The sequence below is a fragment of the Passer domesticus genome, chromosome 26, assembly GCF_036417665.1.
Source record: "Passer domesticus isolate bPasDom1 chromosome 26, bPasDom1.hap1, whole genome shotgun sequence".
NCBI classification, from domain to species: domain Eukaryota; kingdom Metazoa; phylum Chordata; class Aves; order Passeriformes; family Passeridae; genus Passer; species Passer domesticus.
In genome coordinates, this window is record NC_087499.1 from 1,309 (window position 1) to 68,800 (window position 67,492).

At 51.3% G+C, this 67,492-nt stretch overlaps 4 protein-coding genes, 2 long non-coding RNA genes and 2 other non-coding genes across 9 annotated transcripts; 3 read left to right on the forward strand and 5 right to left on the reverse strand.

Annotated features, from left to right (window-relative positions):
• Window positions 1-6,510: 6,510 nt before the first annotated feature.
• LSM2 (LSM2 homolog, U6 small nuclear RNA and mRNA degradation associated) lies at window positions 6,511-11,509 on the reverse strand. Its single transcript, XM_064399490.1, has 5 exons — window positions 11,428-11,509; window positions 10,654-10,721; window positions 9,586-9,616; window positions 8,383-8,442; window positions 6,511-7,364 (listed from the first exon to the last, which is right to left on the reverse strand). Exons 1-5 carry the CDS (start codon window positions 11,428-11,430, stop codon window positions 7,239-7,241), a joined length of 288 nt encoding a protein of 95 aa, XP_064255560.1. The 5' UTR covers window positions 11,431-11,509; the 3' UTR covers window positions 6,511-7,238.
• A 1,456-nt stretch (window positions 11,510-12,965) lies between these two features.
• LOC135286307 (uncharacterized) lies at window positions 12,966-16,205 on the forward strand. The gene is made up of 3 exons (XR_010350704.1): window positions 12,966-13,058; window positions 15,344-15,427; window positions 16,076-16,205. It is a non-coding gene; the product is annotated as an uncharacterized LOC135286307 (long non-coding RNA).
• Window positions 16,206-24,993: 8,788 nt separating this feature from the next.
• Window positions 24,994-25,075, reverse strand: TRNAL-AAG (transfer RNA leucine (anticodon AAG)). The gene has a single exon. It is a non-coding gene; the product is annotated as a tRNA-Leu (tRNA).
• A 953-nt stretch (window positions 25,076-26,028) lies between these two features.
• Window positions 26,029-34,595, reverse strand: LOC135286293 (uncharacterized). Of its 2 annotated transcripts, XM_064399411.1 has the most exons (17): window positions 34,346-34,595; window positions 33,697-33,717; window positions 33,092-33,112; window positions 32,856-32,876; window positions 32,625-32,648; window positions 31,583-31,942; window positions 31,395-31,415; window positions 30,802-30,822; window positions 30,689-30,709; window positions 30,314-30,334; window positions 30,186-30,206; window positions 29,448-29,468; window positions 29,069-29,089; window positions 28,934-28,954; window positions 28,424-28,444; window positions 28,300-28,320; window positions 26,029-27,072 (listed from the first exon to the last, which is right to left on the reverse strand). In XM_064399411.1, exons 6-17 carry the CDS (start codon window positions 31,923-31,925, stop codon window positions 26,357-26,359), a joined length of 1,269 nt encoding a protein of 422 aa, XP_064255481.1. In that variant the 5' UTR covers window positions 31,926-31,942; window positions 32,625-32,648; window positions 32,856-32,876; window positions 33,092-33,112; window positions 33,697-33,717; window positions 34,346-34,595; the 3' UTR covers window positions 26,029-26,356. The 2 variants fall into 2 exon arrangements, with proteins under 2 accessions (XP_064255481.1, XP_064255482.1); XM_064399412.1 differs by lacking the exons at window positions 31,395-31,415; window positions 34,346-34,595 and having other exon boundaries at window positions 32,856-33,814.
• A 1,502-nt stretch (window positions 34,596-36,097) lies between these two features.
• Window positions 36,098-38,114, reverse strand: LOC135286295 (uncharacterized). The gene is made up of 4 exons (XR_010350699.1): window positions 37,978-38,114; window positions 36,501-36,521; window positions 36,404-36,424; window positions 36,098-36,175 (listed from the first exon to the last, which is right to left on the reverse strand). It is a non-coding gene; the product is annotated as an uncharacterized LOC135286295 (long non-coding RNA).
• An 8,479-nt stretch (window positions 38,115-46,593) lies between these two features.
• On the forward strand, window positions 46,594-55,391 carry RACK1 (receptor for activated C kinase 1). Its single transcript, XM_064399413.1, has 8 exons — window positions 46,594-46,822; window positions 47,993-48,164; window positions 50,318-50,465; window positions 51,553-51,648; window positions 52,043-52,153; window positions 53,229-53,369; window positions 53,985-54,095; window positions 55,270-55,391. Exons 1-8 carry the CDS (start codon window positions 46,714-46,716, stop codon window positions 55,333-55,335), a joined length of 954 nt encoding a protein of 317 aa, XP_064255483.1. The 5' UTR covers window positions 46,594-46,713; the 3' UTR covers window positions 55,336-55,391.
• A 2,452-nt stretch (window positions 55,392-57,843) lies between these two features.
• TRIM41 (tripartite motif containing 41) lies at window positions 57,844-65,231 on the reverse strand. Its single transcript, XM_064399410.1, has 6 exons — window positions 64,028-65,231; window positions 62,667-62,762; window positions 61,667-61,897; window positions 60,733-60,755; window positions 60,503-60,630; window positions 57,844-59,534 (listed from the first exon to the last, which is right to left on the reverse strand). The coding sequence occupies exons 1-6, from the start codon at window positions 64,889-64,891 to the stop codon at window positions 59,008-59,010; spliced, it is 1,869 nt and encodes a 622-aa protein (XP_064255480.1). The 5' UTR covers window positions 64,892-65,231; the 3' UTR covers window positions 57,844-59,007.
• Window positions 65,232-66,180: 949 nt separating this feature from the next.
• Window positions 66,181-66,253, forward strand: TRNAV-CAC (transfer RNA valine (anticodon CAC)). Its single transcript has one exon. It is a non-coding gene; the product is annotated as a tRNA-Val (tRNA).
• Window positions 66,254-67,492: the final 1,239 nt, after the last annotated feature.

The window sequence follows — 67,492 nt, forward strand, 5'->3', positions numbered from 1 at the left end:
AAAAAGGCGGGAAAATGGGGAAAAAAAGGGAAAAAATTGAGAAAAAAATGAGGAAAAAAGGCGGGAAAATGGGAAAAATTGGGGAAATTTTGGGGGAAATTGGGAAAAATTTGGGAAAAATGGGAAAAAATTGAAAAAAATGGGAAAAAATGGCGGGAAAAATTGGGGGGAAATTGGGGGAAATTGGGGGAAAATGGGAAGAATGAGAGGAAAAATGGGGGGAAATGGGAAAAAATTGGGGAAAATGAAAAAAAGAAATGTGGGAAATGGGGAAAATTTGGGGGAAATGGGGAAAAATTGGAGAAAATGAGAAAAAAATGGGGAAAAAATGGGAAAAATGGCGGGAAAATGGGAAAAATTGGGGGGAAGTGGGGAAATGGGGGAAAATGGGGGAAAACGGGAAAAAATTGAAAAAATGTGGAAAAATGTGAAAAATGTGAAAAAATGGGGAAAAATGGGAAAAATGGGGAAAATTTAGAGAAAAATGGGGCAAAATGGGAAAAAATGGGGAAAATTTGGGGGAAATTGGGAAAAATGGGAAAAAATTGGGAAAAATGGGGAAAAAGTCGGGAAAATGAGGAAAAAATGGGGAAATTTTGGGGGAAATTGGGAAAAATTTGGGGAAAAATGGGAAAAAAATTGAAAAAAATGGGAAAAAATGGGGGAAAATTGGGGGAAATTGGGGGATAACGGGAAGAATGAGGGGAAAAATGGGGGAAATGGGAAAAAATTGGGGAAAATGAAAAAAAAATGGGGGAAATGGGGAAAATTTGGGGGAAATGGGGAAAAATTGGGGAAAATGAGAAAAAATGGGGAAAAAAATGGGAAAAATGGCGGGGAAATGGGGGAAAATGGGGGGAAATGGGAAAAAATTGAAAAAAATGGGAAAAAAATGTGAAAAAATGTGAAAAAATGGGGAAAAATGGGGAAAATGGGGAAAATTTAGAAAAAAATGGGGGAAAATGGGAAAAAATGGGGAAAATTTGGGGGAAATTGGGAAAAATGGGAAAAAATTGGGAAAAAATGGGGAAAAAGGCGGGAAAATGAGGAAAAAATGGGGAAATTTTGGGGGAAATTGGGAAAAATTTGGAAAAAATGGGAAAAAATTGAAAAAAATGGGAAAAATGGGGGAAAATTGGGGGAAATTGGGGGAAAACGGGAAGAATGAGAGGAAAAATGGGGGGAATGGGAAAAAATTGGGGAAAATGAAAAAAAAAAAGGCGGGAAATGGGGAAAATTTGGGGGAAATGGGGAAAAATTGGAGAAAATGAGAAAAAAATGGGGAAAAAATGGGAAAAATGGCGGGAAAATGGGAAAAATTGGGGGGAAGTGGGGAAATGGGGGAAAATGGGGGAAAACGGGAAAAAATTGAAAAAAATGTGGAAAAATGTGAAAAATGTGAAAAAATGGGGAAAAATGGGAAAAATGGGGAAAATTTAGAGAAAAATGGGGCAAAATGGGAAAAAATGGGGAAAATTTGGGGGAAATTGGGAAAAATGGGAAAAAATTGGGAAAAAATGGGGAAAAAGTCGGGAAAATGAGGAAAAAATGGGGAAATTTTGGGGGAAATTGGGAAAAATTTGGGAAAAATGGGAAAAAAATTGAAAAAAATGGGAAAAAATGGGGGAAAATTGGGGGAAATTGGGGGGATAACGGGAAGAATGAGGGGAAAAATGGGGGGAAATGGGAAAAAATTGGGGAAAATGAAAAAAAAATGGGGGAAATGGGGAAAATTTGGGGGAAATGGGGAAAAATTGGGGAAAATGAGAAAAAATGGGGAAAAAAATGGGAAAAATGGCGGGGAAATGGGGGAAAATGGGGGGAAATGGGAAAAAATTGAAAAAAATGGGAAAAAAATGTGAAAAAATGTGAAAAAATGGGGAAAAATGGGGAAAATGGGGAAATTTAGAAAAAATGGGGGAAAATGGGAAAAAATGGGGAAAATTTGGGGGAAATTGGGAAAAATGGGAAAAAATTGGGAAAAAATGGGGAAAAAGGCGGGAAAATGAGGAAAAAATGGGGAAATTTTGGGGGAAATTGGGAAAAATTTGGAAAAAATGGGAAAAAATTGAAAAAAATGGGAAAAATGGGGGAAAATTGGGGGAAATTGGGGGAAAACGGGAAGAATGAGAGGAAAAATGGGGGGAAATGGGAAAAAATTGGGGAAAATGAAAAAAAAATGGGGGGAAATGGGGAAAATTTGGGGGAAATGGGGAAAAATTGGGGAAAATGAGAAAAAATGGGGAAAAAAATGGGAAAAATGGCGGGGAAATGGGGGAAAATGGGGGGAAATGGGAAAAAATTGAAAAAAATGGGAAAAAAATGTGAAAAAATGTGAAAAAATGGGGAAAAATGGGGAAAATGGGGAAAATTTAGAAAAAAATGGGGGAAAATGGGAAAAAATGGGGAAAATTTGGGGGAAATTGGGAAAAATGGGAAAAATTGGGAAAAAATGGGGAAAAAGGCGGGAAAATGAGGAAAAAATGGGGAAATTTTGGGGGAAATTGGGAAAAATTTGGAAAAAATGGGAAAAAATTGAAAAAATGGGAAAAATGGGGGAAATTGGGGGAAATTGGGGGAAAACGGGAAGAATGAGAGGAAAAATGGGGGGAAATGGGAAAAAATTGGGGAAAATGAAAAAAAAAAAAGGAGGGAAATGGGGAAAATTTGGGGGGAAATGGGGAAAAATTGGAGAAAATGAGTAAAAAATGGGGAAAAAATGGGAAAAATGGCGGGAAAATGGGAAAAATTGGGGGGAAGTGGGGAAATGGGGGAAAATGGGGGAAAACGGGAAAAATTGAAAAAAATGTGGAAAAATGTGAAAAATGTGAAAAAATGGGGAAAAATGGGAAAAATGGGGAAAATTTAGAGAAAAATGGGGCAAAATGGGAAAAAATGGGGAAAATTTGGGGGAAATTGGGAAAAATGGGAAAAAATTGGGAAAAAATGGGGAAAAAGTCGGGAAAATGAGGAAAAAATGGGGAAATTTTGGGGGAAATTGGGAAAAATTTGGGAAAAATGGGAAAAAATTGAAAAAAATGGGAAAAAATGGGGGAAAATTGGGGGAAATTGGGGGATAACGGGAAGAATGAGGGGAAAAATGGGGGGAAATGGGAAAAAATTGGGGAAAATGAAAAAAAATGGGGGAAATGGGGAAAATTTGGGGGAAATGGGGAAAAATTGGGGAAAATGAGAAAAAATGGGGAAAAAAATGGGAAAAAATGGCGGGGAAATGGGGGAAAATGGGGGGAAATGGGAAAAAATTGAAAAAAATGGGAAAAAATGTGAAAAAATGTGAAAAAATGGGGAAAAATGGGGAAAATGGGGAAAATTTAGAAAAAAATGGGGGAAAATGGGAAAAAATGGGGAAAATTTGGGGGAAATTGGGAAAAATGGGAAAAAATTGGGAAAAAATGGGGAAAAAGGCGGGAAAATGAGGAAAAAATGGGGAAATTTTGGGGGAAATTGGGAAAATTTGGAAAAAATGGGAAAAAATTGAAAAAAATGGGAAAAATGGGGGAAAATTGGGGGAAATTGGGGGAAAACGGGAAGAATGAGAGGAAAAATGGGGGGAAATGGGAAAAAATTGGGGAAAATGAAAAAAAATGGGGGAAATGGGGAAAATTTGGGGGAAATGGGGAAAAATTGGGGAAAATGAGAAAAAATGGGGAAAAAATGGGAAAAATGGCGGGGAAATGGGGGAAAATGGGGGGAAATGGGAAAAAATTGAAAAAAATGGGAAAAAAATGTGAAAAAATGTGAAAAAATGGGGAAAAATGGGGAAAATGGGGAAAATTTAGAAAAAATGGGGGAAAATGGGAAAAAATGGGGAAAATTTGGGGGAAATTGGGAAAAATGGGAAAAAATTGGGAAAAAATGGGGAAAAAGGAGGGAAAATGAGGAAAAAATGGGGAAATTTTGGGGGAAATTGGGAAAAATTTGGAAAAAATGGGAAAAAATTGAAAAAAATGGGAAAAATGGGGGAAAATTGGGGGAAATTGGGGGAAAACGGGAAGAATGAGAGGAAAAATGGGGGGAAATGGGAAAAAATTGGGGAAAATGAAAAAAAAAAAGGCGGGAAATGGGGAAAATTTGGGGGAAATGGGGAAAAATTGGAGAAAATGAGAAAAAAATGGGGAAAAAATGGGAAAAATGGCGGGAAAATGGGAAAAATTGGGGGGAAGTGGGGAAATGGGGGAAAATGGGGGAAAACGGGAAAAAATTGAAAAAAATGTGGAAAAATGTGAAAAATGTGAAAAAATGGGGAAAAATGGGAAAAATGGGGAAAATTTAGAGAAAAATGGGGCAAAATGGGAAAAAATGGGGAAAATTTGGGGGAAATTGGGAAAAATGGGAAAAAATTGGGAAAAAATGGGGAAAAAGTCGGGAAAATGAGGAAAAAATGGGGAAATTTTGGGGGAAATTGGGAAAAATTTGGGAAAAATGGGAAAAAAATTGAAAAAAATGGGAAAAAATGGGGGAAAATTGGGGGAAATTGGGGGATAACGGGAAGAATGAGGGGAAAAATGGGGGGAAATGGGAAAAAATTGGGGAAAATGAAAAAAAAATGGGGGAAATGGGGAAAATTTGGGGGAAATGGGGAAAAATTGGGGAAAATGAGAAAAAATGGGGAAAAAAATGGGAAAAATGGCGGGGAAATGGGGGAAAATGGGGGGAAATGGGAAAAAATTGAAAAAAATGGGAAAAAAATGTGAAAAAATGTGAAAAAATGGGGAAAAATGGGGAAAATGGGGAAAATTTAGAAAAAAATGGGGGAAAATGGGAAAAAATGGGGAAAATTTGGGGGAAATTGGGAAAAATGGGAAAAAATTGGGAAAAAATGGGGAAAAAGGCGGGAAAATGAGGAAAAAATGGGGAAATTTTGGGGGAAATTGGGAAAAATTTGGAAAAAATGGGAAAAAATTGAAAAAAATGGGAAAAATGGGGGAAAATTGGGGGAAATTGGGGGAAAACGGGAAGAATGAGAGGAAAAATGGGGGGAAATGGGAAAAAATTGGGGAAAATGAAAAAAAAAAAGGCGGGAAATGGGGAAAATTTGGGGGAAATGGGGAAAAATTGGAAAAAATGAGAAAAAATGGGGAAAAAATGGGAAAAAATGGCGGGAAAATGGGAAAAATTGGGGGAAAGTGGGGGAAATGGGGGAAAATGGGGAAAAATGGGGAAAAAATTGAAAAAAATTGGAAAAAAATGTGAAAAATGTGAAAAAATGGGGAAAAAATGGGGAAAATGGGGAAAATTTAGAGAAAAATGGGGAAAAAATGGGGAAAAAATGGGGAAAAAAAGGGGGGGAAACGGGGCTTGCGGGGGCACCGCGCCCGGGACGGCGCCCGGGGGTCCCGGGCTGTTTTTTTGGGTGGAATTTGGGCTTTTTTAGGGGCGAATTTTGGGGTTTTTGGGGTTTTTCGGGGTTTTTCGGGGTTTTGGCGGCGCCGGGACGCGCCGAGCGCCGCGCGCGGGCGGGGCCGGGCCCGCGGGGGGCGGGGCCGGGGGCTGCGGGGCCGGGAGGGGTTTTTGGGGTTTTTTTGGGTTTTTTTGGGGTTTTTTTGGGGGTCCCGGGGCCTCCCCTCCCCCCCCCGGTACCTGCGGCGGCGGCGGGCGGAGACACGTGGGGCGGAGCGCGCTGCGCATGCGCGGCGCCGCGCCGCGCCATTGGCTGGCTCTCCGGCCGAGGGGCGTGGCTTCCGGTGCCGCCGAGTTCATCCGGAAGGAGCGCCGCTGGCCGCGGCGCTCGGCGCCCCCTAGCGGCGCGGCGGAGCAGAAAGCAGCGGGGGCGGCGCCCGAAAATGCCGGGAATTACCCCAAAAAAACCCCGAAATCAGCCCAAAAAACACCCGAAACCACACCAAAAACGCCGAAATCACCCCCAAAAAACCTGAAATCACCCAAAAACCCCGAAACAGCCCAAAACCACCCTAAAAACCCTAAAAATTGCCCCCAAAACCACCCCAAAATCACTCCAAATCACCCCAAAACCACCCTAAAGACCCCCAAATCACCCCAAAACTGCCCCAAAATCACCCCCAAACCCATAAACCCCTCCCAAAATCCCCCAAACCACCCGAAATCACCCCAAATCAAGCCAAAAACTCCCCCAAAATCCCCTCAAAACCCCCCAAATCAACCTAAAAACCCCCAAAATCCCCCCCCAAAAATTCCCAAAATCTCCCCAGAATCCCCCCAAAACCCCCCAAAACACCAGAAATCCCCCCGAAATCCCCCCCAAAATCTCCCAAATCCTCCAAAATCCCCCCAAAACCCCCTCAAAATCCCCCAAATCCCCCCAAAATTCCCCAAAATCAACCTAAAAACCCCCAAAATTCCCCAAATCCCCCCAAAAATTCCCAAAATCCCCAAAAATCCCCCCCAAAATCCCTCAAATCAACCTAAAAACCCTCAAATTCCCCCAAAATCCCCCCAAAAATTCCCAAATTCCCTCAAAATCCCCCAAATTCCCCCCAAAATCCCCACAAACAACACCCACACGGGGGGGGCGGGGCCGGGCGTTTATTGGGGACCCAAAAGAGGCCGGGGACCCCCGGGCTGGGGAGGGGTCCCCGAGAATTTGGGGAGGGGTCCCCGGGGCTTTTGGGGTGATCCCTCTCACATTTTGGGGCGATTCCCCCCGATTTTTGGGGCGATTCCCCCCCGTTTTTGGGGTGATTTCCCCCCGATTTTGGGGAGGGGGTCCCTGCAGATTCTGGGGTGATTCTCCCCGAATTTCGGGTGGAATCCCCCCAAATTTTTGGGGAGGGGTCCCTGGGATTCTCAGGAGGATCCCCTCGGGGTTTTTGGGGTGATTCCTCTCACATTTTGGGGCGATTTCCCCGGGTTTTGGGTGGGGTTCTCAGCAGGTTTTCAGGAGGACTCCCCCAGATTTTTGGGGTGATCCCCCTGGAAGTTTGGGTGGGATCCCCCCAAAATTCGAGGAGGGATCCCCCCAAGATTTTGGGGAGGGGTCCCCGGGGTTTTTGGGGTGATCACGCCAGATTTTTGGGGTGATTCCCCCAAATTTTGGGGTGATTTCCCCGGGTTTTGGGTGGGGTCCTCCGCAGATTTTCAGGAAGACCCCCCCAGATTTTTGGGGTGATTCCCCCGGAATTTCGGGTGGGATCCCCCCAAATTTTGAGGAGGGGTCTCTGCAGATGTCGTCGACGATCCCCGGGGGTCTTCAGGGCGGGTCCCCCCCGATTTTGGGGCGGTTCCCCCCGGTTTTGGGGTCACTGCTTCTGCTGCAGCGCCTCCTTGCGCGCCGCGTCCTGCAGCAGCTGCGTGTCCACCTCGTCGGCAGGCAGCTGCACGTAGCGCACCACGGAGCCCCGGATGAAGCAGTTCTTCACCGACAGCTGGGGGGCGCGGCACTGAGACCCCCACCCAAAAAAAACCCCAACGAAATCCCCCGGGAAAACCCCAAAAAACCCCAAAGAAATCGCCCAAAAAACGACCAAAATACCCCAAAAAATGACTGAGAAACCCCAAAAACCGCCCCAAAAACCCCAAAATGGAGCCCCGGGTGAAGCAGTTCTTGACAGAGAACTGGGGGGCGCGGCACTGAGACCCCCACCCAAAAAAAACCCAGACGAAATCCCCCCCAGAAAAACCCAAAAAAACCCCGCAAAAATTGCCCCAAAAACGACCGAAATAGCCCAAAAAATCGCCGAGAAATGACAAAAAATCACCAAGAAACCCCAGAGCCACGGAGCCCCGGATGAAGCAGTTCTTCACCGACAGCTGGGGGGCGCGGCACTGAGACCCCCACCCAAAAAAAACCCCAACCAAATCCCCCCGGGAAAACCCAAAAAAAACCCACAAAAATCGCCCAAAAAACGACCGAGAAACGACAAAAAATGACTGAGAAACCCCAAAAACCGCCCCAAAAACCCCAAAATGGAACCCTGGGTGAAGCAGTTCTTGACAGAGAACTGGGGGGCGCGGCACTGAGACCCCCACCCAAAAAAAACCCCAACGAAATCCCCCCGGGAAAACCCCAAAAAACCCCAAAGAAATCGCCCAAAAAACGACCGAGAAACGACAAAAAATCGCTGAAATATCCCAAAAAAAACGCCCCAAAAACCAGCAAAATCCCCCCCAGGACCCCCAGAGACCCCCCAAACCCCCCCCAGACCCCCCCCAGGACCCCCCAAACCCCCTCTGAGAGCCCCCAGACCCCTCCAGAGACCCCCAGGACCCCCCTGGGACCCCCCCAAATCCCACGAGCCCCCCCAAAAACCCCCCTGAGACCCCCAAAACCTCCCCCAAATTCCCCCCTGGGAGCCCCCAGGACCCCCCCAGGACCCCCCCAGGACCCCCCCAGGACCCCCCAGACCCCCCCAGGACCCCCCAAAGCCCCCCAAAGCCCCCCACCATGTGCGGGTACTTCTCGGGGTCCGTCACGCTGATGTCGGTCAGTTTGATGTTCAGGTACTGGGGAGGGGGCACGGGGGGGGTCAGGGGGGGCTGCACCCCTCAGGGACCCCCCAAAACCCCCCTGGGACCCCCGGGACCCCCCAAACCCCCCCCAAGGTCCCCCCAGGGATCCCCAGGGACCCCTGGGAACACCCAGAGACCCCCAGAGACCCCCATGGGACCCCCCAAAACCTCCCCAAACCCCCCAGGAACCCCCAAAACACCCAGGGACCCCCCAGGGACCCCCCAAAGCCCCCCCAAAACCCCCAGAAACCCCCCCAGGACCCCCCAAAACCCCCAGGGACCCCCCAGAGACCCCCCCGGACCCCCAAAAGCCCCAGAAACCCCCACAGGGACCCCCAAAAACCCCAGAGACCCCCCCAGGGACCCCTCAAAATCCCCCGGGGACCCCCGGGAACCCCCAGAGACCCCCAGGGACCCTCAGGAACCCCCGGGGACCCCCAAAACACCCCCAGAGACCCCCAGAAACCCCCACAGGGACCCCCCAAAACCCCCAGGGACCCCCCAGAGACCCCCCAGGACCCCCAAAACCCCCAGAAACCCCCACAGGGACCCCCCAAAACCCCCCCCAAACCCCCACAGGATCCCCCAAAAACCCCAGGGACCCCCAGAGACCCCCAGAGACCCCTCAGGGACCCCCCAAAACCCCCCCAGGACCCCCCAGGGACCCCCCAAACCCCCCCAAAACCCCCCAGGGACCCCCCCAGGGACCCCTCAAAACCCCCCAGGGACCCCCCAGAGACCCCCAGAGACCCCCCAGGGACCCCTCAAAATCCCCCGGGGACCCCCCCACGACCCCCAAAACCCCACCCGGGACCCCCCCAAACCCCCACTGGGACCCCCAGAGACCCCCAGGAACCCCCGGGGACCCCCAAAACACCCCCAGAGACCCCCATGGGACCCCCCCAGGGACCCTCAGGACCCCCAAAACCCCTCCTGTGAGCCCCCAGACCCCCCCAGAGACCCCTGGGACCCCCAGAGACCCCCAGGACCCCCCCTGGGACACCCCAAACCCCCTCTGGGACCCCCAAAAACCCCCCCAGGATCCTCTCGAGACCCCCAAAACCCCTCCCGTGAGCCCCCAGACCCCCCCAGAGACCCCTGGGGACCCCCAAAACCCCCTCTGGGACCCCCACTCACCTGATCCACCGAGTGCAGCGTGCCGCAGATGCTGGGGAGACACGGGGGGGTTTGGGGGGGTCCCAGGGGGTCCCAGGGGGGGTTTGGGGGGTCTCTGGAGGGGTTTGGGGGGTCCTGGGAGGGTTTTGGGGGGGATTTGGGGGTTCTGAGGGGGTTTGGGGGGGTCCCGGGGGGTCCCAAGGGGGTTTTGGGGGTCCCCAGGAGGAATTTGGGAGAGATTTGGGGGGTCCCAGAGGGGATTTGAGGGGGCCTGGGGGGGTTCCCGGGGGTCCCAGGGGTGTTCCAGGGGGTTTGGGGGGATCTGGGGGGTCCCAGGGCAGTTTTTGGGGGTCTCCCTGGGCAGTTTTGGGGTCCCGTGGGGCAGTTTTTGGGGCATTTTTTGGGGTAGTTTTTGGGGCTGTTTTTGGGGCTGTTTTTGGGGTCCCCCGAATCAGTTTTGGGTCAGTTTTTGGGGTCTCTCTCAGGGGGTCCCCGGGTCAGTTTCTGGGGCAGTTTTTGGGGTCCCCCGGGTCAGTTTTGGGGTCCCTTGGGGCAGTTTTGGGGGCATTTTTGGGGCTGTTTTTGGGGGTCCCAGGTCAGTTTTTGGGGGTGATTTTGGGGTCCCCCGAATCAGTTTTGGGTCAGTTTTTGGGGGTCTCTCAGGAGGTCTCCCGGGTCAGTTTTGGGGTCCCTTGGGGCAGTTTTTGGGGCAGTTTTTGGGGCAGTTTTGGGGTCTCCCCGGGTCAGTTTTGGGGCAGTTTTTGGGGGCAGTTTCAGGGGTCCCGGGGCAGTTTTTGGGGCAGTTTTTGGGGGTCCCGGGGCAGTTTTGGGGCTGTTTTTGGGGGCAGTTTCAGGGGGTCCCGGGACAGTTTTTCGGTGTTTTTGGGGCAGTTTTTGGGGTTTCTCTGGGGTCCCCCCGGGTCAGTTTTGGGGGCAGTTTTTGGGTCCCCCCGGGGCAGTTTTTGGGGGTTTTTTTTGGTGTCTCTCTCAGGGGGTCCCGGGTCAGTTTTGGGGCAGTTTCTGGGGCAGTTTTTGGGTCCCCCCGGGTCAGTTTTTGGGGTGTGTCTGGGGGTCCCGAGCCCCCCTGACCTGAGGTCGTTCTTCAGCTCCACCACCACGTCCTTGCCCACCAGGGACTTGAAGAAGGAGTAGAACAGCTGGGGGGGCACGGGGGGGTCAGGGGGGCTTTGGGGGTCCGGGGGGGTTTGGGGGGGTCCGGGGGGGTCACAGGGGGGATTTGAGGGGGGTTTGGGGGGGATTGGGGGTAGTTTGGGGGGGGTTGGGAGGTTTTGGGGGTCCGGAGGGGTTTGGGGGGGTCCGGGGGGGTTTGGGGGTGTTTTGGGGGTCACAGGCTGTTTTTTTGGGGTGTTTTAGGGGGATTTGAGGGGTTTTGGGGGGGTTTGGGGGGCACAAGGAGGTCGGGGGGCTTTGGGGGGGGCAGAGAGGGGATTTCGGGGGGTTTGAGGGGATTTAGGGGGGTTTTGGGGAGGTTGAGGGGGGTTTTGGGGAATTTGGGGGGGTCACGGGGGGCTTTGGGGGGTTTGGGGGGTTTGGGGGTAGTTTAGGGGGGGTTGGGAGGTTTTGGGGGTCCGGAGGGGTTTAAGGGGATTTTGGGGGGGGTTTAGGGGGGATTTTGGGGGGGTTGAGGGGGGTTTTGGGGAATTTGGGGGGTCACAGAGGGGGTTTGGGGGGTCAGGGGGGTTTGGGGAGGGGCTTTGGGGGTCCGGGGGGGTCCCGGGGGGGTTTGGGGGTCTCGGGGGGCCTCGGGGGGGTCCTGGGGGGCACCGAGGGGTCCCCAAACCCCCCCGGGACCCCCCAAACCCCCCCAAATCCCCCCAAATCCCCTCCCCCCCCCCCGCTCACCATCGCCGCCGCCGCGCGCCGCGCTGGCCCCGCCCCCTTCCGCCGCAGGCCACGCCCCCCGGGCCGGGCCGAGCCCCGCCCCCTGCCCCAATTACAGCCCCGCCCACTCACCGGATGCCCCGCCCCGCCCCCGCCGGGCCCCGCCCACCGCGCGCGCGCGGGCGGCGGGAAATGAATCACGGGGTCAAAGGTCACGGGAAACGGGGTGGGGGGGGGGACACGGGGACAGCGGGGACCCCCGAGACCCCCCCAGTGTCCCCAAAGTGTCCCAAATGTCCCCAAATGTCCCCAAGTCCCCCCGTGTCCCCTTGTCCCCAATGTCCCCAGTGTCCCCCACAGTGTCCCCAGTGTCCCCTCCTTGTCCCCAATGTCCCCCCAATGTCCCCCCAGTGTCACCCCAAATGTCCCCAAATGTCCCCAAGTCCCCCCCAGTGTCCCCTTGTACCCCCCATGTCCTCTTGTCCCCCAGTGTCCCCTCCTTGTCCCCAATGCCCCCCCCAATGTCCCGATGTCCCCCCCAGTGTCCCCCAGTGTCCCCAGTGTCCCCAAATGTCCCCCATGTCTCCTCATGTGTCCCTGTCCCCATCTCAGTCCCTGTGTCCCCCTGTCCCCCCCCCCCAGTGTCCCCAAGTCCCCCAGGTGTCCCCTCCACGTGTCCCCAGTGTCCCCAATATTTCCTTGTCCCCAATGTCCCCCAGTGTCCCCTCTGTGTCCCCAATATCCCAATGTCCCCCCCAATGTCCCCGATGTTCCAAATGTCCCTCTGTCCCCCTCTTGTCCCCATGTCCCCAGTGTCCCTCCACGTGTCCCCGGTGTCCCCAGGATCCTGAATGTCCCCATGTCCCTGCCATGTGTCCCCATGTCCCCCCTGTCCCCATGCCAGTCCCCTGTCCCCTCACGTGTCCCTGTCCCTGTCCCCTGTCCCCTCCCACGCAGGGCCGGGCGGGACCGGGACAACCGGCCCTGTGTCACCCCTGGCACCTGTGTCACCTCCCTGTCACCTCTGCCACCTGCCCCGTCACCAACCTGGCACCTGTGTCACCTCTGCCACCCCTGTCACCAGCCTGGCACCCCTGGGACCCCTGGCACCCGTGTCACCTGTGTCACCTGCCCCCTCGCCGGCCCTGCCACCTCCCTGTCACCAACCTGGCACCTGTGTCACCCCTGTCACCAGCCTGGCACCCCTGGGACCCCGGCACCTCTGTCACCTGTGTCACCTGTGCCACCTGTGTCACCTGCCCCCTCGCCGGCCCTGCCACCTCCCTGTCACCTCTGTCACCTGCCCCGTGACCTGCCCCGTCATCAACCTGTCACCCCTGTCACCGCTGTCACCTCTGTCACCCCTGCCACCTCTGTCACCCCTGTCACCTCTGTCACCCCTGTCACCGCTGTCACCGCTGTCAGCCGCCCCCTCACCTGCCCCGTCACCGCCGTGTCACCAACCTGTCCCCTCCCTGTCACCTGCCCCATCACCAACCTGTCCCCTCCCTGTCACCTGCCCCGTCACCGCCGTGTCACCAACCTGTCCCCTCCCTGTCCCCTCTGTCCCCTCCCTGTCCCTCTGTCCCCTCCCTGTCCCCCCGGGATTTAAGGGCGGCCCCGGAGCCACCGCGGCACCGACCGAGCTGCCGGTGAGTGGGGACAGCCAGGGGACAGGGATGGGGACAGGATGGGGACAGGGGGGACAGTGGGGACAGCCAGGGGACAGGGGTGGGGACAGGGAGGGGACAGCCAGGGGACAGGGGGGACAGCGATTGGGGACAGGGATGGGGACAGAGATGGGGACAGGGATGGGGACAATGAGGGGACAGCCAGGGGACAGGGGGGGACAGGGGGGACAGCCAGGGGACAGGGATGGGGACAGGGATGGGGACAATGAGGGGACAACAGGGACAGGGATGGGGACAGGATGGGGACAGTGGGGGACAATGGGGACAGGGGGGGACAGGGGGGGACAGCGATTGGGGACAGGATGGGGACAGGGGGGACAATGGGGACAGGATGGGGACGGGGATGGGGACAGCCAGGGGATAACGGGGACAGCGATTGGGGACAGGGGGGACAGGGGGGACAGGGATGGGGACAGGATGGGGACAGGGATGGGGACAGTGGGGACAGGGATGGGGGCAGGGGGGGACAACAGGGACAGCCAGGGGACACCGAGGGGACGGGGGGGATAGGGGGGACAGCGAGGGGACAGCGGGGACAGGGATTGGGGACAATGAGGGGACAACAGGGACAGGATGGGGACAGGGATGGGGACAGGGAGGGGACAATGGGGACAGCGAGGGGACAGTGGGGAACGGGGGGGACAGGGATAGGGACAGGGAGGGGACAGGGATGGGGACAGAGGGGACAGTGGGGGACAATGGGGACAGTGGGGACAGGGATGGGGACAGGGGGGACAGGGACAGGGATGGGGACAGGGACTGGGGACAGCGAGGACAGGGGGGGACGGGGGGGGACAGGGGGGACAGGGATGGGGACAGCAAGGGGACAACAGGGACAGGGATTGGGGACAGCGGGGGACAATGGGGACAGGGAGGGGATGGCCAGGGGAGAATGGGGACAGTGGGGACAGGGATGGGGAACAGGGACTGGGGACACTGGGGACACTGGGGACAGCGGGGACAGTGGGGACAGAGAGGGTACAATAGGGACAGTGGGGACAGCAAGGGGACAGGGATGGGGACAGGGACTGGGGACAATGGGGACATCGGGGACGGGATGGGGACAGGGACAACAGTGTGGGGACACGGGGACAGGACCGGGACATGGGGCTGGGGACAAAGGGACACTGGGGACATTGGGGTGGGGACACGTGTGGGGCCGTGAGCAGGACAAGGGACAGGGGGACAGGGACAGGGATGGGACAGGGACACGGGGACAGGGGACACGGGGACAGGGGGACAGGGACAGGGACAGGGGGACACGGGGACAGGGACAGGGACAGGGGGACAGGGACAGGGACAGGGACATGGGGACAGGGGGACAGGGACAGGGACAGGGACAGGGGACACGGGGACAGGGGGACAGGGACAGGGGGACACAAGGCTGGGGACAGGTCAGGGACATTGGGAAGGTTGGGTGGGGACACAGGAACGGGGTGGGGACATTGGGGACAGGAAGTGGGGACACGAGGGATGTGGTGACAGGGACAGGGCTGGGACAGGGGGACAGGATGGGGACAGGGACAGGGACAGGATGTGGCACATGAGGGATGTGGGGACAGGGACAGGGACGGGACAGGGACACGGGGACGGGATGGTGACAGGGACACGGGGGTGGGATGGTGACAGGGATGGGGACATGGGGACAGGGATGGGGACAGGATGTGGCACACGAGGGATGTGGGGACAGGGATGGGATGGGGACAAGGACAAGGGACAGGATGGGACAACGAGGGGACAGGGAGGGGACAATGAGGGGACAGCGCCGTGGGGGCCACCGGGATCCTGGGCTGGGGGGGGGGGGTGGGGGCTGTGTCCTCCCTTATTGTCCCCAATGTCCCCAATGTCTCATTGTCCCCATTATCCCCATTGTCCCCTTGGTGTCCCCAATGCCCCCCTGTCCCTGTGGTGTCCCTGTGGTGTCCCCAATGTCCCCGATGTCCCCATGTCCCCAGGGATGTGCGCTGGCCTGCAGTGTTTGCTGAACCTCCTGCGCTGGGGCTGTGTCCCCGCAGTGTCCCCATTATCCCATTGTCCCCACGGTGTCCCCAATGTCCCCAATGTCCCCTCGATGTCCCCATTGTCCCCTTGGTGTCCCCAGGGATGTGCGCTGGCCTGCAGTGTTTGCTGAACCTCCTGCGCTGGGGCTGTGTCCCCATTGATGTCCCCATTGTCCCCCTGTGTCTGTGATGTCCCCAATGTCCTCAATGTCCCTGTGATGTCCCCAATGTCCCCAATGTCCCCAGGGATGTGCGCTGGCCTGCAGTGTTTGCTGAACCTCCTGCGCTGGGGCTGGGGGGTCCTCAAGGGGCTCCTGGGGGGACACGGAGGTGAGCGGGGGACACGGGGGGGACAATTGGGGACACGGGGGGGACACGGGGGGGACAATTGGGGACACGGGGGGGACACGGGGGGGACACGGGGGGGTGACAGTGACAGGGGAGGGGACACAGGGAGGGGACACAGAGGTGAGGAGGGGACACGGGGGGGACACGGGGGGGACACAGAGGGACATGGGGAGGGGGACAATGGCAGGGGTGGGGACACAGGAGGGGACAATGACAGGGGGGACACGGGGGGGACAATGGCAGAGGGGGGGACACGGGGGTGGTGACACAGGGGAGGGGACACAGGGGGGACAATTGGGGACATGGGGAGGGGGACAATGACAGGGGGGACAATTGGGGACATGGGGAGGGGACAATGACAGGGGGGACACGGGAGGGGACAATGGCAGGGGAGGGACACGGAGGTGAGCAGGGGACACGGGGGGGGGGGGGACAATGACAGGGGGAGGGGACACACGGGGGACAATTGGGGACATGGGGGGGGTGACACAGAGGGACAGGGGAGGGGGACACGGGGACACGGGGGGGTGGCAGTGATGGGGACGGGACACGGGGAGGGGACAATGACACGGGGGGGTGTGGCGCTGAGGTCAAAGGTCACCGCTGACCCCCCCTTTCCCCCCCCCACAGGGACCCACCCGCCCCCCGCAGCCGAGGGGACGACGAGCAAGGAGGAATGAGAGACCCCCCCCAAAAATCACCCGGGACCCCCAAAAACACCCGGGACCCCCCGGGACCCCCCCATGAATAAACCCCCCCTTTGAGCCGTGTCCGGTTTGTTCTGAGCGATTTTGGGTTAAAAAACGGAGCCAGAGAAATTGAAATTAAAATGAAGAAGAAATTAAAATGAAGGAGAAATTAAAATTAAATGCGAGAAATTGAAATTCTTCCGTTTGGAAGAAATTAAAATTAAAATTGTATAGGAGAAATTAAAATTAATTGGGAGAAATTAAAATTAAATGGGAGGAATTAAATGGAAGAAATTGAAATTAAAGATGAGAAATTAAAATTAAAATTAAAATTAAAATTGAAATTAAAATTAAAATTAAATAGAATAAATTAAAATTAAAAGTAAACAGGAGAAATTAAAAATAAATGGAAGAAATTAAAATTAAATAGGAGAAATTAAAATTAAATGGGAGAAATTAAGATTAAAATTAAAATTAAAGTTAAAATTAAATAGAAGAAATTGAAATTAAAACTAAATAGGAGAAATTAAAAATAAATGGAAGAAATTAAAATTAAATAGGAGAAATTAAAATTAAAATTAAATGGAAGAAATTAAAGTTAAAAATAAATGGAAGAAATTAAAATTAAATAGGAGAAATTAAAATTAAAAATAAGTAGAATAAACTAGATAGACAAAATTAAAATTAAATAGAAGAAATTACAGTTAAAATTAAATAGGAGAAATTAAAAAGAAATGGAAGAAATTACAGTTAAATACAAGAAATAAAAGTTGAAAAAAAGTGAATTAGTTAAAAACTTTAAAAATTTCCTTTTTGTTTCCCACTCCAGCGGGGAAAAATGGGGAAAAATGGGGGGAAAATGGGGAAAAACTGGGGGGAATTGGGGGGAATTGGAAAAAACTGGGGGAAATTGGGGAAAAACAGGAAAACCTGGGGAAAAAATGGGGAAAATTGGGGGAAAACTGGGAAAAACTGGGGGAATTGGGGGGAATTGGGGAGAATCCGGGGGAATCGGCCCGGGGTCCAGTTCGGGTTTTTGGCGCTCCCGGTGAGGAATTTTCCGGGGAAAAAGGAAAAAAAGGGAATTTGATGGCCCTGATGGCGCAGCGGGAGCCCCTGATGGCGCAGCGGGAGCGCCGAGCCCGGGGGGGCAGGGATGGGCGGTTTCACCCAATTCCCCTTTTTCAACCCTAATTCCCCCTTTTTTAACCCTAATTCCCCTTTTTCAACCCTAATTCCCCTTTTTTAACCCTAATTCCCCTTTTTTAACCCTAATTCCCCCTTTTTTAACCCTAATTCCCCTTTTTCAACCCTAATTCCCCTTTTTTAACCCTAATTCCCCTTTTTTAACCCTAATTCCCCTTTTTTCAACCCTAATTCCCCCCTTTTGGACCAAATTCCCCATTTTTTTACCCAATTTCCCTCAATTTTAACCCAAATTCCCCCTTTTTAACCCAATTTCCCCCCTTTTAAACCCAAATTCCTTCTCCTTCAACTCAATTTCCCCATTTTAAACCCAAATTCCTATTTTTAACCGAATTTCCCCCCTTTTAACTCAATTTCCCCCTTTTTGGACCAAATTCCCCATTTTTTAACCCAATTCCCCCCTTTTAAACCCTAATTCCGCTTTTTTTAAACCCAATTTCCCCCTTTTTAAACCCCAATTCCCATTTTTAACCCCATTTCCCCATTTTAACCCCTAATTCCCCCTTTTTAACCCGATTTCCCCTTTTTTTTGATCAAATTCCCCTTTTCTGACCCTAATTCCCCTTTTTTAACCCAATTTCCACTTTTTCTAACTCCAATTCTTCTTTTTAACCCTAACTCTCATTTTTAACCCATTTCTCCCTTTTTTAACCCAAATTCTGCTTTCCTTGACCCCGATTCCCCCCTTTTAACCCAAATCCCCTTTTTTCTAACACAAATTCCCGTTTTTCACCCAAATTCCCCCTCTTTTAACCCAAATTCCCGTTCCCCCGATATCCCCCGATATCCCGCGATATCCCGCGATATATCGCGATATTCCGCGATATTCCCACGATATTCCCACGATATCGCCCGATGTACCACGACCATCCCGCGATATCCCGCGATATCTCGCGATATTTCCCCGATATCCCCCCGACATCCCCACGATATGCCCCCCGGTGACGTCACGGTGACGTCACGGCCCCTCCCCCCGGCGCCGCCGCCGCTCCGGAGCCGCTCCCGGAGCTGCCGGGACCCCCCGGGACCCCCAAAACCGCCCCCGCCCCTTCCCCCCGCCATGGCCGAGCCGCAGGTAGGGGGGGAGGGGCGGGGGGGGCTCCCAGAGTTTCATTTTTTAATTTTAATTTAATTTAAACAAATTATTTATTGGTTTTCCTTCCTTAAAATCAGCTTTTTTTCCCCTTTTTCCCCCTTTTTTTTCCTTTTTTCCCCCCCCTTTTTCCCCCTTTTCCCACTTTTTAAATTTTTTCCCCCTTTTTTAAATTTTTCCCCCTTTTTCCCTTTTTTTCCTTTTTTCCCCTTTTTTTCCTTTTTTCCCCTTTTTTCCCTTTTTCCCCCTTTTTTCCCCTTTTTTCCCTTTTTTCGTTTTTTTTTTTTACTCCTTTTTTCCCTGTTCCACCCTTTCCCCCCTTTTTTCCCCCCTTTTATTTTCTTTTTTTCCTCCTTTTTTCCTTTTCCCCTTTTTTCCCCTGTTTTTTTTCCCTTTTTTTCCTTTTTTCTCCTTTCCCCCTCTTTTTTCCCCTCTTTTTTCTCCTTTTCCCCCCTTTTTCCTTTTTTCCCTTTTTTTCCCCTTTTTCCCTCTTTTTCCCCCCCTTTTTTTTCTTTCCCCCCCTTTTTTTGTCTCTTCATTCGAGTTTTTAAATCTTCATTTCTCGTTTTTTTTTCTAGTTTGATTTTACTGCGTTTCGTTCGAATTTCTTTTATTTCACTTCGCTTTATTTCACTTCGTTTTGATTCATCTTATTTCGTTTGTTTTGTTTTATTTCGCTTTGCCTTAATTTTATCTCACTTCAAATTAATTTATCTCCTCTCACTTCTTCTTTCTTTTACCTTATCTTTATTTAATTTATTTTCATTTAATTTATCTGGTTAAATTTAATTTTAAACTGTATTTTATTATTTTTAAACTGTATTTTGTTTGCTATTGTTTAACTTATTAATTTAATTTAATCGAGTTTTTAATTTTCTTTGGTTTTGTTTAAATTTCATTTTGTACCGAATTTCCGATTTTTATCTCCCGCCATTTATTTATTTCTCTTTATTTCCTTCAGTTTTATTCCCTCGTGGGGTTTTTTTGTTTGTTTGGGTTTTTTTTTTTAATTTGTTTGGTTTGGTTTTTTGAGTTTTTTTGACGCTTTTAGGGGGTTTTTTTGCGGGTTTTTTGGGGTTTTTTTTTTTGTTTGTTTGGGGTTTTTTTTAATTTGTTTGTTTGGTTTGGTTTTTGGGGTTTTTTTGACGCCTTTAACGTTTTTTTTTTTGTTATTTTAATTTATTTATTTGGGTAATTTTGGGTCGTTTTCGGCTCTTCCCGCGCAGGTGCCCGAGGCGGGGCAGGAGGTCACGGTCAGCAGCGAGGCCGCGGCAGGTGCGACCCCCCCCGGAACCCCCGAAACCCCCCGAAATCACCCCAAAAATCACCCCGAAATCACCCCAAAAATCACCCAGAAACCGGCCCCGAATCCCCCCGGAATCGGCCCAAAATCTGCCCGAAATCAGCCCAAAAATCACCCTGAAACCGGCCCCGATCCCCCCGAAATCCTCCCCAAAATCACCCCAAAATGTCCCCCAAAATTCACCCCGAAATCGGCCCCGAATCCCCCGAAATCAGCCCAAAATCAGCCCCAAAATCCCCCCGAAATCATCCCCGAAATCCCCCCAAAACCGCCCCCAATCCCCCCGAAATCAGCCCAAAATCTCCCCAAAAATCCCTCTCAAAATCCCTCCCAAAATGCCCCCAAAATTCACCCCGAAATCGGCCCCGAATCCCCCCGAAATCGGCCCAAAATCGCCCCCAAAATCAGCCCAAAATGACCCCCAAAATTCACCCCGAATTCCCGCGGAATCATCCCCAAAATCACCCCGAAATCCCCTCCTAAATCACCCCAAAATCACCCCCAAAATCCCCCAAATTCCCCAAATCCCTCCCATTTCTTTCCCAAATCCACCCAAAATCCCCCCAAATTACCCCAAAATGCCCCTAAATTCCCCCGTTTCTCCCCAAAATCCCCTAAAATTCCCTCAAAATCCCCCAAAATTATCCCCAATCCCCCCATTTCTCCCCAAAATTCCCAAAATCCCCGTTTCTCCACCAAATCCCCCCAAATCCCCCCATTTCTCCCCAAAATCCCCCCCAATTCCCCCAAAATCCCCAAATCCCCCCATTTCTCCCCAAATCCCTCCCAAATCCCCCCCCCGTTTCTCCCCAAAAACCCCCCCAAAATCCCCTAAAATTGCCCCAAAATCCCCAAATCCCCTCATTTTTCCCAAATCCCCCCCGTTTCTCCCCAAAATCCCCTAAAATTGCCCCAAATCCCCCCATTTTTTCCCCAAAATCCCCCCGGTTCTCCCCGACCCCCCCCCAAATCCCCCAAATCCCCCCAAAATTCCCCCAAAACCCCCCTGTTTCACCCCAAAATCCCCCCCAAATCCCCAAAATTACATAAAATTACCCCAAAATCCCCTCCAAATTCCCCAACCCCACCCCAAATCCCCCCAAAATCCCCGTTTCCCCCCCCAAAATCCCCCCAAATTCCCCAAATTCCCCCCAAAATCCCCCAAAATTCCCCAAAATCCCCCCCAAATCCCCCCGTTTCACCCCAAAATCCCCCCCAAAAATCCCGATTTTTCCCCCCAAAATCCCCAAATCCCCCCGTTTCTCCCCAAATCCCCCCGTTTCTCCCCCCCAGGCCCCCCCGAGTGCCCCCCCCCCGGTCTGGGGGGGCCCCCCCCGGCACGAGGAGGAGGAGGAGGAGGAGGAGGAGGAGGAGGAAGAGCGGGCGCGGCCCCTGCTGCGGCTCTGGGGGGGCTGGGGGGGCTCAGGTGAGCCACTGGGTTGTACTGGTTTGTACTGGGAGGGGGTTTGGGGGCACTGGGAGGGGTTTGGGGGTTACTGGGTTATACTGGGAGGGAACTGGGAGGGACTGGGAGGGGAACTGGGGTCACTGGTTTGGACTGGTTTGAACTGGGAGGGGGTTTAGAGGTTACTGGGTTATACTGGAAGGGACTGGTTTGTACTGGGAGGGGGTTTGGGGGTCACTGGTTTGTACTGGTTTGTACTGGGAGGGGGTCGGGGGTTACTGGGTTATACTGGGAGGGACTGGGCGGGGTTTAGGGGTTACTGGGTTATACTGGGAGGGACTGGGCGGGGTTTAGGGGTTACTGGGTTATACTGGGAGGGACTGGGCGGGGTTTAGGGGTTACTGGGTTATACTGGGAGGGACTGGGCGGGGGTTTAGGGGTTACTGGGTTATACTGGGAGGGACTGGGCGGGGTTTAGGGGTTACTGGGTTATACTGGGAGGGACTGGGCGGGGTTTAGGGGTTACTGGGTTATACATTTTTTCCCCATTTCCCCCATATTAATCCCCATTTTCTCCCTATTTACCCCATTTCCCCTCATTTTCCCCCCATTTCCCCCCATATTTCTCCCCCGTATTTTCCCCTATTTTTTCCCCACTTCTCCCCCATTTCCCCCCATATTTCCCCCATATTTATCCCCATTTTCTCCCCATTTTACCCCATATTTCCCCCATTCCCCCCACATTTCCCCCATTTTTACCCCATATTTCCCCCATATTTCCCCCCATTTCCCCCCATTTTCTCCCCATTTTACCCCATTTTTCCCCATTTTCCCCCCATATTTCCCCCATTTCCCCCCATATTTCCCCCCATATTTCCCCCATATCCCCCCATATTTTCCCCATTTTCCCCCATTTTCTCCCCCACCCCCCCCCCCAGACCCCTCCAGCCCCCCCCTCCCCCTCCCCCCTCCCCCTCCCCCTCCCCCTCCCTCCCCTCCCCCGTCCTGCCCGGCCTGCGGCAAGCCCTTCTCCTCCTCCTCCTCGCTGCGCCGCCACGCCCGCGCCCACCACTCCTCCTCCGGGGCCGCGGGCGGGGGTCCGGCGTTCCGCTGCTGGCGCTGCCGCAGCCCCTTCCCCTGCGGCGCCGCGCTGCGCGACCACCTGGGCCCGGCGGCGCCGCCCTGCCGGCCGCGCCCGCACCGCTGCCGCGCCTGCCCCAAGCGCTTCGCCTCGGCGCGCTCGCTGCGCCGCCACCGCCGCCTGCACCGCGACGGCGCGCCGCGCTGCCAGGACTGCGGCAAGACGCTGGCCAGCGAGGCCGCGCTGGTCACGCACCGCCGCATCCACACCGGCGAGCGCCCCTTCGCCCTGCCCCGACTGCGGGCAGGGTTTCATGGCGGCCAAGTCGCTGGGGAAGCACCGGCGGGGCGCGGCACGGCGGCGGCTTCGGCTGCGCCGAGTGCGGCCGGCGGCTGTCGTCGCGCGCGGCGCTGGCGGCGCACCGGCGCGTGCACAGCGGCGAGCGGCCCTACGAGTGCCCCGAGTGCGGCAAGGCCTTCGCCGCCGCCAAGTCGCTGGGCAAGCACCGCAAGACCCACCGCGGCACGGCTGTGGTGCCGTGCCAGGATTGCGGCGATACCGGGGTCACCGCGCCCTGCCCGCACCGCAAAACTCACCGCGATGGCACCGAGGGGGCCACGGGGGGTCCCGGTTTTTGGGGACTGCCCTGAGGGGTGGCACGGGGGTGCCGGTGGTGCCGTGGATTCAAGGGGACAGCCCCGAGGGTGGCACGGGGGTCCCACGGCGCCTCGGGGACAGCACAGGGGTCTCGGTGACCCTACGGCGTCCTGGGGTTGGCCCCAGAAATGGTGTGGGGGTCTCAGTGTCCTCACAGCCCCTCGGGGTCAGCCCCAAGCACGGTGTGGGGGGTCTTGACGCCCCCACACCATCTTGGGGTCAGCCCCTCGGGGGTCCTGACACCCCCACAGCGTCTTGGGGTCAGCCCCAAAAATGGTGTGGGGGGTCTCGACACCCCCACAGCCCCTCGGGGTCAGTCCGGTGGGGGTCCCGGTGCCGCCCCAGCCCCTCGGGGTCAGTCCTGTGGGGGTCCCGGGGGGTCCCGGCGCCCCCCCAGCCCCTCGGGGTCAGTCCTGTGGGGGTCCCGGTGCCCCCCCAGCCCCTCGGGGTCAGTCCTGTGGGGGGTCCCGGGGGTCCCGGTGCCCCTCGGGGTCAGTCCGGTGGGGGTCCCGGGGGTCCCGGCGCCCCCCCGGCGCCGGCGGCCGGCCTGCGAGCAGTGCGGGAAGGCGTTCCGCGACGGCGCGGCGCTGCGGCGGCACCGGCGGGTGCACACGGGCGAGCGCCCGTTCGGCTGCGGCGAGTGCGGCAAGAGCTTCGGCGCCAGCTCCAGCCTGGTCATCCACCGGCGCTCGCACACCGGAGAGCGGCCCTTCCCCTGCGGCCGCTGCGCCAAGAGCTTCGTGTCCCGCTCGGCGCTCATGAAGCACCTGCGGACGCACCTGCGGCGCGGGGAGCCCGCGGGGACGGGCTGAGAGCGGGGACTGGGATTGGGGGGACCCCGGGATTGGGGAGACCCCCGGGACCCCCCGGATTGGGGGGAGCCCGCGGGGACGGGCTGAGAGCGGGACTGGGATTGGGGGGGCACCCGGGATTGGGGGGACCCCCGGATTGGGGGGAGACCCGGGAGAGGGGGATTGGGGGACCCCGGGATTGGGGGGCGGACACCTGGATTGGGGGGCACCCGGGACCCCCGGGATTGTGGGGAGCCCGCGGGGACGGGCTGAGAGCGGGATTGGGGGGGATTGGGGGGGACACCCGGGACCCCCGGATTGGGGAGACCCCCGGGACCCCTGGATTGGGGGGCACCCGGGACCCCCGAATTGGGGAGGACGCCAGGGACAGGGGGGGATTGGGGTGCACCCGGGATTGGGGGGACCCCGGCACCCCCAGATTGGGGGGAGAGCACGGGGACGGGCTGAGAGCGGGATTGGGGATTGGGGAGACCCCGGGATTGGGGAGACCCCCGGGACCCCCAGGATTGGGGGGATTTGGGTGTGGACCATGAGGGATAAGGGGGTTTGGGTGGGGACCCCCGGGAGAGGGGGATTTGGGTGCTGACCCTCGGGGATTTGGGTGAGGACCCCCAGGATTGGGGGATTTGGGTGCCCACCTCAGGGATTATGGATTAAATTCGGGTGCCCACCTCAGGGATTGATGCCAAATTTCGGGTGCCCACCTCAGGGACTGATGCCGAATTTTGGGTGCCCGTCCCTGGGATGAAGATGCTCCTTTACACCCAACTCCACTTTTAGAGTCTAAAAATGTTCATTTTTCCGCTTCCCACCCCAAAAATGTTCCGGTATCCGGGGGGTGGGGGGTGCTGGGGGTCTCTGTTCCCCCGGGGTTGCTCCGTCTGGATCCTGTTTTTGCGGGTTCAGCGTGTCCCAAACCCCGTTTTTATGGATACACCACGTCCCAAACCCACGTTTCTTTCCCCAATTCCCCCCCGCTCCAAAATGAGGCGAAATAAAGCGGAATTGGGATTTTGGAAAAGCAGCAGGGTCGTGATTTGCTGGGGTGGGAATGTGGGACCCCCACGGAGGGGGGGCTCCCCTTCCCCAGGAACCCATCCCGGGGTGGGCAGGGCGGGAAACTGGGGTGAAATCCTCCAGTTTTGGTGATGCCGAGCCCCGTTTCCCTCGGGAAAAAAACCCCCAAAAAAGGGTATTTTTTTCACTATTGTGGTGATGCCCAGCCCAGTTTCCCCCGGGATAAACCCCAAAAATGGGTGGGGATGTGACGCCCCCCCCCCCCAGCTGTGCCCAAAATTCCGCTGGCAGCGGTGGGATTCGAACCCACGCCCCCGCAGGGACTGGAGCCTTAATCCAGCGCCTTGGACCGCTCGGCCACGCTACCCCCGGGGCGGGGAGGGGGCGGTGATGGCCTGGGGGGGTCTGGGGTCACTGGACAATGGAAATGACCCCGTGTCCGGCCAGGACCAGGGCTGGACACGTGTCCTGGGGGGGTCTGGGGTCACTGGACAATGGAGGTGACCCCGTGTCCGGCCAGGACCAGGGCTGGACACGAGTTCCGGGGGGGTCTGGGGTCACTGGACAATGGAGATGACCCCTGTGTCCAGTCAGGACTGGACACGTGTCCCTGGGAGGGGTCTGGGGTCACTGGACAATGGAAATGACCCCCGTGTCCAGTCAGGACTGGACACGTGTCCTGGGAGGGTCTGGGGTCACTGGACAATGGAAATGACCCCGTGTCTGGCCAGAACAAGGGCTGGAGGCGCTGTCCTTGGAGGAGTTTCGGGGTCACTGGACAATGGAGATGTCCCGTGTCCGGCCAGAACCAGGACTGGACACGTGTCCTGGCAGGAGTTTTGGGGTCACTGGACGATGGAGATCTCCCCCGTGTCCAGCCAGGGGTGAAGGTGATGTCCATGGAGGAGTTCTGGGGTCACTGGACGATGGAAATTGTCCCTGTGTCCAGCCAGAACCAGGGCTGGACACGCTGTCCTGGGGTCACTGGACAATCGAAATCATCCCGTGTCCAGCCAGAACCAGGGGTGAAGGTGATGTCCATGGAGGAATTTTGGGGTCACTGGACGATGGAGATCTCGCCCAGCTCCAGCCAGAACCAGGGCTGGACACGCTGTCCTGGGAGGAGTTCCTTGGAGGAGTTTTGGGGTTACGGGACGATGGAGATGGCCTGAGGTCACTGGACAATGGAAATCATCCCCCGTGTCCAGCCAGAACCACGGCCGGACGCATGTCCTGGCAGGAGTTCTGGGGTCACTGGATGATGGAGATCTCCCCCAACTCCAGCCAGAACCAGCCAGGGCTGGAGGCGCTGTCCTTGGAGGAGTTTTGGGGTCACTGGACAATGGAGATGTCCTGGGGTCACTTTTCGATGGAGATCTCTCCCAGCTCCAGCCAGAACCAGCCAGGGCCGGAGGTGATGTCCATGGAGGAGTTTTGGGGTCACTTTTCGATGGAGATCTCGCCCAGCTCCAGCCAGAACCAGGACTGGACACGTGTCCTGGGGTCACTGGACGATGGAGATCTCCCATGTCCGGCCAGGACCAGGACTGGACACGTGTCCTGGCAGGAGTTTTGGGGTCACTTTTCGATGGAGATCTCCCCGTGTCCAGCCAGGGGTGAAGGTGATGTCCATGGAGGGGTTTTGGGGTCACTGGATGATGGAGATCTCCCCGTGTCCAGCCAGGGGTGAAGGTGATGTCCATGAAGGAATTTTGGGGTCACTGGACGATGGAGATCTCGCCCAGCTCCAGCCAGAACCAGGACTGGACACGTGTCCTGGGGTCACTGGACATGTCCGGCCAGGACCAGGACTGGACACGTGTCCTGGCAGGAGTTTTGGGGTCACTTTTCGATGGAGATCTCGCCCAGCTCCAGCCAGAACCAGGGCCGCACGCGCTCCCCGCCGAAGTCGGCGGCCGGGAAGGCGAAGAGCGGCGCGGCGCCGCGGGGGCCGTCGCCGTCGAAGAAGGCCACGCCGCCGCCCTCGTAGTCCAGGGCCACGCGCAGGCGGCGCGGCGCGCGCGGCAGCGGCGTGGGCGGCTCGGTCAGCGCCCGGCAGCCGCCGGGCCAGCGCTGCACGGCCCAGACGCCGGCGCCGGGGCCGAAGGCCGGGCCGCGGCGCGGCACCGAGGCGCGGCTGACGCCCACGGCGCAGAAGGGGCCGCGCGCCACGGCCACGGTCCAGGTGTGGCGGCCGGCGGTGAAGCCGGGGCTGCCCAGCACGCACGGCGCGGGCCGCGAAGCGCTCGGGGCCTGCCATGGCCGCGGCGGGGTCGGCGTCGGCGTAGGCCCAGCGGGCGCCCAGCCCGTCCGGGGAGAGCTGCAGGCGCGGGTGGGACGTGAGGGGGTCCAGGGTGACGTGGGCTGGGGGTATGGGGGGGTTTGGGGGGGAAATATGGGGGGGAATGGGGTCAGAAAATGGGTGGGAAATGGGGGGAAAATGGGGGAGATAGGGGGAAAATGGGGGAAAATGGGGGGAAATATGGGGGGAAATATGGGGGGAAATAATGGGGGAAATAATGGGGAAATATGGGGGGGAATGGGGGAAAAAGGGGGGAATAATGGGGAAAATGGGGGGGAAATAATGGGGGGGATGGGGGGGGGAATAATGGGGGAAATGGGGGGGGAAATAATGGGGGAAATGGGGGAAATGAGGGGGGAAATAATGGGGGGAAATGGGGGAAAAAGGGGGGAAATAATGGGGGGAAATGGGGGGGAAATAATGGGGGAAATAATGGGGAAAATGGGGGGGAAATAATGGGGGGGAATGGGGTCAGAAAATGGGTGGGAAATGGGGGGAAAATGGGGGGAAATAATGTGGGAAAATGGGGGGAAATATGGAGGGAAATGAGAGGGAAATAGGGGGAAATAGGGGGAAAATGGAGGAGAAATGGGGGGGAATAATGGGGGGAGATTGGGGAAATAATGGGGGAAATGGGGGGGAATGAGGGGGGAAATGAGTGGAAATAATGGGGGGAGATTGGGGGAAAATGGGGGGAAATGGGGAGGGAATGGGGTGGAAAAATGGGGGGAAATGGGGGGAAAATGGGGGAGATAGGGGGAAAATGGGGGAAATGAGGGGGGAAATGGGGGTAAATGAGGGGGGAATTAATGGGGGAATGGGAGAGAAAGGGGGAAAATGGGGGGGAAATAATGGGGAGGGAAATGAGGGAGAAATGGGGGGGAAAGGAGGGGGATGGGGGGAAATAATGGGGGAAATGGGGAAAATGAGGGGGAAATGGGAGAAGAAATAGGGGGAAAATGGGGGGAAATGGAGGGAAATGGGGGGAATTGGGGGAAATGGGGAAAATGAGGGGGAAAATTGGAGGAGAAATAGGGGAAAATGGGGGGAAACGGAGTAAAAATGAGGGGAAATGGGGGGAAAATGGGGGGGAAGAACAGGCGCAAGAAGGGGAAGGGGAGAAGGAAACAGGAAAGGGGAAAAAAGAGGAGAAAAATGGGAAAAGAGGGGAGAAAAAAGGAGAAACGACAGGAAAGAGGAGGGGAAAGGGGAAAAGGGGAGAAAAAAGGTGAAACCAGGCAAAAATGCCGAGTTCTGCCCCTCTCCGTCCCTTTCCCACAGGGACTCACCCACTTGCTCTTCATCTTTCCCTGAAATGAATAATGAAATTAATTAATTTCACCGGAATTAATGAAGGAATCCTTGGGGAGGGCTCCGAGAGGAGAAGGGAGGGAGGGAGGGGAGAACACTCACGGTGCTCCTCGAGGCACCGCCCTGCGGGAAATCACAAAAAAACAGCAGTGAAAGGCGACAAAACGGGGTGGAAAAACAAAATTAAATTAAAAAAAATAAAAATAAAATTAAAAAAAATTAAAATAAATCAGTATAAAGTAGAAAAAATTATTTAAAGTTTAAAAAAAAAGAAATAAAATAAGAAAAAACCCCAAAATTAAATTAAAAAAAAAAAAAATAAAATTTAAAAAAATTAAAATTAATCAGTATAAAGTAGAAAAAATAAAAAAATTAAAATTAATCAGTATAAAGTAGAAAAAATGATGTGAAATTAAAAAAAATGAAATAAAATAGGAAAAAACCCCAAAATTAAATTAAAAAAAAATTTAAAAAATTAAAATAAATCAGTATAAAGCAGAAAAAATTATGTAAAATTAAAAAAAAAATGAAATAAAATAGGAAAATAAAGGAAATAAAATGGTTTAATTTTATTTAAACAGAAATAAAGCAGCCCTGGGATGGGACACTCACAGATCCTCAGTCGGGATTCCTCTGGAAAACGAAAATTGATTGGAATTGATGAAGAAATTAAGGATGAAAACGGTTCCCCGGGCAATTAATTTCTGCAATTAAGGAAAGAGAAGAGATTTCCCCCCCAGGACTCACCGAGCTCCGCGTTCAGCTCCGCTGGAAAAGGAGGAAAAATGAGAATTCCCACGAGGGGCCATTCCCAGAATTCCCATTTTCCCAGAATTCCCATTTTCCCAGAATCCCCATTTTTCCAGAATCCCCATTTTTCCAGAATTCCCATTTCCCAGCATTCCCAATTCCCAGAATTCCCCTTCCCAGAATTCCCATTCCCAGAAGTCCCATTTTCCCAGAATTCCCATTTTCCCAGAATTCCCATTTTCCCAGAATTCTCATTTTCTCAGAATTCCCATTTCCCAGAATCCCCATTTTCCTCCCAGAATTCCCATTTCCCAGAATCCCCATTTTCCTCCCAGAATTCCCATTTTTTCCCAAAATTCCCATTTTGGACTCTCACCGATCCGCCGGTCCCGTTGTTCTGTGGGAAATTGGACAAAATCCAGGGAAACATTATCAAAAAGCAAATAATTAAAAGATTATTTAAATCTATGACATTTTTAATTAGGTCGTGCATTTAAATATATTTAAGATATATTAAATAATAGAAATATATTTATATATTTATATTTATATTTATATTTATATTTATCTATTTGTATTTATATTTATATATTTGTATCTGTATTTATTAAAAACTACATTAATTAATGATATGAAAAACTATATTAATAAGCCATATTAAAAACTATATCAATAAACCACAATATTCCAATAAAATAAAATTTTATTTAATAAAAATGAATAAAATATATAATAAGTGAGGAAAATGGCAGATTTTATGTGTATGAACCGCAAAATCCGCAACTGCTGGAACACAGTAATTACAAATTATAATAATATTTGCATACATTTATATATAATAATATTTATGTATATACATAATGTTTTAATATATATAATTTATATAAAATTAATATAGATAGTTATATTTTTATATATATGATTTATGGTATTATAAATTACATACTTATATAATTTATATATAAATTTCTACTTACATATCAATTTTATAAATACGTAATTTATAATATTATTAATTATGCACAAATTATTGTATGTAATTAATAAAATTCTGAATTACATATTTATATAATTTATACATAAATATAATTATTTTTTCCCAAATTTTTCTCACCGAGCGCCTCCGAGAGCTCCGCTGCCAGGGGAAAAACCCAAAACTCCTCAGTTTCAGTTTCAGAACGAACCAAAATCCCCAAAATTCCCAAAATTCCCGAATTTTGGGTGGGGGAGGGGCACACGCACCAATCCTGGCGTCGCGGGATTCTGGGAGGGGGAAAAAAGAGGGAAAAAAATTCAAATTATCCCAAAAAAATCACCCAACCCGGGGCCAGAGCCAGCAAAAAAGAGGAAAAGAATTCAAATTATCCCAAAAAAATCACCCAACCCCAGGTCAGAGCCGGCAGCAAAACCTGCTTTGGATGAAAATCTCAGATTTCAAATAAAAAAATGTAATTTTTAATCCTAATCCCAAATTTTTTAGTAGAAATCCCAAATTTTTTAGTAGAAATCCTGACCTTTAAATGAAAATAACGAATTTTTAAATCCAACCCCCAAATATTAACTGAAAATCCCAAATTTCAACCCAAATTTGTCCCAGTTTTGGGATCCTGGACTCACCCAGCGCCGCCCTGAGCTCCTCTGGGAACCAAAGGGAAAATTGGGATTATTTGGGGATTTTTATTTTTTTATTTTTCCTTCAGCTCCGGCCCAGAAATGGGAACTGAACCCACCGAATTTTCTGTCGATTTCCCCTGGAAAAAGGGAAGGAAAAAACAAAATTAAAATAATTCAAAATTACTCAAAATAATGAAAAATAAAAATAACAATAAATTAATATAATAATTATAATATAATAATATTATAATATCACTATTATTGTTATTATTATTCAAAACATCCATAATAAAATACTGTAGAATAAATACAGAATAAATAATATTTATATTAGATATATTTCTATATATTCTTATTTAGCAATTAATAATATTAAATAGATCATAATGAATATAAAATAATATAAAATATAATAACAAAACAATATTCTAGAGCAACAACAAAACATCAATAATAATGGCAAAACCAAAAATAGTAATAGTAAAAATAATAATGATAATAATAAGTGTAATAGTAATAATAATAAAATAATAAAAATATAAATTTAATAGTAATAATAACAGTAATAATAGTAATAGTAATAGTAACAATAATAATAATAATAGTAATAATAATAATAATAATTAGTTTCTGGTTATGAAAAAAACCTTGGGAAATGGTCCAAAAAGGGATTTTTAGGGTTAAAAAGGAAAATTCAGCAATTCCTTACCAGGTTCTTCCTTTGTTTTACCTGGAAAGAGCCAAAAACGGGAATTCCCATCGGGAATTTGGGAAATTCTGGGATTTGGGCATTTCCCCACCATTTATTCCACCCAAGTTTGGGGGGAAGCAGCCCAAACCCGGCAGGAAAATGGGGCAAAAAAATGGGAATTTGGGGCTGGGGAGGGGAGGGCTCACCCGGTTCTGCGGCTTCCTTCGCCTCTTCTTCCTCCTCTTCCTCTTTTATTTCCTCTTTTATTTCCTCTCCTTCCTCTTTTATTTCCTCCTCTTCCTCCTTTTCCTTTTCCTCCTCTTCCTCTTTTTCCTCCTCCTCTTCCTCTTTTAACTCCGCCTCTTCCTCTTCCTCTTCTTCCTCTTCTTCCGCTATTTCCTCCTCTTCCTCTTCCTCCTCCTCCTCTTCCTCCTCCGCCTCTTCCTCCTCTATTTCCTCTTCCTCCTCCTCTTCCTCCTCCGCCTCTTCCTCCTCTATTTCCTCTTCCTCCTCCTCTTCCTCCTCCTCCTCGCCAGGTTCTTCCTCCATTTCCTCGGGGATTTCACCTGGAAAAAGTCAAAATCCGGGGAATTTTGGGGTCAGGAGCGGAGTTAAATCAGCGCGGGCACAAAGGGAGGGGTTAAAAAATGCAAATTACAAAAAAACGGGAATGGGGCTAATTATTAACGAGCGCGGGGACGGTGAATGGCGTGGAATGCCGTAGAATTCCGTGTAAAATTCCATTAAAAATTCTGTAAAAAATTTGGTAAAATTCCATTAAAATTCCGTAAAAAATTCTGTAAAACATTCTGTAAAATTCTATGAAAAATTCCATTAAAATTCCGTAGAGTTCCGTAAAATTCTGTAAAAAATTCCACAAAAAAATCCGTAAAAAAATTCCATGGAATTCAGTAAAAAAATTCTGTGGAATCCCATGGAATTCCGTAAAATTCCGTAAAAAATTCCATAGAATTCTGTAAAATTCCGTGAAAAACTCTGTGACAAAAAAAATCCATAGAATTCCATTTAAAAATTCTGTAAAATTCCATTTAAAACATCCCATAGAATTCCATAAAATCCCATGAAAAATTCCATAAAATTCAGTAAAAAATTCCGTTAAAAATCCATAAAATTCTGTAAAAAATTCTGTAAAATTCAGTAAAAAAATCCCGTTAAAAATTCTGTAAAATTCCCTAAAAAATTCCCTAAAATTCCGTGAAATTCCCCAAATCCCAGATTCCCACTCACCATCGTCCCCCTCCTTCCGCGCCTCTGCAATAAAACAGGAAAAGGAGTTGAAATCCAAATTATTTTCGGGATTTGGCTCCTCCCTCTCGCCTCGTTAATTTATTTTTTCCCAGAAATTTTTGTTTTTAATGATTTTATTTTTAATTCTCTCCCACCGTCACCTCCAACCCCACATTCCCAAATTTAATTATGGAAAAAACCCCAAAAATCCCCAGAACAAAATCCACTCACCGAGCTCCCCCCTCAGTTTTCCTAAAAAAGAGGAAAATGAAATTATTTTAAATTTTTCTTTTCCCTTCCCATGGATTCAGAGCCTTTGTGCCTCTAAATCCCCATTTTTAAAAATTTAATTTCACTAATTTTGGGGTTTTTGGGCCAGATTTCCAGCCCAAGTGGCAAAATGTGAATTGTGAAAAAAGTGAATTCCCAAAATCTGGGGAATTTCTCCCAAACCCAGCGGCACTCACTGATCACAGCGTCCTGATCCCCTGGAAATGAAGAAAAAATGGATTAAAAATGGGATAAAATCCCAATTTCCTGAAATTTTACAGCCAGGAAAATTAAAATTAAAAAAAATTTAAAAATTATTACGCTCCCTTAACTCCAAAACCTCAATTTTAATTTTTAATTCAGGATATTTTGAGGGGGAAACTCCAAATTGGGGTAAATTTTGTGTCTGAGGCCCTAAAAAGGGAGGGGTTAATTATGTTAATTAGCAATTAAATCAGACGCGTTTTGGGGAGAAAATTGCAGAACTTACGTGCCATTAAAAATGGAAATGATCGCCACATTATTAATTATTATTACTCATTATTAAAAATGGAAATGATCGCCACACTATTAATTATTATTATTACTCATTATTTCCCATTAAAAATGGAAATTATCACCACATTAATAATTATTGTTACTCATTATTTCCCATTATTACAGCGTCATTAATTAATTAAATAATTAATTAATTAATTTTTCCCATTTTTTCCCCCAAGATTTCCCTCGAATTTTTCTCATTTTTCTCCCCAATTTCCCTTTTAATTATTATTTCCCTGCACCCGAATTAATTGGCACTCACCCAGCAGCTCCTTCAGGTGCCCTGCGGGAAGCCGAGGGAAATGAATTCAAAGTAAATAATGAACATAATTAAAAATTCCTAATTGACTTGTACCACCCAATGGATGGATGGTTTTAGTCAGGGCAGGGTTAGAAATAGAAATGGGTCTGGTTTTGTAAAATACAAATATAAATACAAATATAAATATAAATACAAATATGAATATAAATATAAATATAAATATAAAGTATAAATAAACATAAATATAAATATACATATATATTTATGAATATATATATTTATGAATAAAAATATATTTATCTCTAGAAATATAAATAGAAAAATATAAATAGAAAAATATAAATATAAAAAGAAATAGAAATACAAATAGAAATACGAATATAAGTATAAATGTAAATGTAAATGTAAATATAATTTCAAATATAACTAAAGCTAACATATGAATATGAATACAAAGATGAATAGAAATAGAAATAGAAATAGAAATAGAAATAGAAATAGAAATAGAAATAGAAATAGAAATGTATGAATATAAATAAAAATAAAAATAAATATAAATATAAACGTAAACATAAATATAATTTCAAATATAAATACAAATACAAATATAAATATAAATATAAATATAAATCCAAAGTCTCTGACTTACTGATCTCGGCTTCATTTTCCCCTAAAGGAACAAAATGATTCCAATAAATATCGATTTAAAACCGCCTAAAATCGAATCAGTTCTGGGAAAATGGCAAAAATTCGAACGGAATTAAAAATAACTGTTGGAAAATCAATAACCACAAAGAATTACTGAAAAATAAGAATTCAAATGAACCATTGGAAAATCAAGACGCACAAAGAATTTCTAGAAAATTCGGAATTCAGATGAACCGTTGGGAAATCAAGAAGCACAAGAATGACTGAAAATTCCGAATCATCCCCTGTGCTTCCCCAGCCCAACACCCCGAGCCCCCCCGGTACTCACGGAGCCGCCGGTGCCGCGCCTCTGCAGGGAAATAATCGCAATTAGTGCTGCTAATGAGCAGTCCTAATTATTTCTTACTGAGGAATTAAATTAATGAATACATCCAACGAATCACGTTCGTAAAAATGAAAAGAATTACGTAAATAAACAGAATTAAATGAAAAGAAATTTATTCAATAGCCCGCATTTATTTAATAAATACTTTATTTTTATTTTTATTTTTGTTTTTATTTTATTTTTATTTTTATTTTTATTTTTATTTTTATTTTTATTTTTATTTTTATTTTTGTTTTTATTTTATTTTTATTTTTATTTTTATTTTTATTTTTATTTTTATTTTTATTTTTGTTTTTATTTTTATTTTTATTTTTATTTTTGTTTTTATTTTTATTTTTATTTTTATTTTTATTTTTATTTTTATTTTTATTTTTATTTTTTATTATTTTTTATTTTTATTTTTTTTAATTTTTATTTCTTTCACACCCGCCCCTCTAAACCAAACCCAAGCCCAAACTCCCCTCCCCAGTTTTGGTTTTGGTGGAAATCCCCCCAAAAAGGAGGGGAACGCCCCCTGCTCACCCAGCTCGGCCTGGCGCTGCTCTGGGGGAAGAGGAGAAAAGAGGAGAAAGGAGAATTGGGGTTGGCAGGGCGGGAATTGTCGGGAATGTCGGGAATTGTCGCGGAACGCTCGGGCACTCACGGAGCTGCCGGCCGAGCGCCTCTGGGAGCGGGGGATGAAAAATGGAATTAAACAGAAATGACACTAAAATAGAGTAAAAATAGAATTTAAAAAAAAGGAAAATTAAAAATAAAATAAAATTAAAAACTAAAATTAAAAATAAAAATAAAATAAAATTAAAAAGTAAAATTAAAAATAAAAATAAAATAAAATTGAAAAGTAAAAATAAAAATAAAAATAAAATAAAAAAAGTAAAAATAAAAATAAAAATAAAAATAAAATAAAATACAAAAGTAAAAATAAAAATAGAGTAAAATAATAGAAGTAAAAATAAAAATAGAGTAAAATAATAAAAGTAAAAATAAAAAAAATAAAATAAAATAAAATAAAGTAAAATAAAATAAAATAAAATAGAATTAAAAATAAAAATAAAATAAAATAAAATTAAAAATAAAGTAAAATAATAAAAAAGTAAAAATAAAAATAAGAACACAAAGAAAAATAAAAATAAAAGCAAAAATAAAAATAATGTAATGTAATATAGTGTGATATAATAAACAACATAATGTGACATTAAAATACTATAGAATGCAATTATAACATAATAATTTATAATATAACATAATTATAATATAATATAATATAATATAATATAATATAATATAATATATAATATATTGTAATATATTACATAATATAATATAATATAATATAATGTCATATAATATAATAACAGTAATAGTCCCCAGTGCCAATTTTTTACCCAATTCCCCCCAAAATGCAGAATAACGAGATCCACTCACCCACATCGGCCGTGAGTTCCCCTGAAAAAAGGGAAAAAAGGGAAAAAAAGGGGAAAAAACGTGGGAAAGAAAGGGAAAAAGGGGGAAAAAACGTGGAAAAAAAAGGGAAAAAGGGGAAAAAAAGGGGGAAAAAAGGGAAGAAAAGGGAATTTTGAGCCCAAATTGCCGTTTTTGGAGCCCCAATTCCCATTTGGGGGGGGGATTTGGGGTTCCCTCCCGGGGTTTTTGGGGCCCAAACCCCAAACTCACCGATTTTCGTGTGCCGCTCCCCTGGCCGGGCGGGGGTTAATTGGCATTAATGAACGGAGCGCTAATTACCGAGGGGCCGGGGCGGGGCGGGACTCACCGAGCTCCACCGTGAAGATCCCTGCAGCCAAAACCCGGCAATTCCCAAATTTCGGGGCCCAGATCTTCCTTTGCACCCTTTTTTCCCCCTTTTTCCCCATTATTTCCCCTTTTTTCCCTTTTTCCCCCATTTTCCCCCATTTTCCCCCCTTCCCCCCCTTTTTTCCCTTTTATCCCCATTTTTTCCCCATTTTTTCCATATTTTTCCCCCTTTTTCCCCATTTTCCCCCTTTTTTCCCTTTTATCCCCCTTTTTTTCCCATTTTTTCCCCATTTTTTTTCATATTTTTCCCCATTTCCCCCCTTTTTTTCCCTTTCCCCCCCAAATTCCAGCTCAGCCTCCCCAGCCCTCCAATCCCGGGGGATTTTCCCCAAATTCTGTGAAATTTGGGTATTTTCCCCCCAAATTCTGTGAAATTCAGGGATTTTCCCCCCATATTCTCTGGAATTGAGGGACTTTCCCCAAACCCTGTGGAATTAAGGGATTTTCCCCCAAAGTAAATGGAATTAATGGATTTTCCCCCCAAATTCCATTAAATTCATGGATTTCCCCCCAAATTAAATGTAATTCATGGATTTTCCCCCAAAGTAAATGGAATTCGGGGATTTTCCCCCAAACTCCCTGAAATTCAGGGATTTCCCCCCAAATTCTCTGGAATTCAGGGATTTTCCCCCCACATTAAATGTAATTAAGAGTTTTTCCCCCAAACTCTCTGGAATTCAGGGATTTTTTCCCCAAATTCCGTGAAATTCAGGGATTTTCCCCCAAACTCTCTGGAATTCAGGGATTTTTCCCCAAATTCCGTGAAATTCAGGGATTTTCCCCCCCATTTCTCTGGAATTCTGGGATTTTTTCCCGAAACTCCCTGAAATTGAGGGATTTCCCCCCCAAATTCTCTGGAATTCACAGATTTCCCCCCAAACCCTGTGAAATTCACGGATTTCCCCCCAAACTCCCCAAACTTCAGGGATTTTTTTGCCCCAAACTCCCCAAAATTCAGGGATTTTCCCCCAAACTCCCCAAAAATCAGGGATTTTCCCCAAACTCCCCAAACTTCAGGGATTTCCCCCCAAACTCCCCGAAATTGAGGGATTTTCCCCCAAACTCCCCAAACTTCAGGGATTTTTTTGCCCCAAACTCCCCAAACTTCAGGGATTTCCCCCCAAACTCCCCGATATTCACGGATTTTCCCCCAAACTCCCCAAAATTCAGGGATTTTCCCCAAACTCCCCAAACTTCAGGGATTTTCCCCCAAACTCCCCAAAATTCAGGGATTTTCCCCCAAACTCCCCAAACTTCAGGGATTTCCCCCAAACTCCCCGAAATTGAGGGATTTTCCCCCAAAGTGCCCAAAGTTCAGGGATTTCCCCCAAAGTGCCCAAAATTCAGGGATTTTCCCCAAACTGCCCGAAATTCAGGGATTTTCCCCCAAAGTCCCTGAAACTGAGGAATTTCCCCCAAATCGCCGTCGCACTCACGGATGGTGGCGTCGCACTTGGCTGAGGGAAGAGGAACCAAAGTTTGAAATGGAACCAAAATAAAATTAAAAACCAATTAAATGTTCCCGTTCCGGCTCCTTCTCCCCCTCGCTCACCCAGCTCTGCCCGGAGCTTCCCTGAAACCAGAGAAATTAATTAATAAAGCGTAATTACACACTTGATTCCCACCAAAAATTAATTATAAACACCGACATAATCCGTTTTCGTCGTTAATAAAATCAATTTTTGCCATCAATTTTCACTAAGAACCAATATTAAATTTGTCATGAACAAACATTAAATTTTAAGAGTGGATATCATTAATTTTAATTATTAATATGGTGAAAATATTATTGGCAGAATCACAATAATAATTTAAATTATTAATGCAGTCAAAATACCATTAATAGAACCACAATAATAATTTTAATAATTAATAGAGTCAAAATATTATTGACAGAACCACAATAATAATTTTAATAATTAATAAAGTCAAAATATTATTGGCAGACCCATAATAATGATTTAAATAATTAATAAAGTCAAAATATTATTGGCGTAACCACAATTATAATTTAAATTATTAATGTAGTCAAAATACAATTAATAGAACCACAATAATAATTTTAATTATTAATACGGTCAAGGTATTATTGGCAGAATCACAATAATAATTTTAATAATTAATAAGGTGAAAATACTGTGAATAGAACTACAACAATAAATTAAAATTTGTATTAATTACATTTTTATGAAATATTAATTTATTCTTAGTGTCACGCTGCGGTGCATTAATTAATGCTAATAATAACGGTTATTAATTTTAATTTTAATGGGTTTTCACTCCAGGGACGGCCAGGGTGGGAATCCCAAACTTTGGGGGGAAAAGGGGAGGGATTGGGAGCGAGGAGGGAATTCGGGGAATTTGGGAATTCCGGGACTTACGGAGCCCGGAGTCGCGCTCGGCTGCGCAGAAATCGCCAAAATCCACCCAAATCCACCCAAAAAGGCACCGAAAGGGAGGAAAATCAGCAGAAATCAGCGAAAATCAGCAGAAATCATCAAAAAATCAGCAGAAATCATCAAAAAATCAGCGAAAATCAGCACAAATCAGCGAAAATCAGCAGAAATCATCAAAAAATCAGCGAAAATCAGCAGAAATCAGAAAAAAACCCAGCAAGAATCAGCAGAAATCAGCAAAAAGCATCAAAAAATCAGCGGAAACCAGCAGAAATTGTTTACTTATTTATTTATGGAAATTTCCAACCCTATTTCTAATATTTATTTATTTATTTATTTATTTATGGAAATTTCCAATCCTATTTCTAATATTTATTTATTTATTTATTTATTTATGGAAATTTCCAATCCTATTTCTAATATTTATTTATTTATTTATTTATTTATTTATGGAAATTTCCAACCCTATTTCTAATATTTATTTATTTATTTATTTATTTATGGAAATTTCCAATCTTATTTCTAATATTTATTTATTTATTTATGGAAATCCCCCATTTTATTTCTAACATTTATTTATTTATTAATTTTTGGAAATTTCTAATTCTAATATTTATTTATTTATTTATTTATTTATGGACATTTCCGATTTTATTTCTGATATTTACTTATGGAAACTTCCAATTTTATTTCTGATAAACACTCTCTCTAACCTCATTAACCCACAGCGCTAATTAGCAAAGCAGCCATCACCCCCCCAAAAATGTTAATTAATGTCTCCGTACCCAGCAGAGCCGTGAGTCTTCCTGTGGGGGAGGGAAAACGGGGATGAACCCGGGAAAAGCAGGAAGGACCCAAAATTGGGCACTTTGAGCCCAAAATTGGGAACTTTGGGCCCAAAATTGGGAAGTGTGAACCCAAAATTGGGAACTTTGAGCCCAAAATTGGGAACTTTGGGCCCAAAATTGGGAACTTTGAACCCAAAATTGGGAACTTTGAGCCCAAAATTGGGAATTTGAACCCAAAATTGGGAACTTTGAGCCCAAAATTGGGCAGTTTGAGCCCAAAATTGGGCACTTTGAACCCAAATTTGGGCACTTTGAGCCCAAAATTGGGAATTTGAACCCAAAATTGGGCACTTTGAACCCAAAATCTCAGTCCGGGGGGATCAGGAGCGGCACTCACGGATCTCGGCAGCGAGCTTGGCTGGGGAGAAAAAAGGGAATTTTGGTGAAATTTGGGGGAAATTGGGAGAAATGCGGGGTGAAATTTGGGGTGAAATTTGGGGTGAAATTCGGGTGGAAATTGGGGGAAATTTGGGCAAAATTCGGGTAAAATTTGGGGGGAAACTTTGAGGGAATTTGGGGGAAAATTGGGGGGAAATTTGGGGGAAGTTTCGGCTGAAATTTGGGGTGAAATTCAGGGAAAATTGAGTGAAATTTGAATTATTTCCTATTTTTCCCCAGGACGGGATCGTCTGCCCCAAAACGAGGAGATTTTACCCCAAAACGAGGGGATTTTACCCCAAACGAGGGGATTTTACCCCAAATGAGGGGATTTTACCCCAAACGAGGGGATTTTACCCAAAATGAGGGGATTTTACCCCAAACAAGGAGATTTTACCCAAAACTCGGGGATTTTACCCAAAATGAAGGGATTTTACCCCAAACGAGGGGATTTTACCCAAAACTCGGGGATTTTACCCCAAAACGAGGGGATTTTGCCCAAAATGAGGGGATTTTGCCCAAAATGAGGGGATTTTGCCCAAAATGAGGGGATTTTACCCCAAACGAGGGGATTTTACCCAAAATGAGGGGATTTTACCCAAAATGAGGGGATTTTACCCCAAACGAGGGGATTTTACCCCAAAACGAGGAGATTTTACCCAAAACTCGGGGATTTTACCCAAAATGAGGAGATTTTACCCCAAAACGAGGAGATTTTACCCCAAAATGAGGGGATTTTGCCCAAAATGAGGGGATTTTGCCCAAAATGAGGGGATTTTACCCAAAATGAGGGGATTTTACCCAAAATGAGGGGATTTTACCCCAAACGAGGAGATTTTACCCAAAATGAGGGGATTTTACCCCAAACGAGGGGATTTTACCCCAAAATGAGGGGATTTTACCCAAAATGAGGGGATTTTACCCCAAACGAGGGGATTTTACCCAAAACTCGGGGATTTTACCCCAAAACGAGGGGATTTTACCCAAAATGAGGGGATTTTACCCAAAATGAGGGGATTTTACCCCAAACGAGGGGATTTTACCCAAAATGAGGGGATTTTACCCCAAAACTCGGGGATTTTACCCCAAAATGAGGGGATTTTACCCAAAATGAGGGGATTTTACCCCAAACGAGGGGATTTTACCCAAAATGAGGGGATTTTACCCAAAATGAGGGGATTTTACCCCAAATGAGGGGATTTTGCCCCAAACGAGGGGATTTTACCTAAAACTCGGGGATTTTGCCCCAAAACTCGGGGATTTTGCCCAAAACTCGGGGATTTTGCCCCAAAACCAGCAGGGAAATGCACTCACTGATTTTCCGGTCGCGTTCCTCTGGGAATTGGAGGAGGAAAAAAAGGGGAAAAAGCAGAAAAACGAGAATTGTGACAGAATTTCTCCATTTCTGCCGCGGCCCCGGAGCCCCGGCCCCAAACGGGGATTTTTCACCCCAAAATTTCCTTTCCAGTGAGGATTTGGCCTTGGACTGACTGAGTTTGGCGCTGGATTCACCTGAAAAACAGGAAATAAAATAAAAAAAGGGAAATAAAATGAAAACAGGAAATAAAATAAAAAAGGGAAATAAAATGAAAACAGGAAATAAAATAAAAAAAGGGAAATAAAATAAAAAAGGGAAATAAAATGAAAAACAGGAAATAAAATATAAAAAACCCAGGAAATAAAATAAAAAACCAGGAAATAAAATTTTAAAAAAGGAAATAAAATAAAAAACAGGAAATAAAATTAAAAAACAAGAAATAAAAGCAGGAAATAAAATCTAAAAAAACAGGAAATAAAATCAAAACAGGAAATAAAATAAAAAACAGGAAATAAAATCAAAACCAATCAAAACCAGCCTCAATTCACCCCAAATCCCGGAATTAATAAATATTTAAATCCCCAAAGCGGCTCCTCCCACCCCAGAACCCCCAATCTGAGGGGATTTTTATCATTTCCCTCTCTACAATCCCAAAAATTTGCTTTTTTGAGGAAAAAACCAGCCCCAAAGCCACCTCAAAATGCACAAAATGCCCCAAATTTTCATTTTTCACAGCCCTGATTTGCGTGATTAAAGTCTGGATTTTCATTTTAAGGCCAAAATTCCCATTTTGAGCACAAATTGAGGGGGAAATTCCCATTTGAGGACCCAAATTGTTCCTTTTAGCAGAAATTTATCATTTTAAAGGCAAATCTTTAATTTCGAGGACAAACTTCTAATTTTAATTAATTAAAATCCTTACCCAGGTCGGAGGTCAGTTTGCCTGAAATAAGAAAAAAAAGGAAATTCAATTTATTTGGGGTTTTTGCAGGTCTGGGCCCACCCCAGCACCCAGGGACAAAAAGACCCAAAATCCCGAATTTTTCAAGCCCAAAATCCCCCGGATCCCGGCAATTAATGATTAATTAGGGGTTAATGAGGAAGGGAAGAGGCACTCACTGATCCGCCTGTCGCGCTCCTCTGGGGAGGGGAGAGAGGGAGAGGGGTCAGAAAGTGGGGGAAAAATGGGAAAATTGGGAAAAATGGGGGGAAAATGGGGAAAAATGGGGGAAAATTGGGGAAAAATGGGGAAAAATGGGGGGAAATGGGGAAAATGGGGGGAAAATGGGGAAAAATGGGGAAAAATGGGGGGAAATGGGGAGAAATGGGGAAAATGGGGAAAATGGGGAAAATGGGGAAAATGGGGGGAAAATGGGGAAAAATGGGGGAAAATGGGGAGAAATGGGGAAAATGGGGAGAAATGGGGAAAATGGGGAAAAATGGGGGGAAATGGGGGAAAATGGGGAAAAAATGGGGAAAATGGGGGGAAATGGGGAAAATGGGGGGAAAATGGGGAAAATGGGGGAAAATGGGGAAAATTGGGGGAAAATGGGGAAAAATTGGGGAAATGGGGAAAATAAAGGGGAAAATAAAGGGGGAAAATAAAGGGGGAAAATAAAGGGGAAAAAGAAAGGGAAAATAAAGGGGAAAAAGAAAGGGAAAATAAAGGGGAAAAAGGAGGGAAAAGGGGGAAAAAGGGGGGGAAAGAGGAGAATAAAGGGGAAAATAGGGAAAATAAAGGGGGAAAAGGGAAAAATAAGGAGGAAAATGAGAGAAAATAAAGGGAAAAATGGGGGCAATAAAGGAAGAAAACGGGAAAAATGGAGGGAAAAAGGGAGAAAATAAAGGGGAAAAAGGGGGGAAATAAAGGGGAAAAAAGGGAAAAAGGGGGGAAAATAAAGGGGGAAAAGGGGAAAAGAAGGGAGAAAAATAGGGAAAATAAAGGGGAAAAGGGGGAAAAGGAAGAAAATAAGGGCGAAAAAGGGAGAAAATAAGGGGTAAAAGGGAGAAAATAAGGGGTAAAAGGGAGGAAATAAAAGGGGAAAAATAAAGGGGAAAAAGGGGGGGAAAATAAAGGAGAAAAAGGAGAAAATAAAGAGGAAAAAGGGAAAAATAAAAGGGAGAGAAGGGGGGAAATAAAGGCGAAAAATAAACGGGAAAAAGGGGGAAAATAAGGGGGAAAATAAAAGGGAAAAGGGGGGGATTAAAGGGGAAAAAAGGGGGGGAAATAAATGGGAAAAAGAGAAAATAAAGGGGAAAAAAGGGGAAAATAAAGGGGGAAAAAGGGAAAAACGGGGGGAATTAAAGGAAAGAAGGGGGAAAAGGGGAAAAAAGGGAAAAAAGGGGGAAATGAAGAGGAACTAATGGGGAGCGAGGGCGGAGTTCCGGGGCTCTGGAACTCGGCCCGGAACATTCCGGGGAAAGGAAATCCCCTCACCCAGAGCTGCATTTTCCCCTGGAAAAGGAAAAAAAATCCCAAAATTGGGTCAGTTTGGGGCCTGCCCGCAGGGGAACCAGCGCCCAGCTTAATTAAATCAATATTTAATTAATTAATGGCGAGTCGGGCTGAGCCAGGAACAGCAAACCGGGAATTTCGGGGTGCAAATCTGGGAAATTCCCCCCAAAAGGGAGGAGGGGAGGCGGGGGGCACCCCTGGGAGGCGAGGCCGGATTTGGGGGCAAAGGAGGCGGGAGTTGGCAGCTGCTCCGCAAAAAAAGCAATCTGCACCCCAAAAAAATGCATTTCCACCCCAAAAAAATGTATTTCCACCCCAAAAAAATGAATTTGCACCCCAAAAAATGAATTTGCACCCCCAAAAATCAAATTGCACCCCAAAAAAAATCAATTTCCACCCAAAGAAAGCAATTTGCACCCCCAAAAAAATGAATTTCTGCCCCAAAAAAATCAATTTCTACCCCAAATAGCAATTTCCACCCCAAAAAAGCAATTTCCACCCCAAAAAAGCAATTTCTGCCCCAAAAAATCAATTTCCACCCCAAAAAAATCAATTTCCACCCCCAAAAATGCACTTCCACCCCAAAAAAGCAATTTGCACCCCAAAAAAATCAATTTCTGCCCCCCAAAAAAAGAATTTGCACCCAAAATAATTCGATTTCTACCCCCAAAATTCAATTTCCACCCCAAAAAAAAAATCTATGTCTGCCCCAAAAAAAGAATTTGCACCCCAAAAAAATCAATTTGTACCCCAAAAAGCAATTTCCACCCCAAAAAATTCAATTTCTACCCCAAAAAATCAATTTCTGCCCCAGAAAAATGAATTTGCACCCACCGGGCTCCATCACGGCGCCGCTCCCAGCCAGGATCCTCAGCCTGGGGGAAAAGGCAACAATTGGGTCAGGTTTGGGTTTTCCAGGAAAAATTGGGAATTTTGGGAATGTTCCAGCCCCGGGGAGTGAGGGCAGGGAAGGAGTTTTCCCAAATCCCCAAAAAATCCCCCCAAAAAAATCCCCCCAAAAATGCCTAAAAAATGCCCAAATCCCCAGATCCCCAAATCCCAAAAAATCCCCCAAAAATCCCCAAATAATCTCCAAATCCCCCAATCCCCCAATCCCCAAAAAATCCCCCAAAAATCCCCATAAAATTCCCCCAAAAATTCCCCCATAAAATCCCCCAAAAATCCCCCAAAAATCCCCAAAAAATCCCCCAAAAATCCCCCCAAAAATCCCCCAAAAATCCCCCAAAAATCCCCATAAATCCCCCCCAAAAATCCCCTAAAAATCCCCATAAAACCCCTGTAAAATCCCCACATAATCCCCATAAAAACCCCATAAAATCCCCATAAAATCCCCAAAAAATCCCAAAAAAATCCCCCAATCCCGGCCTCCATGGACTCACCGGCCCCGGCTGCTCCCCCAGGCCGGGTTTGGGGTGGGATCGGGGATTTGGGATTGGGGATTTGGGGTGGGATCGGGGATTTGGGATCAGGGATTGCGATCAGGGATTTGGGGCCCAGGTTTGGGGTGGAATTGGGATGAGGGGCCCGGGTTTGGGGCGGGATCGGGGATTGGGATCGGGGATTTGGGGCCCAGGTTTGGGATTGGGATCAAGGATTGGGATCGGGGATTTGGGGCCTGGGTTTGGGGTGGGATCGGGGATTGGGGATTTGGGGAGGGATCAGGGATTGGGATCAGGGATTTGGGGCCCGGGTTTGGGGTGGGATCAGGGATTTGGGGCAGGATCGGGAATATGGGGCCTGGGTTTGGGGTCAGGGTTTGGGATCGGGGATTTGGGGCCCGGGTTTGGGGTGAGGGGCCTGGGTTTGGGATTGGGATCGGGGATTGGGATCGGGGATTAGGATCGGGATTGGGGGCCTGGCTTTGGGGTGGGATCAGGGATTAAGATCAGGGATTTGGGGGCCCGGGTTTGGGGTGGGATCAGGGATTAGGATCGGGATTTGGGGCCCGGGTTTGGGATCAGGGTTTGGGATCGGGGATTTGGGGCCCGGGTTTGGGATCAGGGTTTGGGATCGGGATTTGGGGCCCGGGTTTGGGATCAGGGATTAGGATCAGGGATTTAGGGGCCTGGGTTTGGGGTGGGATCAGGGATTAGGATCGGGATTTGGGGCCCGGGTTTGGGGTGGGATCAGGGTTTGGGATCGGGGATTTGGGGCCCGGGTTTGGGGTGGGATCAGGGTTTGGGATCGGGGATTTGGGGCCCGGAGCTGCGGAGCAGCCGCGACAGCTGGGCTGGAACCCGGCCCCAAATCCTAAATTTAACCGGGCTGGGTCCGACCCCCGATCCCAAATTTAACCGGGCTGGAACCGGGCCCAGTTCCCAAATTTATCTGGGGAGGAGAATCCCAAAATGGGCACGGAGGGAACGGGGTCAGCGAGGGCAGGGCCGGGCCAGGCCGGGCCAGGCCACTGGGGGCACTGGGGGCACTGGGGGCACTGGGGGGCACTGGGATCCTTTTGGGAACACTGAGATGCTTTTTGGGGGCACATTGGGATCCTCTGCGGATCTTTTGGGGGGCTCTGGAATCTTCTGGGACAAATCCCCCCTTTCCGTACAGCTCCACTGGGCGCCGCCATCTTGCCCGCGCCGGCCGCCATGCCGCCGTACGGCGTCACGTCACTTCCCGTTCCGCCGGAAGCGGCGCCGCCTCTTTCCGCCCCGCCGGCCTGAGGGGACGGAGCGCTCGGCGCCGAGGCCTCCGCGCATCCGCCGCCATCCGCTCGGCCCCGCCGCGCCCCGGCGCCATCCGCCGCCGCCATGACGGAGCAGATGACCCTGCGCGGCACCCTGAAGGGCCACAACGGCTGGGTGACCCAGATCGCCACCACGCCGCAGTTCCCCGACATGATCCTGTCCGCCTCACGCGGTGCGCGGGGCTGGGGGCGGAGTGAGGGGGGAAATGGGGCTGGGGGCTGAGTGAGGGGGGAAATGGGGCTGGGGGCTGCCCTGAGGGGGGAATGGGGCTGGGGGCTGAGTGAGGGGGGAAATGGGGCTGGGGGCTGCCCTGAGGGGGGAATGGGGCTGGGGGCTGAGTGAGGGGGAAATGGGGCTGGGGGCTGCCCTGAGGGGGGAAATGGGGCTGGGGGCTGAGTGAGGGGGAAATGGGGCTGGGGGCTGAGTGAGGGGGAAATGGGGCTGGGGGCTGCCCTGAGGGGGGAAATGGGGCTGGGGGCTGAGTGAGGGGGAAATGGGGCTGGGGGCTGAGTGAGGATGAGGAGGAAGCAGAGTCAAGATGAGGAGGAAGCAGCAGAGTGAGGGTGAGGAGGATGAGGAGGAAGCAGAAGCAGTGAGGATGAGGAAGGGCAGCGGGAAGAGAATGAGGTAGAGGAAGGGCAGCGGAGTGAGGAAGGCGTAGCAGTGAGGATGAGGAGGAAGCAGCAGAGTGAGGATGAGGAAGGGCAGTGGAGTGAGGAAGGCGTAGCAGTGAGGATGAGGAGGAAGAAGGAGCAGCGGGAGGATGAGGAAGAGTAGCAGAATGAGGACGAGGAGGGTGAGGAAGGGGTGGAAGAGTGAGGATGAGGAAGGGCAGCACAGTGAGGATGGGGAGGAAGCAGGAGCAGAGTGAGGACGATGAAGGGCAGCAGTGAGGATGAGGAGGGGGCAGCAGCGAGGATGAGGAGGGGGCAGCAGCGAGGATGAAGAAGGGGCAGCAGCGAGGATGAGGAAGGGGCAGCACTGAGGATGAGGAAGGGGCAGCAAGAACAGAGCGAGGACGAGGAGGGTGAAGAAGGGGTGGAAGAGCTGGGATGAAGAAGAGCAGCAGAGCCGTGATGAGGAGGGAGCTGGAACAGAGTGAGGATGAGGAGGGAGGAACAGAATGAGGATGAGGAGGATGAGGAAGGGCAGCCATTGGGCAGGGGGGTCCCTGTAGTGACTCCCATGGACTGGGGTGTCCCGGGGGTCCCAGGGGTGTCCCGGGGGTCCCTTGGGTGACCCCATTGGGCAGGGGGTCCCAGGGATGTCCCAGGGGTGTCCCGGGGGTCCCAGGGGTGTCCCGGGGGTCCCGGTCTGACCCCTGCCCGCGCCCCCTCCCCAGACAAGACGATCATCATGTGGAAGCTGACGCGTGACGAGACCAACTACGGCATCCCGCAGCGCGCGCTGCGCGGCCACTCGCACTTCGTCAGCGACGTGGTCATCTCCTCGGACGGGCAGTTCGCGCTCTCGGGCTCCTGGGACGGCACGCTGCGCCTCTGGGACCTCACCACGTCAGTCCCGGGGGGCTTCGGGGGGTCCTGGGGGGGTTTGGGAACTGAAATCATCCCGGGATTGGGGTAAATCCTGGGGTTCTGGGGCAGTTTGGGTTCCTGGGACGGCGCGCTGCGCCTCTGGGACCTCACCACGTCAGTCCTGGGGGGATTTGGGGGGTCCTGGGGGGATTTGGGAACTGAAATCATCCCGGGATTGGGGTAAATCCTGGGGTTCTGGGGCAGTCTGGGCTCCTGGGACGGCACGCTGCGCCTCTGGGACCTCACCACGTCAGTCCTGGGGGGCTTCGGGGGGCGTTTGGGGGTCCTGGGGGGGATTTGGGGGGTCCTGGGGGGCTTTGGGGGCTGGGACAGGTCAGGATTGGGGTAAATCCTGAGATTTTGGTGTCTTGGGGGGCTGGGAAAGGTCAGGATTGGGGTAAATCCCGGGGTTTTGGGGCAGTTTGTGCTTCTGGCACGGCACGCTGCGCCTCTGGGACCTCACCACGTCAGTCCTGGGGGGCTTTGGGGGGTCCTGGGGGGGATTTGGGGGGTCCTGGGGAGGATTTGGGGGCTGGGACAGGTCAGAATTGGGGTAAATCCTGAGATTTTGGGGTCTTGGGGAGCTGGGAAAGGTCAGGATTGGGGTAAACCCCGAGGTTTTGGGGGAGTTTGGGCTCCTGGCACGGCACGCTGCGCCTCTGGGACCTCACCACGTCAGTCCTGGGGGATTTGGGGGGTCCTGGGGGGGTTTGGGGGGCAGGAGGAGTCAGGATTGGGGTAAATTGGGGATTTTGGGGTCTGGGGCACCTCAGAACTGGAGTAAACCCCAGGATTTTGGGGTTTGGGGGTTCCTGGGGGGCTGGAACAGGTCAGAACTGGGGTAAATGGGGGGGGTTTTGGGGTTTGGGGGGCTGGGGCAGCTCAGAGCTGGAGTGAACCCCAGGATTTTGGGGTTTGGGGGTTCCTGGGCATCCAGAGCAGTTCAGAACTGGGGTAAGTTGGGATTTTGGGGTTTGGGGGTGGGGTGAATTTGGGGTTTTGGGGTTTGGGGGCTGGGTTAATCGGGGATTTTAGAGTTTGGGGGTCCAGGACAGCTCAGAACTGGGGTAAGTTGGGGGTTTTGGGGTTCGGGGATGGGGTAAATTTGGGGTTTTGGGGTTTGGGGGCTGGGTTAATTGGGGATTTTAGAGTTTGGGGGTCCAGGACAGCTCAGAACTGGGGTAATTTGGGATTTTGGGGTTTGGGGCTGGGGTGAATTTAGGATTTTGGGGTTCAGGCTGTGGCCTGGCTCCCCCGATGATTACACCGGTGTTTTCCCTGACCCCTCTGGGTCTGAGGACACGTCCTGCAATGATGAGGGGAGAGCCCGGGCTCGGGCTGGGTTTGGGCTCTGCAGGGCTGGGCGGTTTTCCCTGTTTATGGCTATTTTCCTTGGGTTTTTTCCCACTTTGCACTTATTTTCCAGAGTTTTTTTCCCACTCTATGGTTATTTCTCCCCAATTCCTGTGTGTTTTTCCCAGTTTATCAGTATTTCCCCATGTTTTTTTTCCCCAGTTTCCACCCGTTTCCCCCCAATCCCGGGAGTTTTTTCCCCAAACCGTGATGGTTTCACCCCAATCCCCAGGGTTTTTTTTTTACTTTACCCCTATTCCCCCGGGGTTTTTTTTCCAATTCCTGCCCATTTCCCCCCAATCCCCGGGGTTTTTTTTGCCGTTTGTGGCTATTTCTCCTCAACTCCTGTGTGTTTTTCTCGGTTTATCAATAATTGCTCTCAATCCTCAGGGTTTTTTTCCAGTTTATGGCTATTTCCTCCAAATCCCCTGGTTATTTTGCCGGTTTATGGCTATTTCCTCAAGGTTTTTTCCCGCTTTATGGCTATTTCCCCTGGGAATTTTCACAGTTTATGGCTATTTCTCCCCAATTCCTGCATATTTTTTCTGGTTTAGGGTTATTTACTCCACAATCCCCGGGATTTTTTTCCCACTTCACCCTTATCCCCCCCGTTTTTTTTCCCACTTTACCCCTATTCCCCCGGGTTTTTCCCCAATTCCTGCCCATTTTCCCCCAATCCCGGTGGTTTTTCCCCACTTCCTGCCCGTTTCCCCCCCATCCCCGGGGTTTTTTTCCCAATTCCTCCCCGTTTCACCCCAATCCCTGGCCGTCTCCCCCAGGGGCACGACGACGCGGCGCTTCGTGGGGCACACCAAGGACGTGCTGAGCGTGGCCTTCTCCTCCGACAACCGCCAGATCGTGTCGGGCTCGCGCGACAAGACCATCAAGCTCTGGAACACGCTGGGGGTCTGCAAGTACACCGTGCAGGTCAGCCCGGGGGGCACTTTGGGGTCAGTCACAGAGGGTTTGGGGTCATTACTGTTGGGTTTGGGGTCAGTTCTGGGGGTTTGGGGCTGATCCCGGGGGGTTTGGGGTCAGTTCAGGGCGTTTGGGGGCATTCCCCTTGGGTTTGGGGGCACTTTGGGGGGTTTGGGGGCACTTCGGGGGGGTTTGGGGTCATTACTGTTGGGTTTGGGGTCAGTTCTGGGGGTTTGGGGCTGATCCCGGGGGGTTTGGGGGCACTTCTGGGGGATTTGGGGTCAGTTCTGGGGGGTTTGGGGGCATTCCCCTTGGGTTTGGGGGCACTTTGGGGGGGTTTGGGATCAGTTTTGGGGGTTTGGGGGCACTTTAGAGGGTTTGGGGTCATTACTGTTGGGTTTGGGGTCAGTTCTGGGGGTTTGGGGCTGATCCCGGGGGATTTGGGGGCACTTCGGGGGGTTTGGGGCTGATCCCGGGGGGTTTGGGGGCACTTTTGGGGGTTTGGGGGTAGTTCTGGGGGGTTTGGGGGCACTTCTGGGCGTTTGGGGCTGATCCCGGGGGGTTTGGGGTCATTACTGGGGGTTTGGGGTCAGTTTTGGGGTCAATTCTGGGGGGTTTGGGGTCAGTTCTGGGGGATTGGGGTCAGTTTGGGGGCTTTGGGGGCACTTTTGGGGGGTTCGGGGGCACTTTGGGGGGTTTGGGGGCAGTCACAGAGGGTTTGGGGTCTGTTCTGGGGGATTTGGGGGCACTTCTGGGGGGTTTGGGGGCACTTCTGGGGGTTTGGGGTCAGTTCTGGGGAGTTTGGGGCATTCCCGTTGGGTTTGGGGTGAGTTCTGGGGGTTTGGGGCTGATCTTGGGGGGTTTGGGGTCATTCCCTTTGGGTTTTTGGGTCGGTCTCATGAACTGGGAAGCCCTGGGGGGGTTCTGGCTGTGTTCCCCCTGTGTGTCCCCCCATTGCCCCCAATGTCCCCTTTGTCCCCACATTGTCCCCACAGGACAAGAGCCACTCCGAGTGGGTTTCGTGTGTCCCCATGGTGTCCCCATGGTGTCCCCATTGTGTCCCCAATGTCCCCTCGTGTCCCCATTGTCCCCCCAGGACGAGAGCCACTCCGAGTGGGTTTCGTGCGTTCGCTTCTCCCCCAACAGCAGCAACCCCATCATCGTGTCCTGCGGCTGGGACAAGCTGGTCAAGGTGACCCCAGACCCAAATCTGACCCTGGGACCCCCAAAATCTACCCTGGGACCCCAGACCTGCCCCTGGGACCCCAAACCTGCCCCTGGGACCCCAAATGTGCCCCCTGTGAGCCCAAATCTGCGGCTGGGACAAGCTGGTCAAGGTGACCCCAGACCCAAAGTATGACCCCAAAATCTGCCCTGGGACCCCTCATCTGCCCTGACACCCCCAAATCTGCCCCCCAGATCTAACCGTGGGACCCCAAATCTGCCCCATGTGACCCCAAATCTGCCCTCCGGGACCCCAAAATCTGCCCCTGTGACCCCAAATCTGCCCCGGGACCCCAAAATCTGCCCCCCTGACCCCCCAGTCTGCCCCTGTAACCCCAAATCTGCCCCCCGTGTCCCCCCAGGTGTGGAACCTGGCCAACTGCAAGCTGAAGACGAACCACATCGGGCACACGGGGTACCTGAACACCGTCACCGTGTCACCCGACGGCTCGCTCTGCGCCTCGGGCGGCAAGGTGCGCGGGGACACCCGGGACAGCCTGGGGACAGCCTGGGGACAGCATGGGGACAGTGTGGGACAGCTGGGGACAGTGTGGGATAGCTGGGGACAGCCTGGGGACAGCCTGGGGGACATGTGGGGACACATTGGGGACAGCTGGGGGACAGCTGGGGACACCGGGGGGGACAGCCTGGGGACAGCTGGGGACAGCCTGGGGACAGTGTGGGGACATGTGGGGACAGCCTGGGGACAGGGTGGGGACAGCTGGGAACAGCCTGGGGACACCTGGGGGACACCGGGGACAGCCTGGGGACAGCCTGGGGACTGCTGGGGACAGCCTGGGGGACATGTGGGGACAGGGTGGGGACACATGGGGACACGTGGGGGACAGGGTGGCGACACCCGGGGACAGCCAGGGGACACCCGGGGACACATTGGGGACAGCTGGGAACACATGGGGACACCCAGGGGACAGCTAGGAGACACCCGGGGACAGCTAGGGGACAGCCTGGGACAGCTGGGACACATTGGGGACAGCCTGGGGACATGTGGGGACAGTGTGGGGACTCTTGGGGATACAGTGTGGATAGCTTGGGGACAGCGTGGGATAGCTGGGGACAGTTGGGGACACAATGTGGATAGCTTGGGGACAGCCTGGCATAGTTGGGGATGCTTGGGGACACCTTGGGGACACATTGGGGACAGCTTGGGGGACACTTGAGGACAGTCTGGGATAGCTGGGGACAGCGTGGGTGGACTGTGCTCCCCTGGTGGTGTCCTGGGGTGTCCTGGCAGTGTCCCCATGTCCCCAGCTGTCCCCTTGTCCCCTGGGGGTGTCCTGGGGGTGTCCCCGTGTCCCCAGCCGTGTGCTGTCCCCAGGACGGGCAGGCCATGCTGTGGGACCTGAACGAGGGGGTGTCCCTGTGTCCCCTGGGGGTGTCTGTTGTCCCCTGGGGGTGTCCCTGGGCATGTCCCCAGCTGTGCTGTGTCCCCCGGGGGTGTCCCCGTGTCCCCGGGGGGTGTGTGGTGTCCTGTCCTGGGGGTGTCCCCGTGTCCCCGGGCGTGTCCCCCAGCTGTCCCCGTGTCCCCAGGACGGGCAGGCCATGCTGTGGGACCTGAACGAGGGCAAGCACCTGTACACGCTGGACGGGGGGGACGTCATCAACGCGCTCTGCTTCAGCCCCAACCGCTACTGGCTCTGCGCCGCCACGGGGCCCAGCATCAAGATATGGGTAACTGGGAGCACTGGGAATACTGGGAATGGGGTTGGGAATGGGAACAGTGGGATTGGGAACAGGAACCTGAATGGGAATGGGAACGGGCTCTGCTTCAGCCCCAACCGCTACTGGCTGTGCGCCGCCACCGGGCCCAGCATCAAGATCTGGGTAACTGGGGATACTGGGAGCACTGGGAATGGGATTGGGAGCACTGGGAACAGGATCAGGAATGGGATCGGGCCCCCCCCGTGCTGTGATGAAACGTTCCAATGCCTCCGACCGATCCGTGGGGAAACCCAGAGGCTGTTTCTGAGCCAGCCCCGGGCTGGGGGATCCAGATCCAGGCAGGATCCAGGTGGGATCCGAGCAGGATCCAGGTGGGATCTGAGCAGGATCCAGGTGGGATTTGGGTGGGATCTGGGCAGGATCCAGGCAAGATCCAGGCCAGATCCAGATCCAGGCTGGGTCCAGGTGGGATCTGGGCAGGATCCAGGCAGAATCCAGGTGGGATCTGAGCAGGATCCAGGTGGGATTTGGGCAGGATCCAGGTGGGATCCGAGCAGGATCCAGGTGGGATCAGGGCAGGATCCAGGTGGATCCAGGTGCTGACCCTCTCCTGCCTGCCCCCAGGACCTGGAGGGGAAGATCATCGTGGACGAGCTGAAGCAGGAGGTGATCAGCACCAGCAGCAAAGCGGAGCCGCCCCAGTGCACGTCCCTGGCCTGGTCAGCAGACGGGCAGGTGAGACCTGGGGGGGGAACACACCTGGGACACGCCTGGGACAGGGGACAGACCTGGGGAGGGGACAGACCTGGGACACACCTGGGGACACTGACACGGGCAGGTGAGAGATGGGGAGGGGACAGACCTGGGGAGGGGACACTGACCTGGGTAGGGGACACTCAGAATGGGACACTCACCTGGAGAGGGGATAATGACCTGGGGAAGGGACACACCTGGAGAGGGGACAGACACCTGGGACACACACACCTGCAGAGGGGACAGACAGACACCTGTGCACACACACCGGGAGAGGGGACAGACAGACACCTGTGCACACACACCGGGAGAGGGGACAGACAGACACCTGTGCACACACACCAGGAGAGGGGACAGACAGACACCTGGGACACACACACCTGCAGAGGGGACAGACAGACACCTGGGACACACACACCTGCAGAGGGGACACTCAAACAGGGACACTGACCTGGAGAGGGGACAGACACCTGGGACAGGGATTTGGGGAGAGAGGGCCTGGGGACCCCACCCTGACCCCTGATTGACCCCGGAGTGACCACTGAATGACCCTTGAGTGACCCCTGAGTGACCCCTGGGGGACCACTGACCCTTGAGTGACCCCTGAGTGACCCCTGAATGACCCTCGAGTGAGTGCTGAGTGACCTCGGGGTGACCCTGAGTGATTCTTGAGTGACCCCTGAGTGACCACTGACCCCTGAGTGACTCCTGAGTGACCACTGACCCCGGGGTGACCTTGGGGTGACCACTGACCCTTGAGTGACCCCTGGGTGACCACTGACCCTTGAGTGACCCCTGAGTGACCCCTGAATGACCCTTGAGTGAGTGCTGAGTGACCTCGGGGTGACCCTGAGTGATTCTTGAGTGACTCCTGAGTGACCACTGACCCCGGGGTGACCTTGGGGTGACCACTGACCCCTGAGTGACCCCTGAGTGACCACTGACCCCTGAGTGACCACTGACCCCTGAGTGACTCCTGAGTGACCACTGACCCCTGAGTGACCACTGACCCCTGACTGACCCCTGAGTGACCACTGACCCTTGAGTGACCCCTGAGTGACCACTGACCCCTGACTGACCCCTGAGTGACCACTGACCCTTGAGTGACCCCTGGGTGACCCCTGGTGACCCCAGTGACCCCTGTCCCTGTCCCCAGACCCTTTTTGCCGGCTACACCGACAACCTGGTGCGGGTGTGGCAGGTGACCATCGGCACCCGCTGAGCCCGGCCCCGAGAGAGGAGAAAGAGGGAAAAACGGCAATAAACGGAGTTTTTGGAGCTGGAGTCGCTGCTGACGTCACTGGGGGGGATTTGGGGGGGTCCTCGTCCTTCCCCCTGCTGAAAAAACCCTGGATTTATTTTAAAAACTCCAAAAAAACCCAATGTTAATTAAAAAAACCTGAATTAATTAAAAAAAAAACCCCAAACCCCTAAATTTATAAAAAACCCCTTAATAAAAAAAACCCTAAATAAAAAAATCCTTAATTAATTAAACAAAAAAATTCCAAAACCCTAAATTAATAAAAAACCTCTTAATTAATTAAAAAAAACCCCAAAAACCCTAAATAAAAAACCCCAAAACTCTAAATTAATTTAAAAACCCTTAATTAATAAAAAACCCAAAACCCCTTAAATAAAAAACCCCCAAACCCTAAATTAATTTAAACCCCCCCCAAAAACCATAAAATAATAAAAAAACCCCCAAAACCCTAAATAAAAAACCCCAAAACCCTAAATTGATAAAAAAACCTCTTAATTAAAAACCCAAAAAACCCTAAATAAAAAAAACCCCAAAACTCTAAATTAATAAAAAACCCCTTAATAAAAAAGCTTAAATAAAAACACCCTAAACCCTAAATTGATAAAAAAGCCCTTAATTAATTAAACCAAAAAATTCCAAAACCCTAAATTAATAAAAATCCCCTTAATTAATTAAAAAACCCCCAAAAAACCCCTAAATAAAAAACCCCAACCCCCTAAATTAATAAAAAACCCCTTAATTAATAAAAAAACCCAAAACCCCTTAAATAAAAAACCCCCAAACCCTAAATTAATTTAAAACCCCCCAAAAACCTTAAAATAATAAAAAACCCCCAAAAACTCTAAATAAAAAACCCCAAAACCCTAAATTGATAAAAAACCTCTTAATTAAAAAACCCCAAAAAACCCTAAATAAAAAAAACCCCAAACCCTAAATTGATAAAAAACCCTACATTAATTAAAAAAAACCCCATAAAACCCAAAGTTATTTAAAAAACCCAAATTGATAAATCCAAAAAAACCCCTAAATTAATTAATTAACGAGGATTAAAGACCCAGGATTGATTCTGGGGATGTTGGGGGGGTCCCGACCCCGATTTTGGGGTAATTCACCCCAAAACTTGTCCTGGGGACGCAAGGAGCCGGAGCCTGGGGTACAACTTTATTCTTTATTATCCACATAAAACTAAATCTCATTTAATTCTCCTTTTTTTAGCCAAAAATATCCCGAACGAGCTCTGAAACGCCAACAGGAAATTCCCAAATCCACCAAAATCCAGGGAAAACGGGGGGGGGGGGAGGGGCAGGGGAGCTCCCGAGGGGGGAGAGGGGAAAAAAAAAAACAAAAAAAAGGGAAAAAAAATAAATATTCCCCAGCTCGGGGAGCTCCGTAAAGTGCCAGAGAGGAAAAATCCAAAAATCCGGGATTTTCCCCCAAAAAACGGCCGGGGGGGGGGAATCCCAAAAAATCCTGGAAGCGGGAAAAGCGGATTTTGGGAAAGGAGGGGGAGGGGAGGGGGGAGCTGCCAGGAACCGAACTGGGAAAGGGAACCCAGCCCAGTTCAAACTGGGAAAGGGAACCCGGCCCAGTTCAAACTGGGAAAGGGAACCCGGCCCAGTTCAAACTGGGAAAGGGAACCCGGCCCAGTTCAAACTGGGAAAGGGAACCCGGCCCAGTTCAAACTGGGAATGGGAACCCGGCCCAGTTTGGAACTGGGCACCTCCAGAACCCAAAACTGGCTTCAAAGGGGCAGATTTTGCCCCGTTTTAACCCAAAATGGGCACCAAAAGGGCAAATCCTGCACCATCCAACCCAAAACTGGCTTCAAAGGGGCAGATTTTAACCCAAAACAGGCACCAAAGGGGTGGAATCTGCCCCATCCAACCCAAAACCAATTCCAAAGGAGCAGATTCTGCCCCATTTAACCCAAAACCGGTTCCAAAAGGGCAGATCCTGCCCCATTTTAGATCAAAACGGGCACCAAAGGGGTGGAATCTGCCCCATCCAACCCAAAACCAGCTCCAAAAGGGCAGATCTTACCCCATCCAACCCAAAACCAATTCCAAAGCAGATTCTGCCCCATTTAACCCAAAACCGGTTCCAAAGGAGCAGATTTTGCCCCATTCAACCCAAATCTAGTTCCGAAGGGGTGGATCTTGCCCTGTTTTAACCCAGAACATTCCAAAGGGGTGGATCCTGCCCCATTAAACCCAAACCTGGCTCCAAAGGAGCAGATTCTGCCCCATTCCAACCCAAACCTGGCTCGAAAAGGGCAGATCTTTCCCCATCCACCCCAAAACCAGCCCCAAACTGGACCCCGCTCCCGGCGCGCGGGCAGAGCGGGACGAGGAGGATGAAGATGAAGACGACGAGGAAGAGCAGCAACCTCAAAACCAATCACCTGCAGCCACCCCCGAGTCCAGCAGCCCCTTTTTTTGGGGCCGTTCCCCCCTTTTTTGGGGCCGTGGTCAGGTGCAGATCTTGGCCAGCTCACGGCAGCAATGTGGAAGGTGTGGATGTGGCTCACTGGCCCCGCTCCCCGAGGAGGATGAAGATGAAGACGAGGAGGAAGAGCACCAACCTCACCAACCAATCACCCACAGCCACTCCCAAGTCCAGCTCCCCCTTTTTGATTTTTTTGGGGCCGTTCCCCCCGTTTTGGTCAGGTGCAGATCTTGGCGAGCACGCGGAAGAAGGGGAAGACGCGCTCGCGGCAGCAGATGTGGAAGGTGTGGATGTGGCTCACTGACCCCGCTCCCGAGGATGATGAAGATGAAGACGAGGAGGAAGAGCACCAACCTCACCAACCAGTCACCCGCAGCCACCCCCGAGTCCAGCTCCCCCTTTTTTTGGGGCCGTTCCCCCCGTTTTGGTCAGGTGCAGATCTTGGCGAGCTCGCGGCAGCAGATGTGGAAGGTGTGGATGTGGCTCACTGACCCCGCTCCCCGAGGAGGATGAAGATGAAGAGCACCAGCCTCCAAACCAATCACCTGCAGCCACCCCCGAGTCCAGCTCCCCCTTTTTTGGGGCCGTTCCCCCCGTTTTGGTCAGGTGCAGATCTTGGCGAGCACGTGGAAGAAGGGGAAGACGCGCTCGCGGCAGCAGATGTGGAAGGTGTGGATGTGGCTCACTGGCCCCGCTCCCCGAGGAGGATGAAGATGAAGAGCACCAACCTCAAAACCAATCACCCACAGCCACCCCCGAGTCCAGCAGCCCCTTTTTTTGGGGCCGTTCCCCCCGTTTTGGTCAGGTGCAGCTCTTGGCGAGCACGTGGAAGAAGGGGAAGACGCGCTCGCGGCAGCAGATGTGGAAGGTGTGGATGTGGCTCACTGGCCCCGCTCCCCGAGGATGACGAAGATGAAGACGACGAGGAAGAGCACCAACCTCACCAGCCAATCACCCACAGCCACCCCCGAGTCCAGCAGCCCCTTTTTTTTGGGGCCGTTCCCCCCGTTTTGGTCAGGTGCAGATCTTGGCCAGCTCGCGGCAGCAGATGTGGAAGGTGTGGATGTGGCTCACTGGCCCCACTCCCAAGGATGATGAAGATGAAGAGCACCAACCTCAAAACCAATCACCCGCAGCCACCCCCGAGTCCAGCAGCCCCTTTTTTTGGGGCCGTTCCCCCCGTTTTGGTCAGGTGCAGATCTTGATGCGCGTGCCCCGGGCCAGCACGCGGAAGAAGGGGAAGACGCGCTCGCGGCAGCAGATGTGGAAGGTGTGGATGTGGCTCATGCTCTCGGCGTTGTAGAAGCACAGCTGGCCCCGCTCGTAGTCCAGGTAGACGCCGAAGCGCCGCGGCTGCTCGCCGGGCGCCAGCGCCGTCTGCTCCGTGGCCGTCAGCGCCTGGTACTTCTTGCCGCTGGTGCCCACCGCCCAGATCTCCCGCCTCGGGGGCGCCGCCGCTCCCCCTGCCCCTTTGGGGCGGTGCCGGGGGGTCTCGCGCGCGGCGCCCACCGCCCAGCCGCGGCGCCCGCCCACCTCCACCTCCCAGTAGTGGCGGCCGGCGCTGAAGCCGGGCGCGCCCAGCACGCACAGGTCGCCGTCGGGGCGCCGCGCGCCGGCCGCGGGCTCCGGGCGCCGCTCGGACAGACGGACGCTGCGCCGGTCCAGGGACAGGCTGAGGCGGGGGTGCGCCGTGGAGGGGTCCAGGGTGACGTCGGCTGCGGGGGGCACGGGGGTCAGGGGGGGTTGGGGTGCATGGTGGGAGTGGGGCAAGGATTTCCAGCCCTTTTACCCCGAATTTGCACTCCTTTAAGCTCAAATTTCCACTCCTTTAAACTGAAATTTCCACTCCTTTAAACTGAAATTTCCACTAATTTAAACCCAAATTTGCACTCCTTTAAACTGAAATTTCCACTCCTTTAAACTGAAATTTCCACTCCTTTAAACTGAAATTTCCACTCCTTTAAGCCCAAATTTCCACTCCTTCTAGCCCCAGTTTCCTGCTTTTTAATCCCAGTTCTCATCTCTTTGACCCCAAATTTCCACTCCTTTAAACCCAAATTTCCACTCCTTTGACCCTATATTTCCAGCCCTTTTAAGCCCAAATTTTCACTCCTTTAAACTGAAATTTCCACTCCTTTAAACTGAAATTTCCACTCCTTTAAACTGAAATTTCCACTCCTTTAAACTGAAATTTCTACTCCTTTAAGCCCAAATTTCCACTCCTTTGACCCCATATTTCCAGCCCTTTTAAGCCCAAATTTTCACTCCTTTAAACTGAAATTTCCACTCCTTTAAACTGAGATTTCCACTCCTTTAAACTCAAATTTCCACTCCTTCAACCCCAGGATCACTGTTGGGGCAATGACTCCCAGCCCTTTAAGCCCAAATTTCCACTCCTTCGACCCCATATTCCCGTCCCTTCAACCCCAAATTTCCACTCCTTTGACCCCCAATTTCCTGCTTTTTAATCCCAATTCTCACCTCTTCATATTCCCACCCCTTTAACCCCCAATCCCTCCAACCCCCAATTCCCAGCCTTTCACCCCAAATCCCCACCCCTTTAACCCCAGAATTTCCCCTCCTTCACACGACAGATTTTCACCTCCTCACCCCTCGATCCCAGCTCCTTTAAACCCCCGATTTTCCCTCTTTTACCCCCAAATTCCCCCCTTTCCCCCCCCACCTTGGGGCACTTTGCTGAAGACCTTTTCCATCTTCCTCATCACCACGTCCTGCAGGAAACAATTCCTGAATTTCTTCCCCACGTCCACCGGCACCATCTCGGGCTCCTGGAATTTGATGTTCTCGCACCTGGGAAAACGAGGGGGAAAAGGGGGAATTTGGGATCCGAGGGGTTCTTTTCCCAGCCCCGCTCCTCCCCCGGGTGTCCCCGAGCACCCCAAAATCCCTCACCTGATGAAGGTGCCCTTGATGTCCTGGCAGAGGGCAGCAGGTGCCAAAGGGAGGGGAAACAAAAAGGGAAAAGTTTTAACGAGGATTTGGGGTTTGGGGTTTGGGATTTGGATTTGGGGTTTGGGATTTGGGATTTGGGGTTTGGGTGAGGGAGGAGTCCAGGGCGTGGCACAAAAACCCCAATCCCAATTCTGCCTTTTCCCCAAGAACGGGGTGGGGAAATCCCAGAGAGCTGGAGCTCATCCCAGTTATCCAGTTCCCCCAGTTATCCAGTCCCAGTTCCCCCAGTCCCAGTTCCCCCCAATCCCAGTTTCCCCATCCCAGTTCCCCCAGTCCCAGTTCCCCCAGTCCCAGTTCCCCCAGTTTCCAACCCCCCAAATCCGTTTCCCACCCCCCAATCCCAGTTCCCCCAGTCCCAGTTCTTTCCTCTCCCAGTTCCCCCCAGTCCCAGTTCCTCCCTCTCCCAGTTTCCCTCCTCTCAGACCCCCAATCCCAGTTCCCCCAGTTCCCCACCCCCCAATCCCAGTTTCTCCCTTTCCCACCCCCCAATCCCAGTCTCCCCAGTCTCTCCCCCTTCAATCCCAGTTCCCCCAGTCTCCTGGTCCCTAACCCATTTCCCCAGTCTGCCAGGCCCCCAATCCCAGTCTCCCCCCTCTCCCACCCCCCAATCCAAATTCCCCCAGTCTCCTAGACCCCAATCCCAGTTCCCCCAGTTCTCCCAGTTCCCCCAGTTCTCCCAGTTCCCCCAGTTCTCCCAGTCTCTCCCAGTTTCCCCAGCCCCTCACCTTGAGCAGCTGCAGCCCGTCCTGCCTGCAGCGTTGGCGATGAGGCGCCGCAGGGCCGCCCTGTATTCCCACCCCACAATCCCAGTTCCCCCAGTTCTCCCAGTGCTCCCAGTCCCCAATCCCAGTTCCCCCAGTTTCCCCAGTCCCACCTTGAGCAGCTGCAGCCCGTCCTGCCTGCCGGCGGCCTCGGCGTCGCTGATGAGGCGCCGCAGGGCCGCCCCCCTCTCCTCCAGGGCGCCGAGGTTGCGGCGCTGCCGCGCCAGCAGCGCCTCGTGCCGCTCCTGCAGCTGCCGCAGCAGCAGCACCTGCTCCCCCGCCAGGAAGCGGTGCAGCACCTCGAAATCCGCCTCCAGCTCCTGCATCTCCGCCTGCATCTGCTCCTGGGGGGGGACACGGCGGGGAGAGGGTGGGCACGGAGCAGGGACAGCGAATTCCAGACCCTGAACCCCGAATTCCCACTGGGAGTGGTGATTTACACACCCTGAACCCCAAATTCCAGACCCTGAACCCCGAATTCCCACTGGGAGCGGTGAATTACACACCCTGAACCCCAAATTCCCACTGGAAGTGGAGATTTACACACCCTGAACCCCAAATTCCAGCCCTTTAACCCCAAATTTCCACTGGGAGCAGCCATTTACACACCCTGAACTCCAAATTCCAGATCATTAACCCCAAATTTCCAGACCTTTAACCCCAAATTCCCACTGGGAGTGGTGATTTACACACCCCAAACTCCAAATTCCAGCCCTTGAACCCCAAATTCCCACTGGAAATGGAGATTTACACACCCCGAACCCCAAATTCCAGCCCTTTAACCCCAAATTCCCACTGGAAATGGAGATTTACACACCCTGAACCCCAAATTCCAGATCTTTAACCCCAAATTCCCACTGGAAATGGAGATTTACACACCCTGAACCCCAAATTCCAGATCTTTAACCCCAAATTCCCACTGGAAATGGAGATTTACAGACCCTGAACCCCAAATTCCAGCCCTTGAACCCCAAATTCCCCCTCACTCTGCACTCAGGGGGGTTTTTACCCTCCAGCTCCCCCCCCGGAGCCTCTTTTGGGCTGAGAAAAGGGGATTTTGGGGCCGGGGCAGGGCTGGTTTTGGGGTGAGGGGGATAGGGGGGCCCCTCTCACCCTGAGCACGGAGATTTTCTCCTCCTCGCTGCATTTCTGCTTCAGCAGCGCCTCCAGCTGCTTCCTCAGGGGCTCCAGGTGGCTCTGCAGCTTGTTCTGGGGGGAAAGGGGGGTCAGCAACGGGGATCCCGGCCCCAAAAACCCCCAGGGATCAAATCCCGATCCCAAAAACCCCCAGGGTTCAAATCCTGACCCCAAAAACCCCCAGGGATCAAATCCTGGTCCTAAAACCCCCAGGGATCAAATCCCAGCCCCAAAAACCCCCAGGGATCAAATCCCAGCCCCCAAAATTCAATTCCTGACCCCAAAAACCCCCAGGGATCAAATCCTGACCCCAAAACCCCCAGGGATCAAATTCTGACCCCAAAAACCCCCGGGGATCAAATCCTGACCCCAAAAACCCCCGGGGTTCAAATCCTGACCCCAAAAACCCCCAGGGATCAAATCCTGACCCCAAAAACCCCCAGGGTTCAATTCCTGGTCCTAAAACCTCCCCAAAAACCCCAAATCCTTCTGTTTTCCCCCTCCCCAGTCACTGAACTGACCCTGCCAGTGCTGCCCCTGGAACCCTCATAGCCCAAAACCCCAAAAAAACCCCAAACCCCCAAAAAAACCCCCCTGTTCCCCCTCCCCAGCCACTGAACTGGTTTGGCTGGGCCGTCCCTGGATCCCTCCACACCCCAAACCCCCCAAAACCCCCAAAACACCCCCAAAACCCCCAGACTCTCCAAAAACCCCAAAACCCTCCAAAAACCCCAAACCCCCCAAAAACCCTCAACCCCCCAAAAACCCCAAAACCCTCCAAAAACCCCAAACCCCCCAAAAACCCTCAACCCCCCAAAAACCCCAAAGCCCTCCAAAAACCCCAAAACCCTCAAACCCTCCAAAAACCCCGAACCCCCCAAAAACCCCAAAACCTCCAAAATCCCCCCAAAAACCCCAAAACCCCCCTCCCTAGTCACTCAACTAACCCAGCCCGTGCTGCCCCCGGAACCCTCGCACCCCAAACCCCCCAAAAACCCCAAAAAGCCCCCAAACCCCCCCTCTTTTCCCCATCCCGTGCTGCCCCCGGGATCTTTGCCCCCCAAACCCCCCCAAAACCCCCCCAAAACCCCAAAACCCCCCTCCCCAGTCACTCAACTAACCCAGCCCGTGCTGCCCCTGGAACCCTCGTACCCCAAACCCCCCCAAACCCCCCAAACCCCCCCAAACCCCCCAAACCCCCCAAAACCCCAAAACCCCCCTGTTTTCCCCCTCCCCAGTCACTGAACTGACCCTGCCAGTGCTGCCCCTGGATCCCTCGTACCCCAAACCCCCCAAAACCCCCCAAACCCCCCCAAAAACCCCCCCGAACCCCCCACCTTGCAGTCCTGCACCACCTCGTCGAGCGGCAGCACGCTGTGCTGGCGGTGGGCGCGCGCCTCGCGGCACACCACGCAGATGGCGGCCTGGTCCACCTCGCAGAAGAGCTTCAGCGGCTCCTGGTGCCGCTCGCAGAGCTCGGGGGGCCCCCCGGGCGCGCCGCGGGCGCCGGGCGGGGTCCCCGGGCTGCGCGGGGGCCGCGGGTGCAGCTGGCGGATGATCTGCACCATGTTGGCCAGCTGCAGGTTGGGGCGGAAGGAGCGCTGCAGGAAGGACTTGCGGCACTGCGGGCACGTGAAGACGCCGCGCCGCTCTTCTTCCTCATCCTCTTCCTCATCCTCTTCCTCCTCCTCCGCGTCCTCCTCCATCGCGTCCTCATCGTCGAAGTAGAGCCCGCCGCCCTGCGCCGCGCCGCCCGCCCACGCCGCGGGCTCTTCCTCCTCCTCTTCCTCCTCCTCCTCCTCCTCCTCCTCCTCCTCAGCGGGGTCTCCCCACAGCTCGCCTTCCTCCTCCTCCTCCTCCTCCTCCCACATGTCATCATCCTCCTCCTCGCCGGCGGCCTCCTCCTCTTCCTCCTCCTCCTGCTCCACGTCCAGCTCGTCCTCCTCCAGCTCGTCCTCGTCTTCCTCCTCCTCTTCCTCCTCCTCGTCCTCGCCCAGCTCGGGCCCGCGGGCGGAGGCGCCCGGGCCGGGCTGCGCGGCGCCGCGGGCCCACAGGCGGGAGATGCAGCCGCGGCAGAAGTTGTGCCCGCAGCCGATGGACACGGGGTCGGCGAAGTAGTCGAGGCAGATGGCGCAGATCGCCTCCTCCTGCAGCGTCTCCACCGGGTCCGGCCGCGGCCCGGGGCCGCCCAGCGCCGCCATGGCCTTCCTCCTCCTCCTCCTCCCTCTTCTCCCCGCGCCGGGCCCGGCCAGGCGCCGGCGGAGCCTCCCCGCGCCGGGCCGGGCCGGGCTAGGCCTCGCTAGGCCGCACTAGGCCGCACCGCGCTAGGCCGCACCGGGCCGCGCCAGGCCGCACCGGGCCCCGCCGCCGCGGCCCCCCGCGCTCTCACAGTGCCGCAGGAGCCTCTCGCCGCCCGCCCGGCGCTCCCCCGGTGCCTCTCGCGTCTCTCCCGGGTCTCCCCCCGGCCGCGCTCGCCCGGCGGCGGCTCCGCCACAGACGGGAAACGCCGCGGCACTTCCGCCTTCCGGCGCGGGCCACGCCCCCGCGGCGCGGCGTGAGGGGAAGCGGCGGCGGTTGCCGGGCAACGCCGGAAGTGGGGGGCGCGCGGCTTCCGGTGGGGTTCGGCCGCCCGCGCGACTCGGTGGTGTGGAGGGCTGGGGGCGGGGCTGGGGCGGGGCTTTGGCCGCTTTTCCCGCCCCCGGTTCTGGTCCCGGTCCCGGTTCCATTTCCGGTCCCGGTTCTGGTCCCGTGCAGGTGTTTTCCCCCCAAAACCTCTCTTTTTTTCCCCGTTTTTTCCCCAAAACCTCTCTTTTTCCCGCTGTTTTTCCCCCAAAATCTCTCTTTTCCCCGCTATTTTCCCAAAAAGCTCTATTTTTTTCTCCCAAAATCTCTCATTTTTCTCCGGTTTCCCCCCAAAATCTCTCTTTTTTTCCCCGCTTTTTTTGCAGCTGTTTTCCCCCAAAACCTCTTTTTTTCCCCTGTTTTTTCCCCCAAATCTCTATTTCCCCCCCCAAAATCTCTCTTTCCCCCAAAAATCTCTCTCTTTCCCCCCAAATCTCTCATTTCCCCCCCAAATCTCTCATTTTCCCCCAAATCTCTCCTTTCCCCCCCAAATCTCTCATTTCCCCCCCCAAAATCTCTATTTTCCCCCAAATCTCTCATTTCCCCCCCAAATCTCCCATTTCCCCCCCAAAAATCTCCCATTTTCCCCCCAAATCTCTCATTCCCCCCCAAATCTCTCCTTTCCCCCCCAAAATCTCTCTATTTCCCCCCCAAAATCTCTCATTTCCCCCCAAATCTCTCATTTCCCCGCCAAAATCTCTCATTTCCCCCCCAAAATCTCTCATTTCCCCCCCAAATCTCCCATTTCCCCCCAAATTTCTCTCATTTCCCCCCAAAATTTCTCTCATTTCCCCCCAAAATTTCTCTCTTTTCCCCCCAAATTTCCTCTCCTTCCCCCGTTTCCCCTCGGGCCGCGGAGCGCGCTCGGGTTTCTGTAGTGTAGTGGTTATCACGTTCGCCTCACACGCGAAAGGTCCCCGGTTCGAAACCGGGCAGAAACACTTCCTTTTGCATCTCTTTATTTTCCTTTTTTCTCTTTTTTTCCCCTTTTTCCCCTCATTTTCCGCCTCACTCCGGCACTTCCAGCGCATCTGAGCCCTTCTCGCCTCGTTTTTATTCATTTTTAGTGGTGTAATTCTGAATCCCTGCCTTCCCCAGCCGACCTTTCCTGCCTCGTGTTTTGTAATTTCATGTTTTGTAATTTCGTATTTTATTATTTCGTATTTTATGAGATCATATTTTATTACTTAATAATTTATTATTTCATAATTTAATATGTACAACCCTAAAAAAGGGATTTAAAACTCTAAAAATGGATTTACAACCCTAAAAAGGGGATTTAAAACCCTAAAAATGGATTTAAAACCCTAAAAATGGATTTAAAATCCTAAAAAATGGATTAAAAACCATAAAAAAGGGATATAAAACCCTAAAAAAGGGATTTAAAACCCTAAAAATGGATTTTAAACCCTAAAAAAGGGAATTTAAACCCTAAAAAGGGATTTAAAACCCCAAAAAAGGGATTTAAACCCTAAAAAATTGATTTAAAGCTCTAAAAAAAGGATTTAAAACTCTAAAAATTGATTTAAAACCCCTAAAAATGGATTTAAAACCCCTAAAAATGGATTTAAAACTCTAAAAAAAAAGGATCTAAAACTCTAAAAAAGGGATTTAAACCCCTAAAAAAGGGATTTAATTCCATTTTTCCCCGTTTCTGGAGCCCCTCCCGCCGATTTTCCCTCGGAAATGTGGAATTCCCTCACCAGCTGCGGGTTCTTCCCGGCCGGGGCGTCCTGCGCGGAAAATTCCGGGTTTTTTTCCGCCTGCCCCTTCTCCTGATCATTTTTGGGATCGCCCGGCTGTGGGAGCGAGAGGAGCTCAGGATTCCCCGGAATCTGCAGCCCCAGACCCAAACGGAGGCAAATTCTGCCCAAAATCCGGTCAAATTCTGCCCAAATTGAGTCAAATTCTGCCCAAATTGAGTCAAATTCTGCCCAAAATCCGGTCGAATTCTGCCCAAATTTCGTCAGATTCTGCACAAATTGGGTCAAATCCTGCCCAAATTGGGTCAAATCCTGCCCAAATTTTGTCAAATCCTGCCCAAATTATCTCGAATTCTGCCCAAATTGAGTCAAATTCTGCCCAAAATCCGGTCGAATTCTGCCCAAATTTTGTCAGATTCTGCACAAATTGAGTCAAATCCTGCCCAAATTGGGTCAAATCCTGCCCAAATTTTGTCA

Coding starts and splice junctions, on each gene's coding strand:
- LSM2 (XM_064399490.1), bottom strand. Junction 9,617..10,653: donor GAGCTGAAGAACGACCTCAG/GTCAGGGGGGCT, acceptor GTGTCTCCCCAG/CATCTGCGGCACGCTGCACT. Junction 7,365..8,382: donor CCGAGAAGTACCCGCACATG/GTGGGGGGCTTT, acceptor CGCGCCCCCCAG/CTGTCGGTGAAGAACTGCTT.
- LOC135286293 (XM_064399411.1), bottom strand. CDS start 31,925: ATGGAGGAAGAACCTGGCGAGGAGGAGGAGGAAGAGGAGGAGGAAGAG. Junction 30,335..30,688: donor GGAGCTCAGGGCGGCGCTGG/GTGAGTCCAGGA, acceptor TCCCCCTCCCAG/AATCCCGCGACGCCAGGATT. Junction 29,469..30,185: donor GGAGCTCTCGGAGGCGCTCG/GTGAGAAAAATT, acceptor AATTTCCCACAG/AACAACGGGACCGGCGGATC.
- RACK1 (XM_064399413.1), top strand. CDS start 46,714: ATGACGGAGCAGATGACCCTGCGCGGCACCCTGAAGGGCCACAACGGC. Junction 50,466..51,552: donor TCTGCAAGTACACCGTGCAG/GTCAGCCCGGGG, acceptor TTGTCCCCCCAG/GACGAGAGCCACTCCGAGTG. Junction 54,096..55,269: donor CCTGGTCAGCAGACGGGCAG/GTGAGACCTGGG, acceptor CCCTGTCCCCAG/ACCCTTTTTGCCGGCTACAC.
- TRIM41 (XM_064399410.1), bottom strand. CDS start 64,891: ATGGCGGCGCTGGGCGGCCCCGGGCCGCGGCCGGACCCGGTGGAGACG. Junction 62,763..64,027: donor AGGTGGTGCAGGACTGCAAG/GTGGGGGGTTCG, acceptor CTTTCCCCCCAG/AACAAGCTGCAGAGCCACCT. Junction 59,535..60,502: donor CTTCAGCAAAGTGCCCCAAG/GTGGGGGGGGAA, acceptor TGCCCCCCGCAG/CCGACGTCACCCTGGACCCC.